The 72,089-nt window shown below is 39.8% G+C and overlaps 1 protein-coding gene and 1 long non-coding RNA gene across 9 annotated transcripts in view; one reads left to right on the forward strand and one right to left on the reverse strand.

The window, feature by feature from the left end:
• Positions 1 to 36,276: 36,276 nt before the first annotated feature.
• Positions 36,277 to 45,001, reverse strand: LOC145046737 (uncharacterized). Of its 8 annotated transcripts, none has more exons than XR_013682051.1 (4): positions 44,760 to 45,001; positions 42,454 to 44,558; positions 37,533 to 41,297; positions 36,277 to 36,553 (listed from the first exon to the last, which is right to left on the reverse strand). It is a non-coding gene; the product is annotated as an uncharacterized LOC145046737 (long non-coding RNA). The 8 variants fall into 8 exon arrangements; XR_013682050.1 differs by having other exon boundaries at positions 37,533 to 41,978; XR_013682055.1 differs by having other exon boundaries at positions 37,533 to 41,079; positions 41,200 to 44,558.
• Positions 45,002 to 71,770: 26,769 nt separating this feature from the next.
• Positions 71,771 to 72,089, forward strand: part of LOC144997183 (uncharacterized) — a 5,083-nt gene continuing 4,764 nt past the window's right edge. The window contains exon 1 of the mRNA XM_078957026.1: positions 71,771 to 72,021. Coding sequence (XP_078813152.1) covers positions 71,910 to 72,021 — 112 coding nt within the window. The 5' untranslated portion in view covers positions 71,771 to 71,909. The remainder of the gene's footprint in view (positions 72,022 to 72,089) is intronic.

Genomic DNA, 72,089 nt, shown 5'->3' on the forward strand with positions numbered 1-72,089 from the left:
TTAATTGAAGTAGACTTCTGTAAACTCACATCGATTAATGTAAAATTTTCTATGTTTAAATGTAGTGGATGGATCGGAGTTTATCAAAATTAATGTGAAAGAAAGTTTTGATTTTGATGTTACAATAAATGTCCTTTTTTTTAAATGAAAGGAATTTCTGTCGGCAAATTTTTATAATAACATCTCCGACCCTTTTTTTTCCAATTCTATTGGATATGAATTTTTTGTTTTCGTTGTTTTTGTTTGTTTGTTATTTTTTTTATTATTTTTTATTTTTTTAATCTTATTATTATTATTATTATTATTATTATTATTATTATTATAAATTTCGATAACCATATAAAAATCGGACAACGTTTTAAAATTCAGATAAAATTTTAAAGTTCGAGCGACTATATAAAACGAAACAAAATCAAAGTTTGTCATTATTTAGTACGGATATATTAATCGGTTCGGTATTACATTTGCATGATGCGTTATCTTGATTAAAATCATTTAGTTGAACAATTGTATACCCATGTTGTCGAATGTTCTGATTTGTATGTACGGAGAAGCCTGGACAAAACATCATGCATTTGATATGTTCATTGTAAATTAACCATTACATGATGGTTACGGTGAATTGCAATTTATCAATAAACGTTCATAGTATCAGATTGTTTCTAAAATAAAAACAACTTTTACTTTTATTCTATTTTTTATAGTCGTTCGAATTTTATAATGCATTTCGTATTTATAATGTTATCCGAATTTTATATGATTATCAAAATTTATAATAATAATAATAATAATAATAATAATAATAATAATAATAATAAAACAAAAAACAAAAAAATAATGACAAAACAAAAGTAAAAGGTCCATTAGATTCATGTTAGGATGGTACAATAGGTTAGTAAGAGTATTTATAGCACAACTTTTGTTTTTTTTCAATCGTTTCTTATTTATTCCCTTATTTTGGAAGATATGAATAATAGTACACCAAATATAGAGTAATATTATTTATTCCATCCAAAATGATGATGAAGGTTTTAATTCCTTTTTTAATGAATTTGTACATTTTAGTTTATTTTTATTTATTAGTTATAATTTAAATATAATATTTTATATTTATAATATTTTGTTATACATTAAATTATATTAATTAATTATAAATATAACGTTTATTTTTTGTGTATCAAATTCATATACAAATTTAAATACATATTGAAATTTTAAAACATGCTAATGTATTTTACAATTGTATTATAAATATAATCTTATTTACTTAATATTATTGTATTTAAAAAAAAATAGAATATATATATATATGTATATATATATATATATATATATATATATATATATATATATATATATATATATATATATATATATATATATATTGGGAAGGGTTATAAGGAAAACAAAAAAAAAAACCGTAAAAGGCATAAAAAATACTTAGACATTTCAAATCTTTTTATTGAATTTATATACCAAAAATCGTAGTTTTTTTAGAAATTCACTGGAAACAAATCGATTTTTTTTCAAAAAAAAAATCAGAATAAATACATAAAAAACTGCTAAATTTCATAACATAAAATCCAAAAAAATATATGTGATGTCTAAGTGTTTTTTATGCATTTTTATGATTTTTACGGTTTCTTGTTTTCCATAAAACCTAAACTTATATATATATATATATATATATATATATATATATATATATATATATATATATATATATATATATATATATATAACATCCGGAATTTCAGGTATTATATTTGTTCTTTTTTTTTTAGTTTTGAAAAGGAACTCGGCGAGTTGGTGCGTAGACTCGCCGAGTAGAGACGCGATTTCTCATCCGGATTAATGACCGGACTCGACGAGTCGAATTGGTGGACTCGGCGAGTCAGCGCTGTTTAATAAAACCCTAATTTCTCGGGTTTGGGGCCTATTTAAAGGGCCTTTTGGTCGTCCTTTGTGCTCCCCAATCCATAGAGAGAAACCCTAGAGTGCTTGAGCGTTTTGAGAGAGAAAGGAAGCCATTCTTGACCTTTGTGGTGTTGTTTAGCAAGAAGAAGGAGGTCCTAACCAAGAGGAAGCAAAGGAGGTTACTATACTGTGGATTTGAAGCTTAGATCATCGCACTTGAGGTATTAATTCAGCTCATCCTCTGTTTTATGAAGTATATTTGGATTTAGGTTTTCTGGCCTTTGTTGGGTTGATTTGATGCCCAAATAGTCCCTTTCTAGTGATGAGGCTTTGGATCTGGATCCATAGAGGTCCATAGAGCCTCACTCATCAAGCTTTATGAAGAGCAATGGAGGTTATGACCTTGAGTTGTGGTATTTGGGGCTAAATCATCATATATGGTCATATAGATAATGTATGTACATCAAGATAACGACTTTACGTGATAAATAAGCTTGGAAGGACTGGATCTATGAGTTAGTGGAACAAATCTAACCTCAGAAGGTCGTTTGGGATTGTGCATGGAGTGCACTCGCTGAGTCTATTGGCAGACTCGACGAGTTGGTGCGGGTTGTTCATAGATTTAGAACCAGGGGTTGAGTAACCGAGTTGGGTCAGTAACTCAGTGAGTCGGAAGGGAATCAGAGGAAGTGGGGTCCTCGTAGGGACTCGGCGAGTCCATGCCAGACTCAGCGAGTTGGGGTTGACCATTGACCATTGACCAGAGTTGATCAGTGTGGACTTGATAGAGTTAGTCAACCTTAGTTGGGAAAGTGTTAATTAGAGATGTATTGTGTTATAGGAGGACTATAGCTCGGGAGATCGAGCACTAGTGATTTCAGGGATTTACGAATTACCGAGATACGTGAGGTGAGTCTTCTCACTATACCTTACCTTGAGTAGGTAACCAGAGTTATGTGACAGAGTATTTGTATGCTATGTATGTTATGTGTTGTACTGCATTATTTATATGTGATTTATGTTGTGCATGTTTACAAAGTTAGAACCGGAAGGTTCCTAGAGTTAGAACCTGAGGGTTCACAGAGTTTGGGTGCACGGACCCACAGAGTTATAGCCTCAAGTGGCTAATATCTGTTATATGTGGTATTTTGGGGAACTCACTAAGCTTCGTGCTTACAGTGTTTTGTGTTATGTGTTTTAGGTTTCTCTCAGGATCACGGGACGGCACCGGCTTGATTGTACACACCAGCGAAAGAGTCATATTTTGAGGATCCTGGTTTATTATGCAAGTGAAAATGGAGTTATGTTTTGTAATTTGATTATGAATGAGATTTTAAGAAAAGTGTTTTTAAGAATTAAACCATTATATTTAAATGAAATTTTGTTTTGAAATTTACGGTGTTACAAGTTGGTATCAGAGCCTTGGTTTGAGGGATTCGGATGCACCTTCGGGTAAATCTGGACTCAAACTGAGGAAGTAAGAAAAGTTTTCAAAGAAATAATTTTCTAAAGCGAATAAGAGTTCAAAAAGAAAGCGAGAAAGAGCAGTGTGTACAATCAGCCAGAGCCCGAACGTTGATTTCCCAAAATACCATTGCTTCTGTGTTATGAGATCTTTATGATGCACTTTATGAGATATTACTGCATGCTAGAGACAGGCTAGGTATTTCATATCTTAGGACTAGAGTGACATGATTTGTGATGGCTTAGCCTAGGAATTGCTGTTATATGCGATGTGCTTTTGAGTATGTGATGAATGAGAATATTTAGATGGAATCCTTTTGGGGGATCTGAGTAAAGGAGTAATCTAGGGGAGATACCTAGATGAGTACCGTGGTACTTAGCGAAAGAATAGTTAGAACCCGTGAGGGGAAGAGTTGCAGAGTTCGGTGGTACTTTTGAGGATGACCAGAGCAAGCGGGGTTATCACCCAGAGTGAGTCCTGTGCATTCTTCGATGCTCGAATGCTGCTTGCTTCGTGCTTTGTGGAACCCTCGATGATGGGAGTCAGCTACCAAGCGAATATGACGATATTCAGGAGGTAGATGGTTGGCATCATTAAGAGCTTTTCAGCAGCTGATGGTAGAGAAGTGTGAGAATCTAGGAAGAGCCTAGGGAGTAACCTTAGCCAGATGAGTGGGCTGGCAGAGTAGAGAATTTCACTGGGGAGCGAGCACGTGCGACGGAATTATTGAACGAGAAGGTCGAGCAGCTACTTAGGAGCTCCAGGATAGTCCGTGTGGAAAGTATGGGTAGATGTGGCAGGTAGTATGGGCCCGTACTACTGAAAGCAGAGGACCCATACTTGATACAGGGAGTATTCTGAACGTTCTAATGAGCGGATTGAGGAGTGATGTTATGGTTCGAGTACCATACATCGGAGCGGATTGAGGAGTGATGTTATGGTTCGAGTACCATACATCGGAGCGGATTGAGGAGTGATGTTATGGTTCGAGTACCATACATCGGAGCGGATTGAGGAGTGATGTTATGGTTCGAGTACCATACATCGGAGCAGATGGAGGAGTGATGTTATGGTTCGAGTACCATACATCGGAGCAGATGGAGGAATGATGTTATGGTTCGAGTACCATGCATCATATCGGATTGAGGAGTGATGTTATGGTTCGAGTACCATACATCGGAGCGGATTGAGGAGTGATGTTATGGTTCGAGTACCATACATCGGAGCAGATTGAGGAGTGAGGTTACGGTTCGTGTATCATACATCGGAACATATTGAGAAGAAATGTCATGGGATGAGTACCATGGTTCGTAGTGAATGATGCTCTTGGTTCTTCGGTTATCCGGTCATGTTTGATGAGGTAGAGATTGGATGCTATGGGCCTTAGACTAGTGGACCATGATGTAACAGCCCGGAATTTCAGGTATTGCTTTAAAACTATTTTTGGGGCATTTTTAGGAGGGGACTCGGCGAGTTAGTGCCTGACTCGCCGAGTAGGACCACGGACTTGGTCGCAGATTCGCGACTGGACTCGACGAGTCCATTAGGGACTCGGCGAGTCGACGCTGTTCAGCAGAAACCCTAGCCGTTTGATTCTGGATCGTATATAACGTCTTTAGGGCCGTCATTTCTCGTCTTTTGGCCGATTGAGGATAACCTAAACGTCTGTTGGCATCTGGAGTAGGAGTGAAGGCTAGTGGAAACTTGAAGGAGTTGTTAGGCAAGAAGAGGCAAGGTTGTGGTCAAAGGAGGATCAAGAGGATTGAGCTCTGAAGGTTGGGGACACAGAGAACACGTTTTCCAGGTAATACTCGGATCATTTCTGTTGTTTTGGTGTTGTACACGAATCTAGGGTTTATGAGACCCATTTGAGGATTAGATAGATTATTATGTTGTTACCCAATCGTTTATACCCCAGTATGTCACACCCCCAAACCTGAACGGCGGAAACGTTCGGGGGCGGATGACTTCATGTGGTAACGTAACAAATGAATACATAGTAAAGAAAGCAATACAACCATCATATATATATAATTGAAAGTTTACATTTGTCAAAAGTTACATGTTCAAAACTCAATTACAATATGATGTCAAAATACGAGATTAAACTGGCGCCGCAGCATCTCTTCATCAAAAGCGAAATGCATACCTGAAATTACTGATTTCCTGGGACATACAAGTAATTTTGAAAGAGTAGATCAGCATTTAAGCTGGTGAATTTCATAAGTATTTAAATGACAATGTTTAAATGAAATGAAATGTTTTATCTTTGTTTGTATGTATTTAGAAAATCCTATATTTTCTACTAGCATAAAAGTAGCCTTCATTCAAGACCAATGTTTGTTTCCAAGATGTATGTAAAGGTAAAATAATAAATGAGTTTGAAAACCTTGTAAATCAATGCGTTTTTAATACCCCTTGTGAGTTTTATAACCATACTATTGACTCGAAATGCCTATACACAACGTTCTTCAGGCATTGGAATGTTATGATGTTTGTCACCCCAAACGGTGGACTGCAGCTAACAGTCAGGGCGCGGGTTGTCAAGCCCGTATAGATCTATACACAAACACCATGCTCCCCCTCCAAGGGATTCTGGTATATAATACAGGACTTGAAATGTGTACTCGAACGTACATGAAGTTAGTGTCTCACAAACCCGTGGTATAAAAACAGATCTACTTGTTAAATTGTTACGTTTGTTTTTGTATACGAAAGTAAACTTCTTGAAATATATGTTTCTAGTACATAAGAGTTTAGAAATCTGTTCGTAAAACTATACCTATTATAGTTTTAAAAAGTGTGCCTTGTTTGTTTTAGAAATACTTAGGAAAAGAATAATTTGTTTATGAAAGCATAAATTTTTGGTGTAGAGTCTAAGATAGAACAGAATAATTTAAGAATAGTTTAGTTTTATACATGTATTACAACAACTTTATATTTTAAAAGATCGAATGCTATTGTAACATATTTTATATATTTATATATATAAAAGTTGTTTTAAAAGTTTATAAATCGAGTGTGATTTGAATAATTAACATTATATAAAAGAGTTTCTTTATGTAACACACGATAATACTCGTGTGTTTTACTTGTAATCCCCCCTTGAAAGCATATAAAAGTATTTAGAATAATTAAAACGGTTGATTAAGGGGTATGAAACTCACTTGAAAGTTTTGGAGATAGCGAGATGGAAAACCGGGCAGAGTTTCGTCTCGGGAAACGGATTTTCCTCGGGATTCTCGGGAATCTCGGGAGTAAAATCGACCTTCGGGACTTGAGCCAAAAAGACCAGAGCTTCGGGTTTGAATGGACACGGAAAACGAGGCAAGGTTGTGAGAGAGAGAGTAGAGAAATGAGCCCTTTCTTTGGAAACCCTCGTAGCCTATTTATAGTGAGGCTGGTCTGCCTCAGTACGCGGGGCGTACGCTCGTACGCAGCGCGTACGCGTACGTCATGCATGACCGAAGCCTCGACTGCCTCGGGTTCGGATGGGACGGGTCCCTGGGTACGCGGGTCGGATGGGACAGCGGGTCGGGTTCTCCGGATCGTGCGACGTGGACGGTTTGAGGCCGAGCTCCTCAGGTACGCGGGGCGTACAGGAGTACGCAGCGCGTAACTCGGATGCTGACTCCCCTTCGGATAATATCCGAATTTTGAATAAAATAAATAATTAATTTATTTAATAAACTTCAAAAATTCATATCTTCTTCATACAAACTCCGTTTTCGATGGTCTTTATATCCTCGCGTAGGTGAGACTACGCTCTTCAAATTTCGTTTAGACTCCGTCGGCAAATTCCGAAATTATTTTTTTATTAAATATTAAAAATCTATCGTGTTTAAGGAATTTCTTTGAAAATTCGTAACTTCTTTATCTGATGTCGGTTTTTGCCAGACTTTTTACCGCTGGAATACCATTGTCGAGACCTTCGATTCTCGTTTAGGTCATTCCGGCCAAAAGTCGCTCGATTTCTGATTCGAGTTTTTAGCTGTCTGTTGCTAAGTCGAACTTGGAAAAATCATAACTTCGCTAAATGAAGTCGGATTTGGGCGTCCTTTTCACGTACGATCATGGTTCAAAGACATTTAATCATAGAAGGAAATTAAATAGGACTTATTTGTACATTTTATTATGAAAGTAAATTTTATTACTCAGAAGCGGTTACAATACTTGACCCACTTTGGTCGTTACAAAGAGTTGAAGTATCGGGTTGTCACATCATCCCCCCGTTAGAGAGAATTTCGTCCCGAAATTTAAAGTAGTAAAGATACTAGTGAACATGAAAGAGATGAGGGTACTTTTGTTTCATCTGATCTTCGCGTTCCCATGTGAATTCGGGTCCCCGCTTGGCGTTCTAGCGAACCTTCACGATGGGTATGCGACTTTGTTTTGTTTGTTTGACCTCTCGGTCCATGATTTCTACTGGTTCTTCCACAAAGTTGAGGCTCTCGTTGATCTCGATTTCGTCGAGTGGGATAACAAGAGTCTCGTCGGACAGACACTTTTTCAAGTTTGAGACGTGGAAGGTTGGATGGATGTTACTAAGTTCGCGCGGTAGGTTAAGCTTGTAAGCCACAGGGCCGATTCTGGCAAGAATCTCGAAAGGCCCTATGTATCTTGGATTTAGTTTCCCACGCTTTCCAAATCGTATTAAACCCTTCCACGGTGAGACCTTTAATAAGACGTGGTCTCCTACCTGGAATTCCAAAGGTTTCCTCCTTTGGTCAGCGTAGCTTTTCTGTCGGTCTCTTGAGGCTTTCAATCGTTCACGAATCTGAACGATCTTCTCTGTTGTTTCACGTATGATCTCCGGACCGGTGAGAGTGCTTTCAGGAACTCTTCTTCCAGCTAACTGGGTATCGCCAACTTTAGTCCAGCACAGAGGGGATCTGCACTTTCGACCATAGAGGGCTTCAAACGGAGCAGCCTTTATCCTTGTATGATAACTATTGTTGTATGAAAATTCGACAAGGGGTAAATGAATATCCCATGCCTTTCCAAAATCAATCACGCAGGCTCTTAGCATGTCTTCTAAAGTTTGTATCGTTCTCTCACTTTGTCCGTCTGTCTGTGGGTGGTAGGCTGTACTCATGTCCAGCCTAGTTCCCAGGGAACTTTGTAGTGACTGCCAGTACCTTGAAGTGAACCTACTATCTCGATCGGAGATAATGGATATCGGAACACCATGCAGTCGCACTACTTCCCTTAAGTAAGTTCTTGTAAGCTTCTCCATTTTGTCAGTCTCCTTGATGGGTAGGAAATGCGCGGATTTGGTCAGTCTGTCGACAATGACCCATATGGTATCGAGTCCACTTGTCGTCTTGGGTAATTTGGTTATGAAGTCCATAGTAATCCGCTCCCATTTCCATTCCGGTATCTCTGGCTGTTGTAGTAGTCCGGACGGTTTCTGATACTCGACCTTAACCTTAGCGCAAGTAAGACAGTTACTCACGAAGGTAGCAATTTCTGCTTTCATGTTAGGCCACCAGTACAGTTTCTTAAGATCCAGATACATTTTATCTGAACCCGGGTGAACGGAATATCTTGTGTTGTGAGCTTCAGTCATGACTATGTTTCTGAAACCACCATGTTTTAGGGTCCAGATTCGGTCCATGAGATAGTAGGCTCCGCCACCCTTGACTTCTAAATTCTTCTCCATTCCTCGCAGGGATTCATCCGCCACATTTTCGGGTTGCAAAGCTTCCATTTGTGCTCCCTTAATTTGTGTGGATAAGTGGGAATGGATAGTCATGGTCAGAGATTTGACCCTCCGACCAGTGTATTCCTTTCGACTGAGGGCGTCGGCTACTACGTTGGCCTTTCCAGGATGATATCGAATCTCACATTCGTAGTCATTCAGTAACTCGACCCATCGTCGTTGTCGCATGTTGAGTTCCTTCTGATCGAAAATGTGTTGAAGGCTCTTGTGATCGGTGAAGATGGTACTCTTTGTTCCGTATAAGTAGTGCCTCCAGATCTTCAGAGCAAATACCACAGCTCCTAATTCGAGATCGTGTGTCGTATAGTTCACTTCGTGTGTCTTAAGCTGTCGGGAGGCATAAGCGATAACCTTCCCCCTCTGCATAATAACACAACCTAGTCCTTGATTTGAAGCATCGCAATACACAACGAAGTCATCTATCCCTTCAGGGAGGGATAGTATTGGTGCGGTGCACAAGGCCTGCTTTAGTGTCTGGAATGCCTTCTCTTGTTTCGCTTCCCAGTCAAAGGCCACACCTTTCTGGGTTAATGAAGTAAGAGGTTTCGCAATGCTCGAAAAGTTCTTTATGAATCTGCGATAATAGCCAGCTAGACCTAGAAATTGACGAATTTCAGTAGGTGTCTTTGGTGCCGACCAGTTCTCAATAGCCTTAATTTTGGAGGGGTCAACGTGTATTCCCTTTTCGCTAACAACATGACCTAAAAATTCGACTCTTCGAATCCAAAATTCGCATTTAGAGAACTTCGCATAGAGTTTCTCCTTTCGCAGTGTTTCTAGGACTTTTCGTAGGTGTTGACTATGCTCTTCCTCACTTCGAGAGTAGATAAGTATATCATCAATAAAAACGATGACGAACTGATCCAAGTAAGGGCGGCATACCCTATTCATTAGGTCCATAAATACTGCTGGTGCATTGGTTAATCCGAACGGCATCACCACGAATTCATAGTGTCCATAACGAGTTCGGAAAGCTGTCTTTGGAATGTCCCCCTCTAGAACTCGTAATTGGTGATATCCCGATCGCAGGTCTATTTTTGAGAAGTAGTTCGCCCCTTGAAGTTGATCGAATAGGTCGTCGATACGGGGTAGAGGATAGCGGTTTTTGACAGTAAGTTTGTTCAGCTCTCTGTAGTCGATGCACATACGGAACGATCCGTCTTTCTTCTTTACAAACAAGACCGGTGCTCCCCAAGGTGAGAAACTTGGTATTATGAATCCTTTGCGAAGGAGTTCATTAAGTTGACTGGAAAGTTCCTGCATCTCTGCTGGTGCAAGACGATAAGGCGACTTCGCTACTGGGGTAGCTCCTGGAATTAAGTCGATTCTGAACTCGACTTGGCGTTGCGGTGGTAATCCTGGTAGTTCTTCTGGAAAGATATCGGGAAAGTCGCGTACTACCGAGATGCTCTTGATGTCCTTCAGTTCTTGACTTGTATCGACGATGTGCGCTAGGAATGCCCGACAATCCTTCCGTAAGCACTTTCGAGCTTGGATGCACGAAATGATGCGATGGTTTGTACTAGATTTGTCGTCGTAGATAACTAATGTTTCGTTGTTCGGGAGGTTAAGACGGACTGCTTTCTCAAAGCACATGATGTCAGCGCGAAGGAGACTCAACCAATCCATGCCGACTATGACGTCGAAACTTTTAATTTGTACCGGCATGAGATTGATTGGGAAAGAATGGCCGTCCAATGTTAACGTACAGCCCATGTATATGCAATTTGTGCTTTCGGTTTTTCCATTGGCCATCTCTACAGTGAATGCTTCTTTTAACTTGCTAGGTTCAGGTTTAAGTAAATGGATAAAGTTTTGACTCACGAAGCTTCTCTCCGCTCCACTATCGAATAATATGCATGCGTATGAATTATCGAGAAGAAACGTACCAGCAACTATAGTTGGGTCAGCTACAGCTTCGTCGTGGCCTATTGCCAAAACTCGTCCTACACCTCCGGTGCCTGCTGCCTTAGGACAGTTTCTCTTGTAGTGGCCCACCTCGCCACAACCGTAGCAAGCCTGCCCTACACCCGCACCGGAAATTTGAGTGATCGGCTTTGCGGGTTCTTTGCAGAAACGAGCCGTGTGTCCTTTCCTGTTGCAGTTGGCGCACTGCATCTCTCGGCAAGGTCCATGGTGGTGGAAATTGCACTTGGTGCATTTTGGGAGGTTGCCTACATAAGGCTTTGTTGGGTAGGTATTTGTAGGGACTGTAGCAGGTACAATAGCAGCATTTACTGACACAAGTTGTTTCTTTGCGGATTCTTGGGAAGATCCACCCTTTCCTTTGATCCACGCTCTCTTCCTGCCATTGTTGTTGTTGTTGTTGTAGTTGTTGTTTCCTTTCTGTGGTGCTGGTGCAGAAGTGGTTGAGTTCTGATGACCTCCGTAGTCGATCAGAGATTGTGCCAGTTCCTTAGCACTTTCAAAGGTGTCAGGTTTGGAAGCTAACACGCTTGACCGCATCTGGGGCGTCAGTCCCCAGATGTACCTTTCTATCTTCTTGCTCTCGGGAGCAATCATGTCTGGACAAAGGATTGCCAGTTCGCAGAATCTGTTGGTATAAGTAGCGATGTCGGTACCCACCATTCCGAGAGTCCATAGTTCGTATTCAAGCTTTTGAATTTCTCCCCGCGGGCAGTATTCCCTCATCATCATGGCCTTCAAGCTCTCCCAGCTTATGGAGTTTGCCACGATTAGGGTAAGTACTTTAACGTGGCCATTCCACCAAGTTAAAGCTTTATCAAGAAGGGTGAAGGTTGCAAATTTGACCTTGTTGTGCTCGGGACATGAGCAGATTTCAAAGACTGCCTCCGTCCTTTCAATCCACTGCCTCAGGGCCATCACACCACCAGTACCATAAAACATCCGGGGCTTGGCATTGGTGAAGTCCTTATAGGTGCATTCTCGAGGTGGTCCATGACTCTCGCCATGGTTGGACGTGTGTGCGCCAGATCCCTAGACATTAGCACTTGAGTTATTGATCTGTGACATGGCAGCTGCCACTGCTGCGGTGACTGCTGCTTGAAACATTACAACATCAAATTAGGGTGGTGGAGGTGGTGGTATAGGTATTTCCTCACTGTTGTTTCGCCTTGGATTCCTACGCGGAGGCATCCTTCAACTATAGATGGAAAGAAAACAAGGATAAGAATTTCATGAAATGGAAAATGTATGTGTCTCATGAATTAAATCGCTATAATTCAACAACAAATGATAGTATGAGTCTTAAAATAGAAGAATGAAAGTTATTTGTAAGACTGAGGGTATGAAACAAGTATTTGGGTTCCCAAGGACCATTCAAGGTTCGAACGAAATACTCAGCATAGTAGTAATAGTGCCACTTATATTAATATAAAAGTTGTTACAACGATCAAGAAAATTTGTCCCCTATAAGGATCTCCGTTTACCAAGTTCAAGAAATTTAAAAACTTTTAGTCGAGGTCCTAAGCTATAACAAAATTTGAGTTCTTGACAAGCACTAGTTGCGTCGAAAGTTGCGTTTGGAGCTTGACTCCGTATCTGATTGCTTCGACTCCATTAGACGCCTATCTAAAGCGGCTTGTTGTTCCCTTAGTTCGGCGAGGGCTGCAATAATTTGCGCTTGAAACGCTTCGGTTTGGAACTGAGCGTTGTCTTGCCTCTTGTCCAACCTACGGATGTCAGAAGTGTGAACCTGCACCTCTACGTTGATATCCTGGAGTTGACTAGCTTGTACTCCAGACTGATAGGACTGATTGGCTAACTTACCCACCATTACCGGGAGTGCTCGATCAGCCGAACTTCCGCCACAAACATCATAGAAGTCCCGGCACATGCCGTAGGGAGGGCGTAGGTTTTGCTGTTGGCTCCAATGGTGGAGGTGACTTCCCCAGACGGGAGTCGGTCCTTGAAAGTTCCTTACGAAGATGGGAGGTTGAATGGGTGGTGGATCGATAACTTCCAGCTCTGAGTCGGTACCGGAGTCATCACCCACGTCTATGGGTTCCTCGTCCTCTTCGGGATCATCTTCGATCCATCCTCCGTTGCCTTGGTTGGGAAAGTAGGGGTCGCCAGGGTGGTGAAATCCAGCCATTTGACTATACGAGAATTAGGGTTATAAGAATTGAATAAAGTCGGAACATGTAAAACGTGTAAGTTAAACTAGTTTAGATAGCAAATACTACTATAGTATTTAAATTCTTGTGTTTGATTTTTGTAACGGCTTGGTAAGGTTTTGACATTGTTGCCCACTACGATCATTCCTTGATTCGTGCGTGTCAACTTGCCTAAATACTTGTAAAATTGTATAACATGAAAATAGTTTGTGGTATGCATGTAATTGTACTTAAATGAACTATTAATTTAAGTTGAACGAAATGCTGCTTAAGTGTAAAAAAAAAAAGAAATTTGTTTTGTCAGAGAGTATTAGTCCCTTAAGCATTTATAGTTTGTATATCTTATGTGGTTCGATATACTTAGTTCACTATAAACATTGCTCTGATACCAATCTGTCACACCCCCAAACCTGAACGGCGGAAACGTTCGGGGGCGGATGACTTCATGTGGTAACGTAACAAATGAATACATAGTAAAGAAAGCAATACAACCATCATATATATATAATTGAAAGTTTACATTTGTCAAAAGTTACATGTTCAAAACTCAATTACAATATGATGTCAAAATACGAGATTAAACTGGCGCCGCAGCATCTCTTCATCAAAAGCGAAATGCATACCTGAAATTACTGATTTCCTGGGACATACAAGTAATTTTGAAAGAGTAGATCAGCATTTAAGCTGGTGAATTTCATAAGTATTTAAATGACAATGTTTAAATGAAATGAAATGTTTTATCTTTGTTTGTATGTATTTAGAAAATCCTATATTTTCTACTAGCATAAAAGTAGCTTTCATTCAAGACCAATGTTTGTTTCCAAGATGTATGTAAAGGTAAAATAATAAATGAGTTTGAAAACCTTGTAAATCAATGCGTTTTTAATACCCCTTGTGAGTTTTATAACCATACTATTGACTCGAAATGCCTATACACAACGTTCTTCAGGCGTTGGAATGTTATGACGTTTGTCACCCCAAACGGTGGACTGCAGCTAACAGTCAGGGCGCGGGTTGTCAAGCCCGTATAGATCTATACACAAACACCATGCTCCCCCTCCAAGGGATTCTGGTATATAATACAGGACTTGAAATGTGTACTCGAACGTACATGAAGTTAGTGTCTCACAAACCCGTGGTATAAAAACAGATCTACTTGTTAAATTGTTACGTTTGTTTTTGTATACGAAAGTAAACTTCTTGAAATATATGTTTCTAGTACATAAGAGTTTAGAAATCTGTTCGTAAAATTATACCTATTATAGTTTTAAAAAGTGTGCCTTGTTTGTTTTAGAAATACTTAGGAAAAGAATAATTTGTTTATGAAAGCATAAATTTTTGGTGTAGAGTCTAAGATAGAACAGAATAATTTAAGAATAGTTTAGTTTTATACATGTATTACAACAACTTTATATTTTAAAAGATCGAATGCTATTGTAACATATTTTATATATTTTTATATATAAAAGTTGTTTTAAAAGTTTATAAATCGAGTGTGATTTGAATAATTAACATTATATAAAAGAGTTTCTTTATGTAACACACGATAATACTCGTGTGTTTTACTTGTAATCCCCCCCTTGAAAGCATATAAAAGTATTTAGAATAATTAAAACGGTTGATTAAGGGGTATGAAACTCACTTGAAAGTTTTGGAGATAGCGAGATGGAAAACCGGGCAGAGTTTCGTCTCGGGAAACGGATTTTCCTCGGGATTCTCGGGAATCTCGGGAGTAAAATCGACCTTCGGGACTTGAGCCAAAAAGACCAGAGCTTCGGGTTTGAACGGACACGGAAAACGAGGCAAGGTTGTGAGAGAGAGGAGAGAAATGAGCCCTTTCTTTGGAAACCCCCGTAGCCTATTTATAGTGAGGCTGGTCTGCCTCAGTACGCGGGGCGTACGCTCGTACGCAGCGCGTACGCGTACGTCATGCATGACCGAAGCCTCGACTGCCTCGGCTTCGGATGGGACGGGTCCCTGGGTACGCGGGTCGGATGGGACAGCGGGTCGGGTTCTCCGGATCGTGCGACGTGGACGGTTTGAGGCCGAGCTCCTCAGGTACGCGGGGCGTACAGGAGTACGCAGCGCGTAACTCGGATGCTGACTCCCCTTCGGATAATATCCGAATTTTGAATAAAATAAATAATTAATTTATTTAATAAACTTCAAAAATTCATATCTTCTTCATACAAACTCCGTTTTCGATGGTCTTTATATCCTCGCGTAGGTGAGACTACGCTCTTCAAATTTCGTTTAGACTCCGTCGGCAAATTCCGAAATTATTTTTTAATTAAATATTAAAAATCTATCGTGTTTAAGGAATTTCTTTGAAAATTCGTAACTTCTTTATCTGATGTCGGTTTTTGCTAGACTTTTTACCGCTGGAATACCATTGTCGAGACCTTCGATTCTCGTTTAGGTCATTCCGGCCAAAAGTCGCTCGATTTCTGATTCGAGTTTTTAGCTGTCTGTTGCTAAGTCGAACTTGGAAAAATCATAACTTCGCTAAATGAAGTCGGATTTGGGCGTCCTTTTCACGTACGATCATGGTTCAAAGACATTTAATCATAGAAGGAAATTAAATAGGACTTATTTGTACATTTTATTATGAAAGTAAATTTTATTACTCAGAAGCGGTTACAATACTTGACCCACTTTGGTCGTTACAAAGAGTTGAAGTATCGGGTTGTCACACAGTAATAGGATGGTTAGAGGTCCAGAAAGTCCCATGGGTGCATGTCTCGGGACCATGCGTATTTCAGGAGGCAGATGATCGACTGCATGGCATGGACTCGCCGAGTCCAATGATCAGACTCGGCGAGTAGCTTGAAGATTTACTGGGACTCGCCGAGTTGTTCTTCAGACTCGACGAGTAGTTGAGGATTCATTGGAACTCGTCGAGTTGTCTTCGGACTCGGCGAGTGGAGTCGGGGTGGCCCCGCGATTCTTCCACGAGGACCTCGTCGAGTCAAGAGGGATACTCGATGAGTAGAAAGGGGAACAACATGGAAAGTTGGGGAGGACGTCTAGACTCGTCGAGTCGCCTTTGTACTCAACGAGTCCGGTCAAGTTGACTGTTGACCAGAGTTGACCTGCATGTAATTTCGTAGGGTCAGTTGTCTTGTTTGATAAGATTATTAATAAGGGTACATGGTATTATAGGGAGACTGCAGATTGGCGGCCCGAGTGCGAGTGGTTTCAAGAGTTTATAGTTTACATACTACGAGGTGAGTCTTCTCTCTATACTGTACCCGGAAGGGTTTGACTGCGTGACCGGAAGGTCAGATATGATATGTGTTTTATATATGCTATAATTGAAAGGAATAGTTGCTATGCATGCTATGTATGTTTCTATGGGCCGGAAGGCAATGTATTATGTGACAGGAAGGTCAGGTATGATATATGATATTTGTGATATATGTGTTAGAGTAAATGTATTATGTGTTATATATGTTTATGGGCCGGAAGGCAATCATGTTATGGGCCGGAAGGCAATTATCTTATGGGCCGGAAGGCAATTATCTTATGGGCCGGAAGGCAATTATCTTATGGGCCGGAAGGCGATTATCATATGGGCCGGAAGGCATTGTACTGTGGACCGGAAGGTCCGGGCCTGGAAAGGCGTATATGTGTAAGTGGTATACTGGGGAACTCACTAAGCATTTATGCTTACAAGTTGTTATGTATGTGTTTCAGGTACTAGCGAGGACCGTGGGAAGGCGCCGGCATGATGCATACACACTGCTGCTATTTGAGATCTTGGGGATTTTACATATGTATTTGTTTTGAAACATGAAATAAACATTATTGGTTGAATGAACTCGCTTTATTTAAAATGAAAAAAAAAAAATTATTTGAAAATTTGCGTTGTTACAATTGGTATCAGAGCCTTGGTTTGAGGGATTCGGGTGTACCTTCGGGTGTAACTGAACTCAAACCGAGGATTTGAGGAAAAATCTTTTAAAAATAATCTCGGGTGTAAGCCAGAGAGGAGGCCGAGTCTCGGCAGGTGGACCGGCGACCGGCTCAGTCTCAGCCGGCAGCCAAGCGGTTCAAGTCCGCTGATTCGAGGACGGGAGGTTCGAAGGGCCGCACTTGCGGAAAGTGCGGAAAGAGTCATGAGGGGGCGTGTCGAGCGGGTGGTTGCTACAAGTGTGGCAAGGAAGGACACATTGCCAGGGATTGTCCTAAGGGGTTTATGGTTTGCTTTCATTGCAACCAGACAGGCCATCGGAAGGCCGAGTGCCCGCAGCTTCATCAGGGATCTACACCTACTACCAGGACTACCGAGACACGACCGGCGAAGGTCGAGGCTCCGAAGGCTCGCGGGAGAGCTTTTCAGCTGACTGCGGAGGAGGTCCGCGCTGCGCCCGATGTTGTAGCAGGTATGCTATCATTCACGTATTTACTTAAAAGTCGAAATGTTATGCTTATGTTGATGTATGTGTAGGTACTTTTCTTGTGAACTCTATGCCTGCTCTAGTGTTATTTGATTCGGGTGCGAGTAGATCCTTTGTATCGTTAGCTTTTAGTCAGCATATCGGCATTAGTCGTGAGCCGTTAAGTCGGCCTCTGAGCGTTTCTATTGCGGCCGAGAGGGTGGTTTGTGCCACGGAGGTTCTTCGGGGATGCGTGCTAGAGATTTTCAGGGTTTCGTTTCCGATTGACCTAATTCCTATTGCGATGGGGGATGTATGTGTCATCGTGGGCATGGACTGGTTGAGTCGATTTAGCGCCGTCATCGACTGCGAGCGTCAGCTGGTGACTATACGAGACCCCATTGGGGGAGTTCTTACGGTATACGGCGAGGGTACCCGTTCGGGATCAGCTTTTTGTTCGGCCGCTAGGGCGAGGCAATGCCTACAGCAGGGATGTAGAGGTTTTGTGGCGTATGTGATGGATACGCGGGAGACTACCGAGAGACCGAGGACAGTGGAGGAGGTTCCAGTGGTGCGCGAGTTTCCAGATGTTTTTCCCAAGGATTTGCCGGGAGTACCCCCTGCGAGGCAAGTAGAGTTTGGTATCGATCTGGTTCCGGGGGCTGCACCTATTGCGAAGGTGCCTTCTCGTCTTGCACCTCCAGAGATGCAAGAGTTGTCCTCGCAACTCCAGGAGTTGCTGGGGAAGGGATTTATTCGGCCGAGTAGCTCGCCGTGGGGAGCACCGATTCTATTCGTCAAGAAGAAGGACGGTTCACACCGGATGTGTATTGATTACCGGGAGTTGAACAAGGTGACGATCAAGAACCGCTATCCGTTACCGAGGATCGATGATCTATTCGATCAGTTGCAAGGGGCATCTTGGTTTTCCAAGATCGATCTGAGATCAGGGTACCATCAGGTAAGAGTGCGGGATGAGGACGTCCAGAAGACAGCATTCAGGACGCGGTATGGGCACTACGAGTTCGTGGTGATGCCTTTCGGGCTCACCAATGCCCCGGCAGTGTTCATGGACCTCATGAACAGGGTATGCAGGCCGATGCTGGATCGGTCTATGATCGTATTTATCGACGACATCCTAGTGTATTCACGAACTAGAGAGCAGCATGAGGGACATTTGAGGGAGGTCCTTGAGGTACTGAGGTCGAAGAAGCTATATGCAAAATTCTCCAAATGTGATTTCTGGTTGCGGGGGGTCCAATTTCTTGGACATGTTGTTAATCAGGCAGGGATATTGGTCGATCCGGCCAAGGTGGAAGCAGTGATGAGTTGGGAGGCACCGAAGTCACCTTCCGAGATCAGGAGTTTCCTTGGGTTGGCGGGGTACTATCGGAGGTTTATTAGGGACTTCTCCAAGATCGCGGTACCGCTCACCAGGTTGACCCGGAAGGGTGTTACGTTCTCATGGGGACCCGAGCAGCAGACTTCCTTCGAGACACTTCGTCAGAGACTGTGCGAAGCCCCGGTATTAGCTCTTCCGGAGGGGATGGAGGATTTTGTCGTATATTGCGACGCATCGATTTCGGGACTGGGTGCAGTGTTGATGCAGAGAGGCCATGTGATAGCTTATGCATCGAGGCAACTAAAGCCTCACGAGGCGAGATATCCCACACATGATTTAGAGTTGGGGGGCAGTGGTGTTCGCTCTCAAGATATGGCGTCACTACCTATACGGGGTTCGTTGTACTATATACACGGACCATAAGAGTTTGAAGTATTTGATGGATCAACCCAACCTAAATATGCGTCAGAGGAGATGGTTGGACGTGGTTAAGGATTATGACTGTGAGATCCTATACCACCCAGGCAAGGCTAATGTGGTAGCCGATGCATTGAGTCGTAGAGCGGAGAGCACTCCATTGCGAGACGTATGTTTGAGACTGACAGTGATGACCCCGATATTGGATGCTATTCGTGGGGCGCAGGCCGAGGCTGTGAGATCCGAGATGCGGAAGAAAGAGAGAGTTATTGGGTTAATTTCAGAGTTCGTTAAGGATGGACGAGGACTTTTGGCGTTTCAGGGTCGGATTTGGGTACCATTCGTGGGCGGTACGCGTACTATTTTGATGGAGGAGGCTCATAGATCGAAATTCTCGATCCATCCCGGTGCTACGAAGATGTATTTGGACTTGAGGAAGGAATATTGGTGGCCTTGTATGAAGAGGGACGTCGCATGGTTCGTTGAGAGGTGTTTGACTTGCCGTAGGGTTAAAGCCGAGCACCAGAGACCGCATGGTAAGTTGCAGCCCTTGGAGATTCCTGAGTGGAAGTGGGAGCAGATTACTATGGATTTCATCACCAAATTGCCAAGAACTGTAGGGGAGTCGATACAATTTGGGTGATTGTGGATAGATTGACGAAGAGTGCACACTTCCTTGCCATTAGCGAGAGTTCATCGGCGGAGAAGTTGGCGGAATTATACATGAGAGAGGTAGTATCTCGGCATGGAGTGCCGATCTCGATTGTTTCAGACCGTGATGCACGTTTCACTTCCAGGTTCTGGAAGAAATTTCATGAGGAGCTGGGTACTAAACTGCATTTTAGTACCGCATACCATCCCCAGACTGACGGGCAGAGCGAGCGGACGATTCAGACATTGGAGGACATGCTTCAAGCGTGTGTGTTAGACTTCGGGGGTAGCTGGGATGCGTATTTACCCTTGGCAGAGTTTTCCTACAACAACAGCCATCATTCGAGCATTGGTATGCCACCTTTTGAGTTATTGTATGGTAGGAGGTGTCGGACCCCCATTTGCTGGGGAGAGGTGGGTCAAAGAGTGATGGGCAACACAGAGATCGTACTCCAGATGACAGAGCAGATTCAGCAGGTTAGGCAGAGATTGTTGACCACCCAAAGCCGACAGAAGAGTTATGCGGACAGACGCCGGTTCGAGCTGGAATTTCAGGTTGGCGACTTCGTTCTTCTGAAGGTTTCTCCTTGGAAGGGAGTGATCCGGTTCAGAAAGAGGGGCAAGTTGGGGCCCCGGTTCATAGGTCCATTTCGTCTAATTGCAAGGGTAGGTCGGGTAGCTTATCGGTTGGAGTTGCCAGCAGAGTTGGGACAGATTCACAATACCTTTCACGTATCACAGTTGAGGAAGTGTATAGCCGATGAATCGGCGGTGGTACCGTTAGAGGATATTCAGGTGGATGCGAGCCTGAATTACGCCGAGAGACCAGTAGCTATCAGGGATCGGAAGATCAAGGTTCTGCGGAACAAGGAGGTACCTCTGGTGTTGGTTCAGTGGCAACACCGGAAGGGATCGGAGATGACTTGGGAGCCGGAGCGTGAAATGCGGGAGCAACATCCGGAGTTATTCGCAGAGTGAGACTTCGAGGGCGAAGTCTAGTTCTAGTGGGGGAGAGTTGTAACAGCCCGGAATTTCAGGTATTGCTTTAAAACTATTTTTGGGGCATTTTTAGGAGGGGACTCGGCGAGTTGGTGCCTGACTCGCTGAGTAGGACCACGGACTTGGTCGCAGATTCGCGACTGGACTCGACGAGTCCATTAGGGACTCGGCGAGTCGACGCTGTTCAGCAGAAACCCTAGCCGTTTGATTCTGGATCGTATATAACGTCTTTAGGGCCGTCATTTCTCGTCTTTTGGCCGATTGAGGATAACCTAAACGTCTGTGGGCATCTGGAGCAGGAGTGAAGGCTAGTGGAAACTTGAAGGAGTTGTTAGGCAAGAAGAGGCAAGGTTGTGGTCAAAGGAGGATCAAGAGGATTGAGCTCTGAAGGTTGGGGACACAGAGAACACGTTTTCCAGGTAATACTCGGATCATTTCTGTTGTTTTGGTGTTGTACACGAATCTAGGGTTTATGAGACCCATTTGAGGATTAGATAGATTATTATGTTGTTACCCAATCGTTTATACCCCAGTAATAGGATGCTTAGAGGTCCAGAAAGTCCCATGGGTGCATGTCTCGGGACCATGCGTATTTCAGGAGGCAGATGATCGACTGCATGGCATGGACTCGCCGAGTCCAATGATCAGACTCGGCGAGTAGCTTGAAGATTTACTGGGACTCGCCGAGTTGTTCTTCAGACTCGGCGAGTAGTTGAGGATTCATTGGAACTCGTCGAGTTGTCTTCAGACTCAGCGAGTGGAGTCGGGGTGGCCCTGCGATTCTTCCACGAGAACCTCGTCGAGTCAAGAGGGATACTCGACGAGTAGAAAGGGGAACAACATGGAAAGTTGGGGAGGACGTCTAGACTCGTCGGGTCGCCTTTGTACTCGACGAGTCCGGTCAAGTTGACCGTTGACCAGAGTTGACCTGCATGTAATTTCGTAGGGTCAGTTGTCTTGTTTGATAAGATTATTAATAAGGGTACATGGTATTATAGGGAGACTGCAGATCGGCGGACCGAGTGCGAGTGGTTTCAAGAGTTTATAGTTTACATACTATGAGGTGAGTCTTCTCTCTATACTGTACCTGGAAGGGTTTGACTGCGTGACCGGAAGGTCAGATATGATATGTGTTTTATATATGCTATAATTGAAAGGAATAGTTGCTATGCATGCTATGTATGTTTCTATGGGCCGGAAGGCAATGTATTATGTGACAGGAAGGTCAGGTATGATATATGATATTTGTGATATATGTGTTAGAGTAAATGTATTATGTGTTATATATGTTTATGGGCCGGAAGGCAATCATGTTATGGGCCGGAAGGCAATTATCTTATGGGCCGGAAGGGAATTATCTTATGGGCCGGAAGGCGATTATCATATGGGCCGGAAGGCATTGTACTGTGGACCGGAAGGTCCGGGCCTGGAAAGGCGTATATGTGTAAGTGGTATACTGGGGAACTCACTAAGCATTTATGCTTACAAGTTGTTATGTATGTGTTTCAGGTACTAGCGAGGACCGTGGGAAGGCGCCGGCATGATGCATACACACTGCTGCTATTTGAGATCTTCGGGATTTTACATATGTATTTTCTTTGAAACATGAAATAAACATTATTGGTTGAATGAACTCGCTTTATTTAAAATGGAAAAAAAATTATTTGAAAATTTGCGTTGTTACACATGATTGAATTCAAATAGACGTCCCTTGAGAGGGAGGTCGAGAGCCTTTTAGAGTATTTTGGTAAGGAGCCAGAGGGAGGGGAAAATTTCGGTCTGAGTTGAGCAATCAGTCGATAGAGGAGATGTCACCTTCTATGACATGGGTGGTGCTATTTATGTTCGTGTACGAAACATGAGAGGCAAGATGTTTAAGTTTTGGGTTTGGGGGTAAACCATACAGGTTGTCATTGAGGATGATTTTCCATAAGAGTATCAGGTATCATGTGTGCCGCGAGGCAGTAATTTACTATGAGCAGATAGTCAGTTGGGACTGAGATAGTTGAGGACCACGTTACACCTATTTGAGTATTGTATGGCGTATTGTAGAGGTATCAGTGGGGAGTCCAGTCGAATTTATCAGTGCAGTGGTTTTTCTATCTATATTGGGTATTGAATATGGGAGTGGGTCCGTGTTCTTGGGAAGATCCATGTGATGGTACGTCGGTTGATGAGTCGGGGTGGGTGAGTATGATGATTTTGTGGTCCAGTCTATGGGTCAGTGATATTATTGGGCAGTTGAGTTGTTTGGTTTTGGATTGGTACGAGACTTGGAACGACTAGAGGCAGTCGTGATGAGAAGTTCTTGAGGATTTCATCTAAGGTTCAGAGTATGTGAGATCGATTGATTTCCTTAAAAGGGATTATCGGGCGTTGTGTAGCACTTTCCAGGGGCAGGTGCGTTATTGCTAGTGAAAATAGTTTGTGAGATTGTTGATGTGTCAGATAGTGATGGTTCGAACCCTAAGTGAGGGAGAACCGGGTGGTTTATCAAGAGAACTAGAGATTTGTGCAAGAGCGGTTAGGGGATTTGATACAGAAACCTGCGGCTTGAATTCATGAGATCAGGGTCATTGGTGATCAAGGAAAGGTGCAGGACGAGATAATGCATGTGGTATATGTCTGAAAAAGAAAAAAATATGGGTGTCTCCATGGCAGGTGGTCAATGGTCAGGAATCTGGTAGTGGTCAGAGTCGTTTCAAGCGGAAGACTCGTAATGATGGTATGGGCAGTTAAGAACTTATGGGTTGAAATATGGGTAGAAGACGGTTGAGTAGCCAACTCCTGGGCTGGGATGTGTATTCTTGCTTGGAGTTTTAGCAGTAGTGGAAACGGTTTCAGAGGATCATCAGTGTGTTCTAAAGAGTTAGCGCCTTCCTTGTATTCCAATTGAGTGCTTGGATGCACTGAAGTTGCGCATTGAGTGAAATAGGAAATTATTATGGGATTTAGAGGAAATGTATTGATGTATATGTATGGTGTTGGGAGTGCGGGAATCAGTGGTAGGGGATGGACATTGTGATGCTCTGTTATGGTGTTCCGTGGTTTCCGCGTATAGCGTCCCGATTACGGAGTTATTTAGAGTCTTGGGTTTAAGGCGACTAGTGATGTATCATGTATCTACGGTTCCAGAGAGAGCCCTTCGTGTATTGTCATCAAGAAGGATTATTCAAGGAAGTGGATCTCCGCTGAGGTAGATTCTGTGTTATGACGGTTGCCGCCAGAGTTTGTAATGTATATCGGGGCAAGTGCGGGTGTAACTATCTATGATAGTCTTCGGTGCAGGAGTTAGTGAACATAGTGTGGCATTGTAATGAGAATGAGAGTATAGGGTGAAGCTACGGGGAGCTGTGGTATTTGCCAGTCAGAGGGTGTTGTGATGCTACGAGGAGTCGTAGTACTCACAAGTCAGAGAGAGAGAGAGAGAGAGGGTCGTGATGCTACGGGGAGCTATAGTATTCGCCATTCAGAGGGTGTTGTGATGCTATGGGGAGCCGTAGTACTCACAAGTCAGAGGCAGGGAGTCGTGGTACTACGAGGAGCCGTATTATCACTAGTTAGAGGCTGTCGTAATGTTGCGGGAAGCCATAGTACCCACTAGACGGAAAAAGAGTATGATGATGGAGTGTTCTCCGATAAGTGCATGATGCAGAAGAGTTTTAGGCTTGAGTAGCCCTAGTGTTGAGTTTATGGAGGCTAGTGGTTAAACCGGGGCGAGACTGGGGTCTCCGTCTCTGTCAGGAGGGTCAGTGAGGCGCGCGGGAGAATATACGCAGCAGACGCCAGAGGTTGGAGCTAAGTCGACCTTCGATTGGATTGTATTTTTTTTATAAGGGAAAGAGAATTTCGTGACTTGCGTGTCACTGGGCCATGATAGTGGTCACGGGGAGGAAGTTAGTGAGGCATCTTGGATCATGTTATGTGTGACCTTTGGGGGTTCAGCTGTGGGGCCAAAAGCTGACCTGGTGATCAGTATCGAATATGAATATGAGAAATTAGCTAGAGTTTGCCATATGTGATGTTTGAGGACACTTCGGAACGAGCGAACGATTCAGACGCTCGAGGATATGCTTCAGGCATGTGTATTAGATTTCGGGGGGAATTGTGGCCCGTAATTACCCTTGGCAGAGTTTTCCTACATCCACAGTCATCATTAGTGCATCAGTATTTCACCCTTTGTGCTGATGTAGGGAAGGAGGTATCGGACCCCATTTGCTGGGGAGAGGTAGGGCAACGTGTGATGGGAAGTACAGAGATCGTGCTTTAGATGTCAGAGCAGATTCATCAGGTCAGAAAGAGGTTGTTGACTGCTCGAGTTCCAGGTCGGTGATTATGTTCTCCGGAAGGCATCTCCTTGGAAAGGAGTGATTCGATTCAGGAAGAGGGGCAAGCTAGGACCCCGGTATATTGGGCCATTCAGAGTGATCGCGAGGTTGGGCAAGGTAGCATATTGCTTGGAGCTACCTGCAGAATGGGAGCGGATTCATAATACCTTCCATGTGTCTCAGTGGAGGAAGTATATAGCCGATGAGTCAGCGGTAGTGCCGTTAGAGGACATTCAGGCGGATTCGAGCTAGAAATACGCGGAGAGACCAGTTGCGATTTTGGATCGAAAGATCAAGCATCTGAGGAACAAGGAGGTGCCTCTGGTGCAGGTCCAGTGGTAGCATCGGAAAGGATCGGAGCTTACTTGGGAACCGGAGCGTGTGTGACATCCCCATTTTCACGGCCAGAAAAGACCGATTTTGTTTATGCTTTATAAAAATCAGAGTACTTCATTTTATAAAAAGGTTGCGGAATTTGTTCCCAGAAAAACACGATAAATACGTTATTAAAACATTTTCGAAGAAACGTATTTTTATTCATTTAAAACGTTTGGGATGTCATCGTTAATACAGAAACATAAGCATAAACAGAACTTACATGTATTTACACTAGTGATCTACATCTCTTTAAATCTCTCAGTGTAAAGTGACTTCGTATCAACACCTGTGATATAAATAAACTGAGTGGGTCAGGTTGGGAAACCTGGTGAGTACATAGGGTTTTCAACCCACAATAATATAATTATTATGTTCAATCAAAGAATCAACCCAATTACCCATCCCCGTTATCTTTTTTTTTACTCTTTAAGGATTTATCCTAAGAGTCATCTATTCTTCATTCGTTTATTCCAAAGTCCCTTACTTCCAGGGTTCTAGGACTGGCACTAAATCCATAGCTGCCAATGTTCGTTCATAAAGCACTAATTCCATAGCTGCTATAGTCTATTCATCGGGTACTAAATCCATAGCTACCAGTCTTTATCTAATAGGTACTAAGTCCATAGCTACCAATGTTCAACAGGTACTAAATCCATAGCTACCAACGTCTAACAGGTACTAAGTCCATAGCTACCGGTGTTTGTCCCATAGGCACTAAGTCTATAGCTGCGAATGTATACTCACATCATCTTCTATCTATCATCATTTATCTACCCATCATCATACCCAACATATTCGTATATATAAAATACGTATACAGTTTAAATCCTTTAAAACATGTATAAAACGTTCATCCAGCATAGACAGCAAGTATTCAGATAATATGCACACATAGCACGTAGTTTATATAAAATACTTCATATCTATGTGTAAGATGAAAGAGACTATGCACTCACAACACGTAAATTATATAATAAATACTTCATATCTATGTGTAAGATGAAAGGGACCATGCACTCACCTGAGAAGGTGGTGACTCGGTACTCGGACAGCGCTTCGTTTACTTTAAAATAATTTCTTTCGACGAAACCTAGTATTATCACCAATAGATTTTAGTCTATTATTCGCCGAGACTAATTAATAGTCTAGCTATTAGTACTATTATATAAGCGTTAAAAAATAATTATATAACCCATAATAATAGCCCAAGTATTTATTATATGTTCTTAATAACGTTAATATAATTAAATAAAAACTATATTAAAAATAGCGTAGGCGTAGCTCACTTACAACGGGTTTTATAGAAAACCAGGCTTTGCTTGGAGCAGCGTTTCCGAGCCGAAAAGCTCTTCTTCTCGGAGCCGTTGAGCACTCCGGGGCTTCCGCCTCGTGCTAGGGAGGTTCCCTAGGCTTTTCGGGGGATTTTGGGGCTAGAGAGAGGTTCTAGAGAGAGAGTAAAGAGAAGAAAGAATGGGAAAGGTGTGAAGAAAATGAGGGTGGGAGAGGTGGTATTTATAGGGTGAAAATGGCTGAACTTGGTGCCACATGTCACCATCTAGTGGCAAGACTTGGGGAGAAAGCAATGGCCAAGATTGTGCCACATCACCCATTTTCGCATAGCACACTTCCGACTTCTAAAATCCGTAACTTTCACATACGACCTCTGTTTTTGACGTTCTTTATATCCACGCGTAGGTAAAAATAATATCTACAACTTTCATTTTGACTCCGTCGGCTAATTCTCGACCGATCTTAAATTTAACAGTACGAGGCGTTTAGACTGTTAAATGACCGCGAAGAATTCGTAACTCCTTCATACCGACTCCGTTTTCGTCTGTATTTTTACCGTTGAGTTCCTATTAATGAGATCTTGAACTCTCATTTAGGTCACGTAAGCCAAAAACCGCTCGAACTAAAATTCGAGTTTCGGGTCGTGCACTGCTAAGCCGAATCTTAGAAAAATCATAACTTCCTCATACGAAGTCAGATTTGGGTGTTCTTTTTATCGACGCTCTTAGTTTAACATATTCTACGACTTTGGTTTAGATTGCTAAGGATAAATCTCGCTCTATCGTAAATTCACTATTTACGCTTCCCGGTGCCGTGCCGGTTTTGCCGTAAAACTTCGACGGGCCATAACTTCTTCGTTATAACTCGGATTTCGGCGTTCTTTATATGTACGGAAACCTTGTGACATATTCTACAATTTGGTTAAGATTATTTATTCTAAATAATCTTTTGTCGAAAAGTCATTTTCAACCCATATTGCCTCTAAATTGACTAGCCCGGATCTGCGGGCGTTACAGCGTGTGATGCGTGTGCAGTATCCAGAGCTATTTCAGGGATGAGACTTCGAGGGCGAAGTCGAATTCAAGTGGGGGAGAGCTGTAACATACGGAATTTCAGGTATTATATTTATTCTTTTTATTTTGAGTTTTGAAGAGGAACTCAGCGAGTTGGTGCGTAGACTCGCCGAGTAGAGACGCGATTTCTCATCCGGATTAATGACCGGACTCGACGAGTCGAATTGGTGGACTCGGCGAGTCAGCGTTGTTTAATGAAACCCTAATTTCTCGGGTTTAGGGCCTATTTAAAGGGCCTTTTGGTCGTCATTTGTGCTCCCCAATCCATAGAGAGAAACCCTAGAGTGCTTGAGCGTTTTGAGAGAGAAAGGAAGCCATTCTTGACCTTTGTGGTGTTGTTTAGCAAGAAGAAGGAGGTCCTAACCAAGAGGAAGCAAAGGAGGTTACTATACTGTGGATTTGAAGCTTAGATCATCGCACTTGAGGTATTAATTCAGCTCATCTTCTGTTTTATGAAGTATATTTGGATTTAGGTTTTCTGGCCTTTGTTGGGTTGATTTGATGCCCAAATAGTCCCTTTCTAGTGATGAGGCTTTGGATCTGGATCCATAGAGGTCCATAGAGCCTCACTCATCAAGCTTTATGAAGAGCAATGGAGGTTATGACCTTGAGTTGTGGTATTTGGGGCTAAATCATCATATATGGTCATATAGATAATGTATGTACATCAAGATAACGACTTTACGTGATAAATAAGCTTGGAAGGACTGGATCTATGAGTTAGTGGAACAAATCTAACCTCAGAAGGTCGTTTGGGATTGTGCATGGAGTGCACTCGCTGAGTCTATTGGCAGACTCGACGAATTACCGAGATACGCGAGGTGAGTCTTCTCACTATACCTTACCTTGAGTAGGTAACCAGAGTTATGTGACAGAGTATTTGTATGCTATGTATGTTATGTGTTATACTGCATTATTTCTATGTGATTTATGTTGTGCATGTTTACAGAGTTAGAACCGGAAGGTTCCCAGAGTTAGAACCTGAGGGTTCACAGAGTTTAGGTGCACGGACCCACAGAGTTATAGCCTCAAGTGGCTAATATCTGTTATATGTGGTATTTTGGGGAACTCACTAAGCTTCGTGCTTACAGTGTTTTGTGTTATGTGTTTCAGGTTTCTCTCAGGATCACGGGACGGCACCGGCTTGATTGTACACACCAGCGAAAGAGTCATATTTTGAGGATCCTGTTTTATTATGCAAGTGAAAATGGAGTTATGTTTTGTAATTTGATTATGAATGAGATTTTAAGAAAATTTTTTTTAAGAATTAAACCATTATATTTAAATGAAAATTTGTTTTGAAATTTACGGTGTTACAATATATATATATATATATATATATATATATATATATATATATATATATATATATATATATGACATCCTCTAATTTTCAAAACGAAAAGAACTTTTTTTACGCTTTAAAAAAATTATTTTATTTGCGGAAAATCTTAGTATATAAAAATCTCTTTGAAAATAAAGATTGTCTTACATAAAATCCTAAGGATGTCATAGCCAATACATATACATAAGTTACAATGTAAAGACCTAATGATCTTGAACACTATTACAGGTTGTCTCTTAATCACTCAACATCGTAAGCAAGTTCAAGCGACTTAAGTCTTGATACATGTGATGTATACAAACTGAGCGAGTCAGGTTGGCAAACTTGGTGAGAAAAAAATATTTTCAACCCACAATATTATTATTATATTGTTGTAAATATATTACACCAAACACATTAATCCTGATTAACCATTCTCGTTATTTTCACCCTTCAATCGTAAGATGATAATCTTAAGGGAGCTATCCTAAAGGATCTATGTATCAACGAGAAGACAATGCTACCTAATGATCTTGAACACTATTGCGGACTGCCTCTTAATCACTCAACATCATAATCAATTTCAAGTAGATTAAGTCTTGATACATGTGATACATACAAACTGATTGATTCAGGTTGGGAAACCTGGTGAGCACATAAGGTTTTCAACCCAAAATATTATTATTATTATATTGTTGTACATATATATTACACTAAACAGATTAATCCTACTTACCCATTCTCGTTATTCTCCCTCTTCGATCCTAAAATGATAATCTTAAGGGACCTATCCTAAAGGATCTATGTACCAACGAGCAGACAATGTTACCTCGAAGATTCCTTAGTAATATATGTCAATAAGGTAACCATGAGGGGGATAGAGTACTCAAATGAATACACAATCCATACTCTTGAATCACATGAATTATTAACACCTACAGATTGTGAATCTGATAATGTTCTACTAGACTGTCTAGAAGAGTCTATGGTCATTATCGATACTTTGTTGGATGATTGATCTCAGTAGTAGAATAGTATTATGTTGGGAATGGTCTCTCATCCTACTCTTATCTCTCTTTTTTCTGGTCTCACTAGTACTGTAGCGCTATGTTGGGCATGGTTTCTCACCATTATCTTGTGACATCCTCATTTTTCACGGCCAGAAAAGACCGATTTGTTTATGTTTATTTAAAAATCAGAGTATCCTTTTTGAAGAATAGTATTGCGGAATTTGTTCCCATAAAACATGATAAAGATGTTATCAAAACATTTTCGAAGAAATGTATTTTTATTTATATTAAAACATTGGGATGTCATCGTCAATACAGAAACATAAACATAACGAAATATTACAAGCATTACAGTAATTAAACTAGTGCCTAATACTCATTGAATCTCTCAACAGAATGCATCTTTCATATAGCCACCTGTGATTCAATAAACTGAGTGGGGCAGGTTGGGAAACCTGGTGAATACATAGGATTTTCAACCCACAATAATATAATTATTATGTTTAATCATCAAAAAAATTAACCTAATTTCCTATCCCTATTATCTTCTTTATTCTTAAGGATCTAACCTAAGAATCAAATATTCTTCATTTATTTATTCCTAGAGATTTTCCTAAGGAATAGGCACGAAGTCCATCGCTGCCATGGTTTATCCAACAAGCACTAAGTCCATAGTTGTCGATGTTATCTATTAGGCACAACTGTCAATGTTCATTTGTGAGGCACTAAGTCCATAGTTGCCAATGTTCATTTGTAAGGCACTAAGTCCATAGCTGCCAGAGTTTTTAGAGTACATCTGGTGAACACATCGTTCACAAACACCTACAGGTTTCGAGCATGATAGCGTTCCACTGGATTGTCTAGAATAGTCTATGGTCGTCATCTATACTCTGTTAGATGAGTGGATCAGCTTTAAAGTCAATGCTTCTCATCATCTTTCACCTCTCATCATCTATATCATCTTTCATCTCTCATCATTCATCTACCCATCTTTACCTAATATATTTATAGGTATAAAAATACATATACAGTTTAAATCACGTAAAACATGTATAAATCATTCATCTAACATAGATATCAGGAACACGTATAATAAACACATATAGCATGTATTAATATTAAATACTTCATATCTATATGTAAGATGAAAGTAACTATGCACTCACTTATTAAAGTGACGACTCGTAATTTGGGCAACACTTCACTTCTAACAATTGTCTTTTCCTTTGATGAAACCTAGTATCATTATCACTAAGTCTTAGTCTATTATTTATTGAGACTAATTATTAGTCTAGATTCATCATTAATTCAAAGTCTACTCCGAGATCTATCAAGTAAGGAAGAATCAGGTTAGATCATATCGGAGGTAGGTTCTGTTTGGTATACGAAATATACTATTTGGAAATCCCCCTTTAAACACATCATTAATTCAAAGTCTACTCATGAACACTCCTGTACTCCGACAAATAATAGTGTCAAAAAGGACTTTGTACATGATAGTACTTATGGCAGATTATAGTACCCTGGTATGAGTAGGACTCGTACCCCAAAACATAATAATACCCCAACACAAGCAGCACCTGAGATACAGAGCTTTGAAAAGACTTGGTACCTAGAAAGTACTTTTGTACGTAGGACATACTCCATCGATCATCAATCTCCTCGAACAGAGTTTCTACTCTTTATTCCGATCACACACATACCCTTAATAAGATGCTACCTAATATCCAAACTTAATTGAACTAAGCATCCCTTTTAAGTCTTATTTCATCACTAGGCAAGCCTACAATGCTTATATTCAACTTTCAATATCAACTCTGTTTCGGCAACACTATCATAATTTAGTGTAATATTTTATACAGAGTATTAAGTATTATCATACATTTATCTTCTCATTTATAATACTTCTATTAGTATTATCATGTAAATACATCTTAACACATATAGTACCATGTCTGGTTCACATAGCGGATATCATCAAATATACATATAACACATATTTACAGATAATAAGCATATAACTCTCATATAAACTTTCAACATATATTTGATACTTTTATTAATACTTGTATTAAAATCATGTTCATGAAACGGACTATGTACTCACATGTTAAAGTGACGATTCAAAATTCGGACAACACTTCGCTTCTAGCAATTGTCTTTTCCGTTGACGTAACCTAGTATTATTATTACTAAGTTTTAGTCTTATATTTAATGCGACTAATTATTAGCCTAGATTCATCATTAATTCAAACTCTACTTCATGATCTATCAAGTATGGAACAATCAGGTAGGATCATATCGGAGGTACGGTCTGTTTGGTATACGAAGTATACTGTTTGGAAATCCCACTTTAAACACCTGACTAAATTTAGCCAAGACATCATCCCTGTAAGTAGATCAATCAGTATAACGGCTTGGTTCACTGATAAATATTGTTTATATGTTCCTAATAATATAATGAATTTAAACATAAGTTACCCTTAAAGCGTAATAGGTGTAGCTCAACTTACAATGTTTCTAGTTAAACTTAGAACTTCATGGTCTGAACTTCATTTCTGAATCTTTTTTCTAAAAATATTATCGTAACACTTCAGTGCTCACCTTACTATACTAAAACTATAGAAAGAGAAGTCGAATCACGAGGAACCGAAATGCTCGGGAGATAAGAAGAGAAAGACTCTTGAATCAAGAGAATGGTGCAAGAAATATGAAAGCCTAGAGGCTCTTATTTATAATAATTGAATTTTCAAAAACCACCCTCTATAGTTGCCTAAATGACCTTATAGTTATTTATACGATTAAACACTCATTTATAATACTATTTTAAACAGATTTAACGACTTTTGTACTAAAGTAATTTTGAAAGTACCCAACACTAGTCTTATAATGACCGCATTGTCAATACCTTTCTAATGATATGTATGTATGTATGTATGTATGTATGTATATATATATATATATATATAATTTATACTTTATTTTAATACGTAAATATGCTTTTATAAATTGTAACTCACTCATATGAACTCTGTTTTTGACGTTCTTTATATCCACACGTAGCTATCGACGATATCTTTAGACTTCGTCGGCTAATTTTGAGTTTATTTTTTGTCCATATTTTTATAAATATAAATGATTTTGCTAAAATCATAACTCTTCCGTACGTACTCCATTTTTTACATTCTTTTACTCAAAAAATTTTAAGAGTACCATGATTTTCTTTTTGGCAACTTTAGCTAAAAGTCAATCATTCTCTTCGTAGCTTTTTACGTCATACACTCATTATGGGCGGCTGACTTTTATATCTTATAAAACTCATATATAATTCATATGGAGTCGGATTTATACGAAATTTAAATTTTCGGGATAGGGAAGACATGTACTTTATATATATATATATATATATATATATATATATATATATATATATTGTAACATCCTGATTCTCAGGTAAGAGATTTAATAATTTTAAAGACAAATTTCCCTTGAACTCGTCGAGTTGATGGCCTCAACTCGATGTGTTGAAAATCCTTGGGTCGCGCATATTTTTGGACCAACTCGACGAGTTGGTGGTTGATTAAGAAGCCCTAATTTTTAGGGTGTTGCACCTTATTTAAAGGACTTAAACCCTTTTGGTGGCCTCCTTATCATCCTCCTCTGTCTAGAAAACCCTAGATCGTGCATTCTCTTTCATATGTGTGTGTGTGTGTGAGCTTGAAGAGTGAATTATTGGTGTTCTTTTGAAGAAGCTTGAAGTTTGAAGTGGTTTGTGTGGAAAGGAGGCTATAGATCCAAAACCTACTCTCTTGTGGCAGCCATTTTGACGTATAAAGTCGACATTTTGTTCATCTATTGCGTAGATCTATTCCTTGGAAGTTTATTGTCATTTTTGGCTCATTTATGGATTTATTCTTGGTTTGAGTATTCTATGAAGTGATCACTTCAGATCTGGACGTTTTGTGGCCTCTTGGGGCTTAACGTTTCAAGCTTTATATAGATTTAGGCCTCCCTCATGCTTTAGGTCCCTTATTAGGCCTTCTTTGAGTGTTTTAGCCTCTTTATGTTATGCATGGACGTAAAGTTAGCAACTTTACGTGGTTTTTTAGCCCTTAGGTACCAAATCTACATTTTAAAGCATTTGACTTAATGAAAAAGGATTGAATGTGTTAAGATGGGAAAACTCAATGAGTTATCTAGCCAAGTCGACAAGTTGGCAGGGGTTTTCCCGATTATCGAATTAGTGAAGAAACTCGGCGAGTTGGTAGGCGCACTTGACGAGTTGGATCAACATAGACTGTTGACCTTGACTGTCTGTTGACTTTGACCATGGTTGACCAAGTTTGACTTTTGAGGGCATTTTAAGTATTTTGAGGTTTTTATGGGTTGGTCATGATGGTTGTAGGCTTTGAGTAGGGAGCTGAGATTTGGAGTTAAATCTTATCAGTTCAGCTACTTATGAGGTGAGTCTTCATCACTATACTTTTTGGTCGAAGGCACTAAGGTCGGCCCATTGGTTTGATAACCTGATATTACTGATATGTTGAGTATGTTATAGTTATGCATGCTAGCCTTTTTATGCTAGTCTGGTAGATCTGTAGGACTACCTGTGAATTGCATGTTTATCTATTTATGATATTATCTATTATATATCGACATATTTTGTGGGTTGGGTTGAGGTTATACTGCTTTGTGTTGTAGCCAACAAACCTTGGAGTATGCCAGATTTGAGTTGAGGGCCAGGCAGGGCATGCCAGACTCATATTGAGGACTCATGAGCATTCTAGATATGAGTTGAGGGTCGGGTCGGGCATGTCAGACTCGTGCTGAGAGCTTAGTGGTATTCAATCTGTTAACTGACCAGGCCAGTGAGCAAGCCATACATAAGTTGTGTGCCTGTAAGGCAAGCCAGACTTATGTTGTGGGCTCAGGGGTAATCCAGTCTTTAAAGTTGTTGACTCATTGCATGTTGTTATTATATTGTGTTATTTGTTATGAATTGGTATTTTGGGGGAAACTCGCTAAGCTTTGGGCTTACAATTGTTGGATTATGTTTCAGGTACTTCTGAGGATCGCGAGAAGGTGAAGGCGTAATCATGCACCTCCCCATGTTTTTATTTTACGATTTTAGGAAATCTCTTCTTTTTTATGATGTTGTTTACAGATCGTTTTTTTGGATTTCCAATAGTTGTTCTAAAGCCAAGATTAGCTAGAGTTCTTGGCTTCATAATCCTATTTATGCTACAATTACTTTGTAATGGTTCTTTTCTAGCTTCTTGCTAGTTTAATAAAAATCTGATGTTCAAAAAAAAAACATGCTCAAGATGGGGGACTAATCTATCCTTTTTAGCATGAACCTAAGACTCATGCAAGGGTGAACCAACGACATGTTGAAATCAACACCAGAAACAGTTGATTTATTTGCCCCATTAATTCTAGTGGATCTACGAAGACAAATTACTCATGGTAAAAACAATTAAATCCAAGAGAATATAATGATTAATGAAAGAATACCAAAAGGACAACCTTCCCAAAAACTTTGTATTTAATCATTGAATAGTTTAAATTATTAAATATTTTAGTAATTTATCGAAATGATCATGTTTTTAGAGTTATAGAAAAATATTTATTTCATAAAGCTGATTCATAAAATTATTTAAATTTACCAAATTTTGCTTTGCTAACCAAATGCAACTTATTTTTACTATTATTTTTTTGATAATCTTGTGTTATATAGAAACTTTTGCAAAAATAAGTTGTTTTTGAGAGTTTTATTTTTTATTTATTTATTTTTTTGAGCGGAGAAAAAAGAAATTAGCATTAAAAAACAGACTTAAATGAGACGTTCAAATCCAATTACAAAAGAAGTTTGACATAGAAGACATACACCAGGCAAACCAATCAATTTTTTCGAAAATTTCGATTTAGTCTTAATCCAAGTAAAAGTATTAATGTTAATATCATCCACCACATTCAACACATATCATCCACCACATTCAACACAGTTCGTCTTTCGGTTCTGAACACTAACGCGTTTTTTGCCTTCCAAATCATCCACAATGTGATAATAAAGTCATAAGACGAGCTTCATCGGTCTTTTTCCAACTTTGAGGGAGTTGAGCTTCTCCAACAGATTTGAGTAGGAAGAAGGCAGATCCATCCTGTTAACAAATGATTTTCCAATAAGACACAATGATACATTCCACCAATATACAATACAAAATATGGAAAGAGGTATGATTGTAGGCTAAATATACAAGGGCCACACAATAAATAAATAACAATGGTAAAATACATTACACAAAGATATATACAACTAACACATCCAAATATGAGACCATCCAATAAGCCACCTCTAAACAGCTCTCACAAAATCATGTCATAATTTTATAGTGAACTAGTTCTATTTGAAGAGCTCGATTCATTTATAAGTTAACAGCTCGGCAAAAAAACTTATTTGATTAAGTGTCTAGAAAAAACATGTTGACATAGCTTATTAACAACGTCTAATCTAGGACTCGTAAGACTATCACTGCATATAACAATCAATGATCAAACGTCTTAATTTTTACATTAATCAATTAATTCAATCCTACATTCAATAGAAATTTATAACCGGCTTTTCATAATTTTTGTACTATTAGAAAGTTTGCATATAAGGTCTGCATTTTCGTGTTCCAAACACCATAACTTTTCGACATTACATCTTTTTTGCATTAGATTGTTTATAAATTAGATAGATTTCAAGCGAGTTAAAAATCATCTTTTTACATATAAAGGGGTTTAAAAACGAACAACTTAAATTGAAAAAATAAATTCGAGTTATAATTTATTTTTTCAATTTAAGTTGTTCGTTTTCAAACCCTTTATATGTAAAAAGATGATTTTTAACTCGCTTGAAATCTATCTAATTTATGAACAATCTAATGCAAAAAAGATGTAATGTCGAAAAGTTATGGTGTCTGGAACATGAAAATGCAAACCTTATATGCAAACTTTCTAATAGTACAAAAATTATGAAAAGTCAGTTATAAATTTCTATTGACTGTACTTCTACGATAGAAAGTGATAACATCTAAATATTCAATTATTTTTATTTTGGAAAAAAAAAAATCAAAGTCTTTTCTTTCTCTTTCTTACCCAGCTAGCAAGCACGCCCAGCCCAATACATGAACGAGTTAGGCTACGATCCGCCCAGCCCAATACATGAACAAGTTGGGCTACGATCCACACGACAACAAAATGATAGGGGCATAAATTTAATCCAATAAATAATACTTTATATATATATATATATATATATATATATATATATATATATATATATATATATATATAAATAAAATTTGGCTCAAGTTCGGTCCAAGAAATGGTTCAATGCATGTGAGGAGGCAACAAATCGTCGTCTTGAGAGTATGGACACGAAGCATCTTGAGAGACCAACCGACTTCTAGAAAACCACATTGTCAAGATCGAGAAACAGAGCCTTTAATCGACAGATGGTGAGTAAGTTTTCATCATTCTCATTATAACTTATATACTTCTCTCTTAAACCTACTTGCTAATGCACCAGGCGAATTTCTTTACTTTTCATTCTAATATGAGATTTCTCTACTTCAATTACTCATAAGCATCCTAATATTGTGATTTCTGAAACATAGTCATCGAAAATCTGAAGAATTTTGATGTTTTCGATTTCTAATATGGTTTTGGATGAGTTCGATTTCTAAGCCTCCTAATTTCCATCTTCTTTTCTTTGTTCACTACTTCTCATTCTAATTTCTCTGAGTTTCTTTTCTTTGTTCACTTCTTCTCATTCTAATTTCTATGAGTTTTGATTTGAATTCGTTTTTATCTTATTTCTGAATCACATTCACTAAAAATCATAAATAAGTTTGAAATTTTGATTTCTAAATTGATGTTGAGTGAGTTCAATTTCCGTATTCTCATATCTCTTGTTCTGTCTTCTGTCTTCTGTCTTCTGTCTTCTGTTTTCTTTTCTCTTATCATTTGTTTGTCATTCCAATTTACATGTTCTGACTAACAAGTTTCTTCTATTTCTGACTACTGAGTTGTTTTTTTTATCTTATATCTAATGTTTCTTGTACTTCTAACTAATGAATTTCATATATACCCTTCTTAAACCTCAAAATATCATATTTGCTCAGCTTAATTTCTTAATATCATATTTACCCTTCATAAACCTTCAAAATATCATATTTACCCAAATCCTTTTTTATAATGTTTTTAATATTTTATAATCATTTTTTATAACTTAAAATTACTATAATAATTAAAAAAGTTAACGATATTATCCTTACGTCTATGATAATGGAATGTGAACTTCTAAATTGTTGAATGTCGTCCTCTTGACAAACAAAAATATTCATCTTCAACCCTCTCTATAGAATGTATATTTTGATTGTTTAGTTTTTGTTTGTTGATTATGTTGTAGATGAAGAATATTTTAGATATTACCATTGATATTTTGATGTTTAAAAAGTACATATACGATATTTTGATATTTAAGAAGGGCATATATGATATTATGATGTTTAAAAAGGACATATATGATATTTTGAAATTTTATGAATGGTAATATGATATTTAGAAATTTTATGAAGGATAAATATGATATTTAGAAATTAAGTTGGGTAAATATGATATTTTGATGTTTAAGAATGGTATATATGAAATTCTTCCTTTTTTTTAATCTTATTTTTGAATGACAGGTCACCGAAATTCAAAAGAATTTTGTGGGTTTCGATTTCTAAATTGGGTTTGGGTTAGTTCGATTTTTGAATTCTCATATCTCCCATTCTATTTTTCTTTGTGTTCAATGTTTTTTTTACAGGAATTATATTATTCAATTTTTTTTTTCCGTTGCTTTAGGTTTGATTTAGAGGTGGCAATCGTGTCGTGTCGTGTCGGGTTCGTGTCGTGTCGAAACACTAAACGGGTTGAAAGTTCTTGACCCTAACCCGACCCATTTAATTAACGTGTCGTGTCGTGTCAACCCGTTTATTTTTGTGTCGAATTCGTGTCGGGTTTCGGGTTAGGGCTATACCTTGAAATATTCCATGTCATGTGAGGTTAAAAGATTGAACATGTTGAAAGAGTAGGAGTTGGGTATGCGGAGAGAAAACTAATAGTTTGGAGGCATAATAGATGAAGTCATAGCAAGTTCAGATGATAAAATTAAAAGAGTGGGAGTTGGGGAGGCGGATGAAAATGTCGCGAGGATGTGAGAGTGGTGAAAGAGAGTGAGTAGTTTGGGAGAGAATGGAAAAACTGAAATTAAGTCTTGATCTAGAAGGCGAAGTCATTTCAATATTACAAAATGACTCAATTTGAAGGTTTTCTTTTATTTATGGTTTTGGTTTTGTATCTTTCTAGTTTATTTAAATAATTCAAAAAATTTGCATATAAATAAACGGGTCATATTCGAGTCATATTCGAGTTGAAATTCTCAACCCTAACCTTACCCGTTTTATTTTCGTATCGTGTCGTGTCAACCCGTTTATTTAAACGGGATGAAATATCTTACCCAAACCCGTTTATTTCGTGTCGGGTTCGTGTCGGGTTTCGTGTCGTGTCAATTTTTGCCACCTCTAGTTTGATTTGACTTTCTAGAGGCTCTTACGTATGGATGGTCATTACTTTTTGTTAGATATACTATGTGTAATACCCATATATTACATGGGTTTATTTTAAAGAAAAAAAATATGAAATTTTAAATATTTAAGAAGTTTGAATTTATAAGAAAAAATAGAAAAATAGAGAATTATTAAAATAAAATTGTTTGTTTTTCTTTTAAATTACACAAATAATTTAGATAAATAAACAAAAGAAACTAATGAGACTTTAATTTAGAAATTTTGAAATTATAAAGAAACTAATTAATGAAATTGATATGCCTTTATTATTATATTTATTGCAATTATTACATTTAAATATTATGTGAAAATTAATAAATAAAAAAAAAATTAAAAAAAAAAAAAACCACAAAATGTCATATGGAAAAAAATTAATTGAAAATTACCACAAAATGACATGTGGTCAAATCAATGAGAGTGTGACATGTGACAAAAAGTTCTTTATTTATTAGAAAGGATGTGTATTTAAATGTGTTCATTGATACCCTTACATATGGACGTTCATTCCTTTTTGTAAGATAAATTTGTATCTAAGTGTATGCTAAAAGCGGTTCTATCCAATTTTGGCCATTTTGGATGCTTTGGAAAGTTTGTGGATATTGGTTACAGGGTGAATTAGCTGAAGTTAGGTTACTTGGATGTCGGAAATTGAGATTTTGTACTTAAAATTGAAATTAACAAATTTTGATTGCTATTTAGAGAAGTGGAGGTTAAAGTTTGCTTAGTGATTGAGATTAGCGAGGTGCTCTGGATTTTCAAGTTAAATGTTAAAGTCTTTGGTGGTGTTCATCTAAGTTATTGTTGGACTAGTTTCACTCATGAAAGTTCAATGCTATTGATGGTTACTCATGAAAGTATATTGCAATTGCTCATGAAAATCTTTGAAGTATTCTCCATCTAAAGCTCAAGTTCTTGATGGTTCTAGTTTCTTACTTGCTCAACATGACAAAGTCATTTAATGTATTTTGATCAAGGTTCTAAAAAGTTCGTCATGACTCCGACATGGCACATCACGACTTTAAGGCTCGCACCTGCCGCCAAGCTTTGCCAAAACGCCCATCATAACTCATATATGTGTATAAAAATGAATAATAATTGAAAATACATATAAAAATATTAATTATATAGAAAATTACCGCTTTGAGTCACACCTTATAAACGTCGTAACTCGCGAAAGCTCGGAAAAAACTTGAAGTTTAATATTGCCGCCAAATCACACCTTACGTTTTTTAAAAACTTGATTTTGATGCTGTGATACAGTGTAGTTAGCATTTTTTTATTCTATTAATTATTAATTTCTAGATTGTCTTTGTTTTTGTAATATTAAAAATTCCTTTGCTAAAACAAAGACTTGTCTAGATTTGTAAGGAATAAATAAAGATAAAAATTATGGGAAGTAATATTTATGAGGTACATATCTTTGCAGTATAAATTTAAATTGGTAAAACATACATTTCAAATGGATTAATCAATTTATCAAGTGGAAATATCAATTATTGACAGCATTATTTAATCATCTCATCCAATTAAAAACTAATGGGCCAACCTTGCTAGCAAGCCATCAAAGAGACGTATAGCGGGGAGGGTAGTGAGACCACTCTCCAGCCTATTCTAATTCATGACTATAATTACAAAAGTTTTGAAATAGACAAGCTTAAGAAACTTAAACAAACAAATTTAAAAAACTCCTTATACGATTCTAGTTCTTTCTTCCTATCTGGTGTCCAAGATCGAAGAGATTTATAAATATAAATAACATCACTATTAAACCCAAACACAAGACGCAAATAATTTTCAAGAAATGCATTTTTTATACAAATTTGTTGGCCATCCAAGCAATCAGAAATTTATTTGCAACAGCCCTAATCATCAACTGGTTTCGCCCTACCCTCTAGGCTCATCAGGGAAGCGGCAATAGCTCCCGACCAAGCTGATGTTTTTAAAAGGCAATTATATATAGTATTGAACAAAACTTTCCACAAATTTTTTTTACAAAAATAAAATAATCATTTTAGAGAAAACATATAATGGAAGATATTAATAGACTATTTCTTTCCACGCTCAATTTTGTTGTCTACTAATTTTTTTAGAGCACTCGGTATGGGCACGTCAAGGGAGCTGTTATGGCTGACGTGGCCGGCAAAACAGCATTATGACTTGATGAACACCACCCCCTTTTCTCGTTAAGGGGGTGTTATGGTGGGTTGTGGTAACAATGATTTGCTATCAAATAATTTTTTTATTTTCTCTCTACCTTCTTTATTTTCTCTCTACCTCTTAATATCTTAATATGAAATAACATATGGAACAACATTCCCCATTTGGTGTTATAGTGATGTTATAGATGAAGTGACATCATCCAGTTATCCACACACCGAATGCTCATAGAAAAGTTGGATACTAACCATAAAAAGTACTTTCATATAATCCATCGTCATGTCCTCAACACTTTTGATCATTTTGTAATGAACAAAAACCTAAATAAAACAAATGACGATGAAAACCACCATCAAATTTTACAAATTTAAGATTTTTTTGCAAAAATTTTGTTTACTCTTTTTTGTATTATACCTTTTTTTACGTTTTTGGTGCAATTAAACATCAATTTTTTTTCTAAAAAAAAACTACAATTTTTTTAAAGTCCACCTGTAATTTTCGGCCACTCACAATAGATTTAGCAAGTCCACCTGTAATTTTCGGTTTTAGTCTAAAATCTTTTAACTTTTCATCAAAAAACCCACATAATTTAATTTTTTCAAACAAAAAACAACTAAAAATTAAAATAAAAATTCAGAATGAAATAAAACTAATATTTTTACCTAAAAAATTGTCTGAAATACAAAAGCTCACACCGTAGAGCTGTTAAAAAACTGAGCAAAGAGAATACATTTGTTTTTTGGTAAAAAATTTAGTTAAAAAAACCCCAAAATATAGGTCTTAAACCATTTAAGATATATATATATATATATATATATATATATATATATATTTCAAATGAAAACAATATTAACACAATATAATCCGTTAAAGCGTTTGAAAATAAATGTCACCCAAACACCAAATTTTGTTCATCAATTTTACGGTGCACCAAATTTGCTTAAATTTCAAAGAAATACTTGACGTTGACCATTTGACAAATTTATTGGTGATCAACTTCTCTTACACTTTTTTTAAGTACAACATTAGGGTCGTTTTTCTGCACATGATAATCATCATCATATACCACAATTGAATTGGAAAATTAACAGAAACTTCAGAATGGAGTTAAATATTTGACAAAAGCTCAACAACAATCTACAAGCTAGAACTATACAAATTCATAAACAGAGATGTGTACCTATACGATTTTACCATATGAAGTCATCACCCTCATTCCCAACCCTTCAAGTGCACAAGCTGCATACCACTAATTCATAAAAGAAACAATCGCTAATACATAATCAGATCAAAACATCAACTAATTATTTATTTATCTTCTTCATTCAATTCTTCCTCACTTTCCATCATGACAGACATATACGTAAAAAGATGCACTAACCAACATAAACTCACCACTACTCGATATATATTACAAGGAGAAAACACACAAATAAGTATATCTTCCAACTATATGCTAGTTACAATTTGTTAAATGAATCAATCCAGTCAACTATGAACTCACTTGATTGTTAACTAAATTCAAAACTTGAAGTAAAAAAGGGTAACGGCAGCATAACAATTTGTTCAATGATTAAAGTTAAATTTCGAGGATTTGATAGTGAAATTGTCGTGTGACAAGTGAATATTAATAACGGCAGAATTACGGACGCTTAGGATCCCTTGGAGCTTTCAGCTAATAGTTACGTAAAATTGCATAAAGTATCGCGGAAAAAATAATTTGAAGGGAGAAACGGATTGTTTGTACCTTAATACAGTATCGGTATTGATCTCCAGCGTTTGATGTTGTATTGATATTGTTATGAGTGCTCTCAGTCTGCTTAATTTTGGGACATAATATGCACCAGGCTTTACGTTTTTAGAACTTTGGTAAGAGCAATAGAGAGATAGAGATAGCAAAGAGGATGAGAAGAGAACGCAGGCGCACAAGGAAGGAAGGAGAGCCGGGCAACCCCGTACCATCTCCTTCCACCAAAACAAAAACAATAATTTCATTAACACTTTTGACCTGCCATGCAAGCGCACCTGACATGGCAAAGGCCGGACTCACAACATAACGAAATCAACACGCAATACCACCAGTAGATCTTACAAATCAATCTATCGCCTCTGAGATCTTCAACAAGACACATCTCGCCAAATCTCGAATACATCTACATGATTTGTGTATCATCGCATGGAAGTCGAACAACAACTATTGAATCCGATCGATTACAGCTTTAATATATGTCTAATTTTCCGACGATCGGAGATCTGATATATGAGATTGAAGAAGCTGAAGAACATAACAGATGATCGTCCTTGATTGAAATTCATCATCGGTAAAGCACGTGTCTTTCTCTTCAAATCAAACCTGCCCAATAAACAACACGAAATCTCATTACATCAACCGGAAATTGCTTACATAAAATAATCTATCCATCTAAGAAATCCAAACGTATAAACAGCAACAAATCGACTAAATCGTTTTATTAAATAGACGCCTTTTTCCAGGTTTAATCCAAGTATGACAAAGTAATCGATTAAAACAACAGGTGTGGGATAGATAACGAACCTCATCCTTCTGAAACGGCGGATCGGAATCTTAATCTTCGGTAACCGCAACAACCGGTGGCGATCGACTCATCGGAACATATCAAATCCATAACCAAAACGTAGATCGAAGAACGATCTACAGGATTACAACGATATAATCGTTTGAAACGGCTAACAGAAATCAAGATCTAAGAAAACACGTTAAAACTCCGTCCTTTGTAAAGGAGAGATAGATGTACACGGCAACGAATAGAAGATGATAGAGGATATTTATTGAGCCTTTTGGTTGATCCAACGGCTGTGGTGAAATTAACGATGGTGATTTGAACGGTCAGATTTTAGCGTGAGTTGGTAGTTAGATGAAGGCTGGACAGATAATTATCAGCTTGCAAACGTGGTTTGTTGTTGTTATCTCATATCTGGGCCAAGTATTTTGACTATTACGCCCGTCGATATTATTTGTTTGATATTTTTAATTAAAAGGATAATAACATTTATAGCCTGTAAATACAACAGTATCATTTCCATTACATTTTTACTTGCCCTAAGAATTCTTCCCGTTTGAAGGCTCTTAATAAATAAAAAATATAGGCCCTTTGTTATAACTATAGGTCCGACCCTGAGGAGTGCTAGGTGTGCAGCTGCACAGGACCCCAAAAAAATTAGAGTTCGAGTTTTGTCTTAATTATATAATAATATCTTACAATAAATAAGTTAACAAAAACAATGCACATACGCTGTTTGGTTTGGCTGGTTAAAATGTCTGATCTCTTTTCCAAAAATCTGTGTTTGATTCCCATATTAACCATTTTTATTTTTAAATCCTATGTTATCTCCTTTCAATTTAAATCCAAGATACACGTTAAGCCTCTGTTTTATTCTTACATTTTTTACAATCTACCCCTCATTTTAACTTTTTTTGTTAAACCAATTTCTAAAAGTTACAAAATTAATCCTAAATTAGTATTTGTGTCTTTTTAATCGATTTATTTACTTTTTAGATTTAGATGACACAACTCACCTTTTAAAATTATTTTTCTTTTATATCAGTTGTATTTAGGGGTCCATTTTTATCTTTGACATTGGGCATTCAAAACCAACAGATCGGTCCTGATAACTATACTAAACCCTCCTCATTTCCAAAATCCAACTTGAAACAATGAATTAAACAAAATTAGGTCCTATTTACCCTAATGAATAGTCTAATCGGGAAAAAAAATCTATTAAGACTATTCTACAATCTAGATCAAAGTTTGAAAAACAGATTTCTTCCTTTTTTGTGCAAAAAATAAAAAACTGATTTTTATTTTGTATTTCAAACAGAACTTCATCAAAATAACAACATTTTTTTATTATCATAAATAATAGATTATCAATTTATCACAAATTCATCACCATAGATATATCAACAATGGAGAATGGATTAATGGAGTCATCAGTTATGATGAAATAGAGAATCAGAGGAAGAACCAAAGAAGACTAATAGAACATACCTTCTCAGAATTTAGTCTTTCAAGTATTAGGATTCAAGAAATAAATCACCAAATTAGTTGAGTTAATCTTGACACTTGATATCCTTTTCAAAAAGAAGAATACATCTACTTATCAAAAATTGTCAGGAAGAATATTAGAAGAAGAATAGAGAATCAAAGACGTAATGGTTTCTGTGATTCTAATTCGAATCAAGAAGAAATCACTAATCAATTAATTAGATTTAGAGGACAAAGAAAAAAGAAAAAGTGAATAACAGTTGCCGAGTCGCAGTTTCTATCGGATGATTTCTACTGATGTGCATGACGAAGAGTCCGAATAAACAATCCTTTATTTTTACTTTTAGGTTAAGGGGGCCCTTAGAATTATGGGCCCTAAGCAAGGGCTTATTTTTTATTACATTAAGGTCAACTTTGGAATTATTTACCATTTCATATCACCACTTTATATTTAAAAAAAAAAAAGGATTGTGTAGTTCCATAGTTAATTTACTTGAAGTCATCAGCACAATGTTTTTATTCTTATGGAGGATGCTGTTCTTATGGAGGATGGTGTTCGCCGTGCCGTGATGTGATGTGATGTGATATATATATATATATATATATATATATATATATATATATATATATATATATATATATATATATAGCCCGTGGGACTCACGATTACAAAATTAATTAAAATTTCATTGTAAAAATTCAAAATTATTAATCAATTATTTTAAATAAATTATTAATTAAGAGATATTTTTATTAGTTATGTAAATTATATTCGTTGATTCAAATAAATATGTGAAATTAATTTTTAAATTATATCGTATAAATTTTATTTGTGAATTAATGTAAACAATAATATAAAATTTAAAATGGAAAATAAATAGATTGACAATTAACATCACATTAATTAGGAGGTCTAATAAATTTGAAATTAGAAATTAATTGATTGACAAGTGGCATCATATTAATTAGGATGTCTAATAGGTGACACATAGCAAAACAACTACTCTTTTATTAGTATAGGGATATATATATATATATATATATATATATATATATATATATATATATATATATATATATTTGAAAGTATATTAAAACCAATTAGTAAGACGCTAGAAAAGCTATATAATACAAATAGATAAAGGAGAGATAAATCAATCGAACCAAAATAATGAATTTAATTTAGTTCTATTCTTAATCCAATTAAAAAAAAAAAAGTTGGATGTCATCGTCGGTTAACATAGGACTACATTTAGGAATGGTAAAAATCAAAATATTTGGAATGGATTTTCGCCAAATAGATTTTTAATGCAAAGCCTTCATTGTTCTATTTTTTGTTTCTATGGTGGATGTTTGATTTAGATTTCTATTTCTATGGTGATGGTTGTTTATATGGTAGGTTAGTAGGTGTTTGATTTATAATTTTGTACAAGAGGTTTCTAGGGTTGGTGTTTGATTTATGCTGGTGACGTTGTGTCCAATGTAATAATGCGTTGATATCATAGTGACATTGCATATGATCATTTTGTTAGGATGTATGAATGCAATTAAAGAGTGGTAGTTTCCACTAACATACAATGCACTGGATACATAATTCATCCAATGACCCATCCATCAAGTTAGGTTTTAACTTTTAAGAAAGAAATAACACACGCGAGTATGTGATTGGTGGGAAAAAAGAAGGAATAAAGAATCTTGAACTTTGTTTTAATATATTAAAATAACCCAATTTACCACGTAATACCACTTGGAAACCTAATAATAGTAATCTAAAATTTGAACCAATTTATATATATACTAAATTTATGTTGCTTTGGTAATAGGAATTTTTTTTTAGGTTTAGGTTGTGATAAATTTGATATTTTTCGTTTTGAAGTAAAAACTTTTACATGTTTAAATTTTAATTAAGTTTTAATATTTTTTGGTTTTTGTCACAAATCTGTAGTGATTTTAATATTTTTCGTCCTTGCAGTCTAAACTTTTATATTTTAACGTTTTTGCCATAATTTTTTAGTGACTTCGACACCTCTCTACCTTGAAATCAAAACTTTTGCATTTTGAAATAAAAAAAAAAATAAAAAAAAACTCCTTTAGATGTTTGCCACCATATTTTTCTAACTTTGACAACTTTCACACTATAGCCACAATATTTTTTGTTTTTCTCAGTTAATGTTGTTTCTTTTGATTGTACACTTTTGACATCTAATTTTAGGGGTTGTCAGTTTTCTCCTTTATTTGTGGCGATTTACATTTTCAACACGTCTTTTAAAGTTTGCCGATTTTCAACTTCTATGACATAGTCCAAAAACGGCAGAACCGCGTGTCCTTTACTATAGCATATAAGTAAAAAAGATGTATAAAGTAGTAGTTTTTGATAAGTCGTTTTTTTTTAACAAAACATATTTATTAATAGGAATTTGATCAAAGTATGTTATCTTTCTATGCAAATTTGTTAATGATAAAGTTTTAGAAAATACTAAGACAATTTATTTGGCAAAATAAAGAATATATAACGGTCTAGGGGGCTAATATTTCAAATTATGCAATTCAAGCAAAATAATAATAATAATAATAAATAAATAAATAAATCATAAAAGCCGGCAGGGCTAGAATCGGGCTTCACCCAAGACCCAACAAGACCAGGCCCAAGGAGCTCTGTCGAATTTCATTTTCAATATATGTCCTACATACTTATGTACATATTTTAGACAAAATTTTAATTTCAAAAATTTCACTTTAGGGATATCTATTTGAAAGAGCTACACTATCAGTCCTTAGGGTTATAAATCAATGCATTATTGGTCCTTCCGACGATAATTTTAACTTTTGATCAATTAGTTATTTTAAAATGACCAATATACCCTTGGACCGAAAAATACATTATACCACAAGGACCAAATCTGATATATATATATATATATATATATATATATATATATATATATATATATATATATATATATATATATATATATATATATATATATAATATCTTCAACATTTTTAAATGTATTAACTATTTTTCTTAAAATAACTAAAATGATTAGTCAACAATTAATGTTGCACTCACATAATAGATAGTTAGAATGCAATAACCTAACCCTATATATATATATATATATATATATATATATATATATATATATATATATATTTCAGATTTGATCCAAGTGTATATCGGTCATTTAAAAAAAACTAACTGATCAAAAGTTAGATTTAACGTAAGAAGGACCAATGACGCAATGTTTTGAAACAATAAGGACCGATGATGTAGCGCTTTCGATAGATATCCTCAAAGTGATATGTTTTGAAAACGATGGGGACCAATTTTGAAATGTTGTCTACATTTTAAGTAAATCGATCTAAGAATGTGTTTAGTTTAACTTTTGGAGGGCAAAAGTTCTTCTTGTAAAAGGATTTATTGTAAAATGACTTTTTACAAGAGTTGTTTTTTAAAATGTGTTTGGATTAACTTTTGAAGGGAAAGTCAAAAATTAAAGTCTTTGATTTAACTTTTACATATAAAAATAACTAAAATTGATATGTTTATATATTTACATTGATTTACCAATTTACATATATTATTTTATATTAATTTTTTTTTAAAACACATCATAATTTTGTAAACATTTTATTAGAAAATATAAAATATAAAATATAAATTTCTTTTAAAATATTTCTAATTTTTTGGATTAGACCATGACATTTAAATTACTACGTTCATACAAATTGTAAATAATTTATAAGAAGACTTTTAAAATATTTCTAATTTTTTGGATTAGACCATAACAATATTAAAATTACGTTCATACAAATTCTAAATAATTCATAAAAAATATCATATATAATATTACATTTATCTTCGCAATGTGATTATATATTGTTCAATAATATCCCGTATCGCTGGCTCATTGCAATATATAAATCATCATCGCTTGTGTAGCACCTGGTTCCTGGTACGTAAGATATGTCTGAGTATTTTGTATTTTTGGTCGTGGACTCAAAGAGTTGGAGGCCCGACTCGCCGAGTAGAGACGAGACTTGGGGCGTGGTTAAGTTGGCGACTCGACGAGTCCATATTATGGACTCGGCGAGTCCGCGTTGTTTGATGAAACCCAAATTTCCAAAGGTTTGCATCCTATTTAAACGACCATTTGCGCCCCAACTCCGCCCCATTCACCCTCAGAAGTTCTCCATATGTTCTAGCTCTTGTTCTTGTGAGTTTGAGGCTTTTTAGTGTGTTTTCTTGAAGAATTTGAGAAGGAAGTGGAGTAGATCAAGAGGAAGGGAAGGAAGCCAAGCATCTTCGTGTTCTCTCAGTAGTCTCTTGGAGGTATAACTCGTTTTCCCTCTGTTTCTATGCTTATTACTCCATTAAAGACCTCCTTGAACCATGTCCCAAGCTTGGTTGTGCATTGTTGGTTGATTCAAGTTGCTAGCCTTTAGATCTAGACCCTATTCAGTCCCTGGAGCTTGGATCTACTGCCTTTATGGAGTCATATTGCACACAAGCCCTAGATCTACCCCTTTTGTTGCACTTTAAGCCTTAGAACCTTTATTGGTGGTGATCTACACGTAAAGTTGGAAACTTTACGTGTAAACCAGGCCCTACGAGCCCAAATTTGTGGATAGCATAAGCTGGATTCAAGCAAAATCGACCATTTAGAGACTGCATGGTAGCGACTTGGCGATTCGTTCATCTGACTCGGCGAGTCTGCTCGCGAGTCTCCGAGGTTGTCCCCTTTTAGTTGTGTCGAGTAGAGTAGTGAGTCATGGGGTGTGACTCAGTGAGTTGGAAGCCGAACTCATCCATGAAGGAACTCGGCGAGTTCAAGGCAATCTCCTTAGATCAAGATCAGACTCGACGAGTTGTTCATACAACTCGGCGAGTCGCAGCATAAGTGTTCATCGGATGAAGATGAACTCGCAGAGTTGTTCATACAACTCGGCGAGTAGGATGAAGGACTTGAACATCAGTTTGGAAGGAGAACTCGTCGAATCAACGCCTAACTCAACGAGTAGAAACAGAATCCAGGTCAGTCGATTAAACAGGGACTCGGCGAGTCGGGTCAACTGAAAGTTGATTCTGACTTTGACTCAGGGCATGATCAGGGGTAAAATGGTCATTTTACCCAAAGGACAGTTAACAGTGTTTGATTGAGTATGTTGTGGGAATTACAGCCGGAGGATTTCCGGAGCAGCAGCACCAACAGCAGTAGACAGTCAGTTCCCGATCAGATCAGCAGCTATTCCGAGGTGACTTACCTTCCAGTAGCGGTGGGTCTACGACCACAATGTCGACCCACCAATAGGAGTCGTATGATTAGATGATTGTCTTTGTGATATCATCTAGGTTGCTACTACCTGATATGTTATATGCTAGCATGATATGTTACATAAATAGAGATCGGTTGTCAGGACTGAAGGGTAGTGCAGACACCCCAGAAATGTCTGAGAGTACGTGATGATATGTTTGTATGCTGGCTTGTTATGTATGATATATGTGTAAGTAGCAGTAGGGGTGAAATAGTCCCCTAGGATCAGTTGTTAGGACCGATGGGTAGTCAGCACCCCAGAATAGCTTGACACGGGTAGTCAGCACCCCATAATAGCTTGACACGGGTAGTCAGCACCCCAAAATGGCTTGACACAGGTAGGACGGCACCCCGGAATGGCCGCACGGGTAGTCGGCACCCCAGAATGGCCGTACCAAGTAGTCAGGCACCCCAGAATAGCCTGGCAGTATGTATGCTATGGTACGATGGGGGAACTCACTAAGCTTTGTGCTTACAGTTTACAGTTTTGGTTTCAGGTACCTCTTCATGGAAGGGGAAGGAGCTGGCACGGTAGCGGCACATCATGCACACACACTGGTTTCCGCATTTATTAGATTTCTATGGGATTTATACTCTGATATTCCGATTGGTTGTATGATTTGGCTTTTAGACATGGTTTACGTTGTGATGTGGTTTGATCAAACAATGTTTTTAATTATTAACGTTTTCTAAAGTAATGTTTAAAAAAAAAAAAATTGGACGTGAAAATTGGGTCGTTACAAGTTGGTATCAGAGCCCTGGTTTGAGGGATTCGGACACACCTTCGGGGGTGTCTGAACTCAAATCGAGGGATTAAAAGGTTTTCTAAAAGAAAATGTTTTCAAAAATTGAGAAAAGAGTTTTAAGGAAGAACAAAGTGTGTGATGTGCGCGACCGGCCGAGCTCAAGTAAGTATTCCCCAAAGTATCCATACAAGTTTATGTTATATTTATCAGCTTTTGTAGAACAGCATGCTAAACTAGGACTAAGGATCTAGGAGTGATGCCTTATGTGCCTGCTTTATGTGTTTCAGTTGTATGAGAATTGCATGCTAGTATTAAGTAGACAGCGAGTAGGATAGCCTGATTAGGTTATGCCTGGTAATATGAACTTAGCATTGTATGCTAGTACAGCTCCTGTAAGCAGATAGCGTTGATTGAGATTGTTACCCTTGTCTGAATGTTGCTTGCTTCGTGCTTTGTGGGACTCTGAATAATGAGGAGTTAGCCATTAGGTGAATACGTTGTTGGATAAGGTGTCTAAGTCCATAACTATTTCTGGTATGTACTTGACCCGACCCGGCATGGTCCATTTGGGTTGCGTGGCACCATGCAATTGGATAGACTAAATGAGAGAAATAACACTTGGAGATTATTAATATATTATAAGTTCTAATATATTAATAATATTATTTGATTAGTTTAATCAAGAATTAATTTAGAATTAATTATGTGATCAAAAGATAACTAATTAAATATATGGGTTGATTATGTAAATCATCCATATCTTGTATAGTGGGCTAAGAGGCTCCATGGATTATCAAGTTGGGTTCCACCCATAGGATGCTCCATGGGAGTTACAAACCCATGGGTCATGGAAATGAAGAGTCATGACACATTAGGGTTTAACCCTAGATGTGTCAACACTATATAAGAAACATATTCTCCACCAAAATCGGCTAGACTAAGAAACAAGAGGGCTTGGCCGATTTTGAGAAGTGTGTGTTCTCTCATAAGTTCTTCCAAGAGCATTTGGTGTTGTGTGAAGCATTTGAGGCATCACACTTGGGGTGCTAGGCTCACAAGGTTTCAAGGAACACAAACAACAACAAGGTAAGTTATTCTATCTATACTTTAAGTTAAAATTGTTCCCCATGTATGCTAGATAGGAATATAACCTTGGAATTCAACTTTGCATGATAATTAGACAAACATAGATCCAAGGTTATTAGGGTTGCATGTACACTTAGGAAGTGTTAGAATGCTCAAAACCCATCATACGTCACGTCACATGTGATCAGGGTTGAGAGTGTCGGATTTGATCCTACTGCGTAGCTTTTGTTTGAGTCCAACCGTTGTAGGGACGAGTCGGGTACTCGAAGGATTATCTGAGCCTCATCACATGTGATGGTATTCGGGTAGTGGCTAATTGGCATTACAAGGAGGCTTGCAACAGCTGAGGACTGGATAGAGTAGAGTCAGAGATTTCCCTAGGGCAAGCCTAGGATGAGTATAGCAGTGATCAGCCATAGCGAAAGGGATCTGGTGGAGTCGAGGCAGTCCTTGAAGAAGGTACGGATAGATGTGGAAGGTAGTATGGGCCCGTACTACTGGAAGCAGAGGATCCGTACCCGAACCAAGGGAGGCCAAGATGAGACCAGAGAACTTGTGGTAGATGTGATCCTTCAAGAAGTAGTAGTATCACTAACAGTTATTATTTCTATATTGCAGAATGGTGGTACTACGATCGAGGCCAGCAGTGGGCAGTTCAGGGGAGGGATCGGGTTCGGGATCAGGTTCCGAGCCGGTAAACGAGGGGCTACGTGAGTTCATCACGTCAGATATTACCAGAGGCATCCTTGAGTCGACCCCCATTATCTTCGGGTCGATCAAGGAAGGGATCATCGAGTTGATGGAGGATCGCCTCAGGGCGTTCAGGAGCGACATGGCATCTGGCCAGTCGGGATCTCGCACACTGTCCTTTAAGGACTTCAGGGGTAGTGGTGCGCCGGATTTCCATGGGGTGAAGGACCCCATTGTTGCCAGGCGATGGATTGCAGACATCGAGTCTGCATAGTTGACTAGCTTCTACCCCGAGGGGTCGAAGGAGAGGTATGCAACAAGGTGTTTACGAGACCGAGCTCGAGATTGGTGGGACTCAGTGGGTGACTCGTTGGGAGCCTCAGCTATCGAGGCTATGACTTGGTCGGACTTTGTGACCAGGTTTAGGGCATAGTTCGCGCCGCTGTCGAGCTTCAGCAGCTGGCCAGGGAGTTTTTGGACATGAGACAGACGACGGAGACCGTGGTAGAGATCACCGCCAAGTTCCGGGAGAGGGCACTGTTGGTGCCCCAATATGCGGGCGATGAGGACATGAGGAGGACCCTCTATCATCACATGCTCCGAGCTGATATCCGGGAGCACGTTAGTTTTTCAGCTTGCCCCACCTTGGACTCCATGATTGCAAGGGCGAGGGAGAGGGAGATAGATTTGAAGCATATCTGGAAACGAAAGTCAGAGGAGGGACAGACAGGAGGGGATTCGAGGAAGAACCCCAAGGGATCAAATGGTAGGCCGAAAGGCCAGTCAGGACCGAGCCGCTGCAAGAAATGTGGTAGGCCGCACGAGGGGGCGTGCAGGTTGGGATCATCAGGCTGCTACAAGTGCGGCAAGTCTGGGAACTATAGTTGGGACTGCACTGCTCCGACAGCAGTTATTCAGACATCGAAGTTGCTGTGTTTCCACTGGAACTAGAGAGGCCACAAGAAGATCAATTATCCCCAGTTGACAGCTACAGCGCCGGTGAAGGCGCCAGCTCCAGCGACCCTGCGGATCACAGATGGCCGACAGGGCAAGGCAGAAGCTCCAGTGGTGAGGAGCCGGGCATTTCAAATGACCACCAAGGAGGCACGTGCAGCACCCGATGTGGTGACGGGTATGATTCTTTCCCTCTCATTTATTTATATGATGTTATGATATTGATATGTGCTCGATATATGTATATATGTGTTAGGATCGTTCCATGTGAACGGTATCCCAGTTCAGGTGTTGTTCGACTCGAGTGCATCCCGATCATTTGTGTCCCTTGCGCTTAGCAAGAAGTTTCCTGAGTCTTCGGGCATGTTGGATTGCCCTTTGGAGGTAGAGATTGCTGATGATCGATCGGTGCGAGCATCGATGGTGTTTCGAGATTGCGTATTGCGATTGTTTGAGGAGCGCTACTTGGTAGATTTGGTTCCCATTCCGTTGTGTGGGAACAAGGTGATTATAGGCCTGGATTGGTTGAGCCCTAATGGGGCGGTGATAGATTGCGCACAATAGCTAGTGCGAGTCCGGACCCCAGGTGGAGGAGAGTTAGTGATTCATGGCGAGAGGCCACAGTGTGGACCCTCAGTCTGTTCAGCAGCGAGGGCTAGACGATACCTTCAATAAGGATGCGCAGGATATGTCGCGTACGTGATGGATACCCGGGAGGCGGGTAAGGCGACAGTGAGCGAGGTTCCGGTGGTGCGAGATTTCGCAAATGTCTTCCCAGAGGAGCTTCTGTGGATACCTCCAGAGCGACGGGTGGAGTTCAGGATTGACCTCGTTCCTATTGCGGCTCCGATAGCCAAGGCACCGTATCGGCTGGCTCCTCCTGAGATGCAGGAGTTATCTACGTAGCTGCAGGAGCTGCTAGACAAGAGATTCATTAGACCGAGCAATTCACCCTGGGAAGCCCCGAGTCTGTTTATGAAGAAGAAGGAAGGGTCGCACCGGATGTGTATAGATTACCAGGAGCTGAACAAGGTAACGGTGAAGACCTATTACCCACTCCCGAGGATTGATGATCTCTTTGACCAGCTTCAGGGAGCATCTTGGTTCTCCAAGATTCATTTGCATTCGGGTTATCATCAGATGAGGGTCAGGGAGGAGGATACGCAGAAGACCGCGTTTCGGACGCGCTATGGCCACTATAAGTTCGTGGTGATGCCGTTTGGGCTCACCAATGCTCTTGCCGCGTTCATGGACCTCATGAACCGCGTATGCAGACCGATGTTGGATTGGTCTGTGATAGTCTTTATCGATGACATCTTGGTTTATTCCAAGACGCAGGAGGAGCATCTCAGAGAGGTTTTGGAGACCCTGAGGAGGGAGAGCTTGTATGCCAAGTTCTCCAAGTGTGAGCTTTGGTTGCGCGAGGTGCAATTTCTCGGGCACCTTGTCAACCAGAACGGGATTCTGGTCGATCCGGCCAAGGTCGAGGCCGTGATGCGGTGGGAGGTTCTGAAGTCTCCATCTGAGATTCGGAGTTTCCTGGGATTAGCAGGCTACTATCGGAGGTTCATTCAGGATTTCTCCAAGATAGTCGTGTCCCTGACGCGGCTGACGAAGAAAGTCGTAGTCTTTTGGTGGGGACCCGAGCAGTAGGCTGTGTTTAAGACACTGAGACAGAGATTGTGCGAGGGCCGATCTTAGCCCTGCCAGAGGGCGTAGAGGATTTTGTGGTTTATTGTGATGCGTCCATTTCAGGGTTGGGCACGGTACTGATGCAGAGGGGGCATGTCATTGCCACGCTTCGAGGTAGCTCAAGCCTCACGAGGCGAACTACCCGATGCACGATCTGGAATTAGGGGTGGTGGTTTTTGCCCTCAAGATTTGGCGGCATTACCTCTACGGGGTTCGATGTACCATCTACACGGACCACAAGAGTTTGAGGTACCTCATGGATCAGCCGAATCTGAACATGAGGCAACATCGGTGGTTGGACATGGTGAAGGATTATGATTAAGAGATCCTCTACCACCTTGGGAAGGCCAATGTGGTGGCCGATACGCTTAGCCACAAGGCGGCACCAATCAGGGACGTTTGCATGAGAATGACCGTAGTGACTCCCATGTTGGAGCGAATTCGGGAGGCTCAACAGTAGGCTATCAAGGAGGAACATCGGAAGAGCGAGCGTGTGGTGGGTCAAGTTTCCTCCTTCGATTATGATAGCCGAGGACTATTGACACTACACCGCAGGGTGTGGGTGCCGTATCACGGAGGCGTGCGTCAGATCTTGTTGGAGGAGGCGCACAAGTCCCAATTCTCTATTCATCCCGGGGCGACGAAGATGTATAGGGATCTTCGTCTAGATTATTGGTGGCCCTGCATGAAGTGGGATGTGGCATGGTACATCGAGTCGTGCTTGACCTGCAGGAAGGTCAAGGCCGAACATCAGAGACCGCATGGGAAGATGCAGCCGTTGGACATCCCGTTGTGGAAATCGGAAGATATCACGATGGATTTTATCACAAAGCTTCCCAAGACCGCGCGTGGAGTAGATTTGATTTGGTTCATCGTGGATCGATTGACCAAGAGTGCTCACTTTATCCCGATTCAGGAGAGTATATCGGCCGAGAAATTGGCCAACATCTATATCAGGGAGGTCGTGGCGCGGCACGGGTGCCAGTATCGGTTATCTCGGACAGGGATGTGCGTTTTACTTCCAGGTTTTGGAAGAGATTTCATGACAAGTTGGGAACTCGTTTACATTTTAGCACCGCCTTCCACCCGCAGACGGATGGTCAGAGCGAGCGGACCATCCAAACTTTGGAGGATATGTTGCGGGCATGTGTGTTAGATTTCGGTGGTAGTTGGGATACATATCTTCCCTTGGCTGAGTTCTCATACAATAACAGCTACCACGCGAGTATTGACCGTCCCCCATTCAAGATGTTGTACGGACGGAGGTGCAGGACCCCAATATGCTGGGGTGAAGTTGGCAGAGGGTCACGGGGAGCACCGAGGTGGTGCTCAAGATGACCGAGAGGATCCAGCAGGTTCGGAGCAGGATTCAGACTGCTTAGAGTCGGCAGAAAAGTTACACCAACAAGCGTCGATCCGACTTGGAGTTCCAAGTCGGGGGTATGGTTCTCCTGAAGGTGTCGCCTTGGAAAGGCGTCATTCGATTTAGGAAGTGGGGCAAGTTGGGCCCGAGATTTATCGAACTTTTTTGGACCAAAACCGTAGAATTTTGCCAACTATAGAGATTATTTTTGCAATTTTGTCGTCACGGACTAATATTTTTTAAAGAAAAAATTACAAAAAATTGTAAAACCCAAATTTCCAATAAAAATTTTCATTTTTAATTAACAAAATCATTCTCAAGAGACATAGTATCTCAACCACATTTATTTATCAAAAATCCATAGTGTCAAATAAATTATCCGAAAACATCAGAGTGTCCCAACAAAAACGCCGGAGAGTGCATGTCGTGCCATCACGTCGAGCCTTTGCCCTTAAGTTCTGAAGTACATAAAACAACCAACAAACTGTAAGCTAATGCTTAGTGAGTTCCCCAGAGCATACCCCACACAATCCACATAATCATATAATCCATATTAGCTATATCAGCTACATAAACCACATAAGTCATGCATACAAACATGTAAGGATGTCGTGGAAACCCTCCAAGGTCTTACTCTGGGATAATGTGGGCTCCCCCATGGTCTTTACCCGGAATGCCTTGGGCTCCCCCCATGGTCGAATATCCTGTTGCCATGGGCTCCGGGGTCTTCCATGTAAATGACATAGAGTCAACAAGCATACCACATATCACAGAACATAACTATCATACTATATAACACATATATAAGCATATAGGGATGCCGTGGACTCCTTCCAGGGTCTTACTCCAGGATGTCGTTGGCTCCCCCCAGGGTTGTATACTTATGTGACATGGGCTCCACCACATGGTCTTAACTATTTTCCATGGGATCCCTCCATGTTCTTTACCTGGAATGCCATGGACTCGTACCATGGTCTAATATCTCCAACTACCATGGGCTCCCCTTGGGGTCTTCACATATCTAGTTAATAAAATACTAGCACACTCACATATCCATGCATACTAACGTATCAGTAGTGAATCCACAATAAACACTACAACTAACTGAATGGGATGACCTTAGTGTCTTAGACCTATTGTTATGGTTAGGAGACTCGCCTCTCAAGAAATGTTGAACCTATAATATAAGTCCCAACTCACAGCTCCAACTCAACTGCCTACAACCACCATATGTCTAACTTTGTCAAGATCCCGAAATACCAAAAATACCCTTACATTCAAAATTGGTCAACCATGGTCAAATTCAAGGTCAATAGTCAAGGTCAACAGTTCTTGTTGACCCCAACTCGTCGAGTGTATCTAGTAACTCGTCGACTTCCTTCAGAGTCCAGAAACCGGGAAAAACTCTAGCCAACTAGCCGAGTTGTCTAATTAACTCGCCGAGTTTACTCAGCATCCCGAAGACGAGGAAATCCGATCCAACTTGTTGAGTTGACTAAGCAACTCGTCGAGTTTCTTCATCCCTTTTCTCATTCAGACGCTTTTAAGAGAAACTAAGGCTCCAAAATGTAGATCTAACCTCTTAGGGTGTAGTTACCACGTAAAGTTATCAACTTTACATGCATGCAAGGCCTCAAGAGGCTAAAACACCCAAAACTAAGCTTAGGAAGAGGTTTAGGGCATGGAGAAGGGCCAAGACTAGATAAAGTCGACAGCTTTATGTCTATGGGTCTTAGAGGAGTCCAGATCTGAGATCATGTCCTCATGACAAGCTCAAACCCGAGAGTGACTCCATTTTACCCTAGAAATGATCATATGCTTGCATAAGGGAAGATTTAAGAAATGGAAAGCCAAGGTAAATACATTTTACCTCCAAATGGTTGCTAACACATAGTAGATGTTGGATCTATAGCCTCTCCCTTTGCTCCAAATTCCTTAACAACCGCACCAAAATCACTCTTTAAGGCTCTCACACACACACTCAAGAAGGTGTAAAGCTCGAACTAGGGTTTCTCTGTGTTGTAAAGATGATGAGGGAGACTACAAATGAGCCATAAGTTCTTTATATATGGTGCAAAGCCCGAACAATTAGGGTTTTCCTTTCCAGCGTCTACTCGTCGAGGTAGGGCCTTCCAACTCGTTGAGTATACCCTTCATCCCGCGCCCAAAATGATCCCTACTCGACAAGTCTTTTGATCTTTTCAAGTAGCAGAGTGTAACGACCCAAAATTTAAGACCAAAAATTTCTTTTAATAAATCATTACTTAAAGTAAAGTCATCATTCCAAAACATAATATGAGTATAAGTTTTCAAAACACATATTCATTATCAGAGTAAACATTCCCAGGCTGTCTAATCTATGGTGTGTGCCATTCGATCACCCCGAGCTCTTCCCTTCGCTACCGGAAGTACCTGAAACCAAAACTGAAAACCGTAAGCACGAAGCTTAGTGAGTTCCCCACCCTACCACATACCATGCATATCCACATATTGCATATACTGTGCCACGCCCGCTATCTTAGGCCTCGCCCCTACCTTGGGCCTCGGCCGCTACAACGGCTCCGCCGCTCCAGGCCCCGCCTGGCTTCGAGCCCCGCTCGGATACATATCTGTTTTACTTAGGCCTCGCCTATCACAGGGCCTCGCCCACCAAAAATAATAACACATAAACATTTCACAACATATAACTAAACACATGCAACTGGTTCTGTCCTAAGGCCTCGCCCATGTCCTGTTATTGATGAGTCATGGAACCCCGTCCACGCTCCTAATGGTAGTGAGGTACGGGCCTAGCCCACTCTCACTCCTGTTCTAGTTTGGGCCTCGCCCATATTCTGCTACTAATGAGATATGGAACCCCATCCACACTCTGCTATTGGTGAGATACGGGACCTCGCCCACACTCACCTCCCTACCAGGCACATACACATATCACACAAACAACAAGTATAATCTAGCATACAAACGAATCCTTGGGCACCCGCCCGCTATTACTGGACCTCGTCCTGAATATCATACTAGCATAGTGTGCCTAGGGCTAACCCCCGGGTCTTCTACTCATAACTACATGGGCCGGCATTGTGGCCTTAGACCCATTCACACAAAGGGAAACTCACCTGCACTGGCTGAACTTGCTGATGATCTCACTAGCTGCTGCCCGACAACTCACGGAACTCCTGCTCCCATTGCTCCCCGAACTACCAATATCAATGCAACACTGAGCCTAACTGACCCCCGAAAGACAACCAAGTCAACCCTGGTCCAAGGTCAAAGTCTTGGTCAAAGTCAACCTTCTAGGTCAACCCTACTCGCCGAGTCACCCTACTGACTCACCGAGTTCAAAATGATCAGATTCCTTCCATTCGCGACTCGACTCGCCGAGTCCACCGATTTCTGAGTCCTGACCTGTCCAACTCACTGAGTCTCCACTCGACTCACTGATTCGAGTCTCAATTCGAAGGGTTTGGGGTTTCGCGACCTGACTCGTCGAGTCCAAGAACAGACTCGCCGAGTACAAGGTAATCTTCATACGACTCGACGAGTTGTTCATCCTACTCGTCGAGTTTCTCCACAACTTCATGCTACTCGCCGAGTCCCTTCAATTCTCCTTACATGCAGAGGACTTTTGAGTCATGCATGGACTCCAAACTGTAGATCTACCCTTCCCAAGCCTATTCCTCACGTAAAGTTGCAAACTTTACGTGTAGAGAAGGAGATCTAGGCAAAATATGCCATAAAGTAGGGTTTAAGGCCAAGGGGCTTCAAAATCAATTCAAGGGCTGATACTTTACGGGGTTTTAGATCAAAATAATCATGGATCTGAGGTAACAACCTCAGATCTGAACCCCTAGCTCGAAAGGTCACTCTAATGCCATGAATGCCTAAATACACACATAGATCTAGGTGCAAAGAAGGGAAAATAGCAGCTTGTTACCTCCAAGATGAACACCACTGAAGTAGATCTCTGATCTACACCTCCTCCTTTGAAGCAACCTACTTGATCTTCAATTTCCTTTCCCAAAGTTCCTTCCTCCAAGATTTATCTCTCAAATGATGGAAGCTCTCACGAAATCAAGGGTGTACTGGTTCTCTAGGGTGATATGGGGGCTGAGGGAGGGACATAACACCCTTTAAATAGGGTACAACTCCCAGGATTAGGGTTTTCCTCATTCAGACCAGACTCACCGAGTCACCTTGGCCGACTCGCCGAGTTGGTTGCTTACTCCTCGACCCGGATCCCGCTCGGACTCGCCGAGTACCTCCTTGGACTCGTCGAGTCTACCCTTAAAATTAGGGCTTTTGTTTCCTTTCTTGGCCTTCAAAAATTTGGGTGTTACAACTCTCCCCCACTTAAACTAAACTTCGTCCTCGAAGTTTTCTATACTCTACTGCCTGCGATTTGCCTCCAATACCCCACCATCCATTCTAACACCAGCTGCCTAACTTTGCTGGCCTTCCGCTTAGTCATTTAGAGTAACGTCAATCCTTACCGATAATAATCTCGGGTGCATCCTGACCCTGAACATCCTGGAAACACAACTTACTCAACCGACAATCTTTCTGGTATTCTCCGAGTACTGCAACATAGGGGTTCACCCCTTCTTTCCTTGCGCGATTTCCTTGCCTACCCAAGGCAACGCTCCATAACCATTTATCTCCTCTGCCACTGTGAATACCCTATCTTCACCCAATCTATTACTCCCGCTACTCTATACGGGTCATCATTGCCAGTATCCACATGGCATTCTTTCTACTATCATTCGGTGTCGAGCACCCCACTATCGACTAACTGAATTCCACCATACTCTGCATTCCCGCACTGCTACTGACTAGAAATCCTGCTATTCCTTATCTGGCTTCCGGATGAACTGAGACCATCCTGGTCCCTACCAACCTATCAATATCTAGATTACCGACTCTCACCGATTGCTGACCCAGCACAACCACTAGTCACTCCCAGCGACATTCGAAGATACTTCCGCCACCTATACTGCTCAATCTATTCTACCATGCTGGCAATACAATTTCCTGGGATCCCCAATCCCCTTATCTAGACACTAAGATCCTTACCAGGTCCCACCTGTGCTGCTAAAACTCACGGGCCTCACCCACGGGTCTCACCCTAATCATACTACTGAGGAAACCTGCTCTCAGGTCTCACCTATACTGCTATTCTCATACGGGCCTCTCCCAAGGTCTCACCTCTCACGGGCTATACAGGCAACTCATTACCATCCTCATCCATTACCCATTCCTGATCCCTATCTGAATGCTAGGAGATAAGGGCCTCGCCCCGACTCCGCCAACGAAGCTACTACAAAATGCTACGGCTGCCCTGTAGTCCGACAACACTTCCACCACTGATTGCTAGTGAATGCTACGGCCGCCCCGTAGTCTTACATCACTTTCCACCACTGACTACTGCTGAAGAAAACCGAGGCTCTCCCGCCACTCTTCCATGCTCTACATGCTGCTTCTGCCACTGACTGCTAACGCGAAAACATCTCCTGCTATTTGACCTCAAGATCTCCATTCCGACTCACACGAGTCCTACAGGCGACCCTTCAACCTGAATCCGAACCACATACTCACCATTACCCTTTACACGCATGGACTGATGGGAAGTTTCTCAAACTCCCAACCCTGAACTATTCAATCCGTCAAACGCTGAACTACCTCCTTTCCTTCTCATAAATCATATACTCGATCTGGATTTGCGTGCTCTTACCCTTATACACTCGGAGGATTCTCCCCCGCTTCGATCCTGCTTACGCCTCGATGCTCAATGAAGAGAAATCCTAATCCTTGCTACCATAATCAATCCGCTGAGGAATCCCAAGCTTACCATAGCTAAGGATCTAACCTGTCCATTCTAAAACTTATTCGGCTCCGAACTAGCGAGACATATCGAGTCCCTACAAGGCATGCTACAGATACTGCACCCTAAGTAACCTTCTTTGATACAACCCACCCCTTAACTACTAACCAATATCCAAGTTATGCAGATGGCATATAACTCGATCACAATCAACCCGCTCAAAAATAAAATGCTCATACAGATAATGATGCAGAACCATAACAATATAACATCATGCACAAATAGAAGAACCGAAAACGGAAATCGCATACCTGAAACGTTCGGCGCTGCTCGTGTCTCCAAAGTAGCCATCTGAAAAACCCTGCTTCCTACCGCAGGCGCCTCCGCACGGCCCTGACAGCCGTATGTGATCCTTAAAGTTGCAGGGGAAGGTGCCATCACCCGTCCTGCTGAAAGCAAACTGGGGCACTGAGCCTTCTTGTGGCCCCGCTGATTGCAGTGAAAACATATCAAGTCTGATCCCTGGGTGATGGTAACAGTACAATCTCTGCTAAAATGACCAGTCCGACCGCACCTGAAGCAGCCAAACTCACCACCACTACCACTCCTGCACGCGCCCCCGTGCGTCCTACCACACTTTCCGCATCGACTGCGGTCCTGATGATCCCTCGATCTTGAATTCGATCCCTTGGGCCTTTTGCCCGAACTCGCGGCTACCTAAAACTCATCCGGCTTCCTCTTCCGGATCTGCTCCAAATCAATTTCCCTATCCCTGGCCCGAGAAATCATATCTTCTAGCGTCTTACAACCGGACCTGCTCACGAACTCCCTGATGTCATCCCTGAGCATCTCATGATATCGTGCCTTCTTCATCACCTCATCTGCGACATACTACGGAACAAGAAGGGCTCTCTCCCTAAACTTGGCGGTGATCTCCGCCACAGTCTCAGTAGTCTGCGTCAAATCCTGAAACTCCCGGGCCAACTGTTGATCCTCAATAATCGGCGAAAACTCCGCTTTGAACCTAGTTGAGAAATCACTCCAAGTCATCGCGTCCAACGCGACATCATCACCCAAAGCATGACCAATCTCCTCCCACCAATCCCTCTCTTTGTCCTTCAGAAGACAGGAAGCGAGTCTGACCTTGTCCTCCTCAGGACACCGGCTCGTACGGAATGCGTTGGCAACATCAGCCAACCATCTGTTGCTAGCGATGGGGTCCCTAGCCCCATGATAATCTGGTGCCCCGCAAGCCCTGAACTCCCGAAATGTCAAGGTACACGCTCCCAACAAAGCGATCAACTCAGTATGGAAGGCTCCCAGCCTCTCATCCAAAATCTCCAATATACCCTCCTTGACCATGCCAAAGATCACAGGAGTCTGAGCTAGAATACTGTGCGTAAACTCGGCTGATATCAACTCTCTCATCCGCTCCTCGAGCTGCTCGGCCCCTAAACCCGAGCCCAATCCCTTTCCGGCGCCTGATCCGCCTGATGGTCCCTCTTGCAATGTCACCATACTGAAACATATAACATAACCATTATCAGAATACTGCTCGCTGCTGCGAGACCAAACATACTCACTACCAAGTTCCCGGTCTTGTCTCGGCCTTTCCTGAATCGAGTACGGATCCTCTGCTTTCAGTAGTACGGGCCCATACTACCTTCCACATCTATCCGTACTGTAACATCCCGAAATAGCAAGAGTCGAGTTGAAGGGCTAAAAGTGTAATTTGGGATTGAGTGACTCGGCGAGTCTATGGATGGACTCGGCGAGTAGAGTCGCGACTTGGTCGCATGTTAAATAGCCGACTTAGCGAGTCAATGAGATGGACTCGGCGAGTAGGCGCTGAGTGGAGAAAACCCTAATTCTCGGGGTTGAGCCCTATATAAAGAGCATTATGTTTCCTCCCGCCTCTTTATCACCCCCTTGAGTCCCAGAAACCCTAAAATCGTGGAGAAGCACCATTGTTGAGTGGATTGGAGCTTGGAGAAGTAATTGTTGAAGAAAGTTTGGAAAATTGAAGGTGTGGAGCAAGGGGCTTTGCTTGGATTCGAGTTCCTTGCAGATTGGGGCGTTCCTTTTAGGTAATATCTCGTTCTTAGGCTGTTTTTCTCTTGTCTCTTCATTTTGGGGTTTGAGGGGAAGCTTATCTTGGGTGATATTGGAATCTAGAGGTTAGATCTGAGGTTGCTACCTCAGATCTGGAATAGAGGAGAGTTGGAATGCAGGAAAGTCCCTGTGTTGAGTGTTGGATGAAGCTATCTTGTCCCAAACCTTAGCCCTAATGTGCATAATGCATAGATCTCTTTGGATTCACGTAAAGATTGCCACTTTACATGATGAATGAGTTGTAGGAGGCTAGATCTATGTTTTGGATCAATTGCATGGTCTGGAACGCTTCTGTTTGGATGCAGACCGGTGGTACTCGGCGAGTCACATGGGTGGACTCGACGAGTTGCTTGAAGATAAGATGGAACTCGACGATTCGGATGAACAACTCGGCGAGTAGATTGAAGATAGCCTTAGACTCGGTGAGTCTTGTCGAAGAGTCCAAATGTTCTCTGGTTGAGTCGAGAACCGGCGAGTCAAGGGATGACTCGGTGAGTTATGTGCGAGTGGACTCAAAGTTGTTGGACTCGGCGAGTCTCGGGGTGACTCGGCGAGTTAGGTTTCCAGGGGTATTTTGGTAATTGTTGATTATGATTTTGACCTAGTATTTGACCAAGGGTTGACCAGTGGTTTCCAGGGGTATTTTGGTAATTGTTGATTATGATTTTGAGTTCAGTACATTGGTGGTTGTCCAGTGGTGGAGATCGTATTAGTGATCGGAGCAGCTTGGGTTATCTGTTCAGTCGGCAGTTTCGAGGTGAGTTATCCTCACTATATCTATAGGGTTCAAGGCACCAAGGCCGACCCTTTTATCGGATGGAAATCTGGGTAATTGTCTGTTGTATGATATTGCGGGATATGGGCCGGAAGGCATTATATGTTGTAGGCCGGAAGGCATTACATGTTGCGGGCCGAAAGGCAATGCGATGTGGACCGGAAGGTCATGGCCTGGAAAGGCGTATGTGCATAATTATTATGTTGGCTGAGTCGTAGGGTGATGTTATGCTAGTGATCGGCTAGGCTGGTATCTTGGTTAGGGTAATGATATGTTATGTGATATGTTGATCGATTTGCTAACTGTGAACTGTTATATGATTACATGTTATGTGCATGGTTGTCTGGTCTGGAGTGTAACCCGGTATGCATGGTTGTTCTCTGTTCTGTCATGATATGTATGCTTTTATGTTGCGGGCCGGAAGGCGATATGTTATGGGCCGGAAGGCAATGTGTTATGGGCCGGAAGGCTTTATGCTATGGGCCGGAAGGCGATATGTTTTGGACCGGAAGGTTGTGGCCTGGAAGGGCGTATATGTGGTTGGTATTTTGGGGATATCTCACGAAGCTCTCGGGCTTACAGTTGTGGTTTTTATGTTTTCAGGTTCTCAGGAGTCTGTGGCAAGGCAAAGGCGTGATCGTACCGTTCCTCGCGTTGGTGTTTTATGAAATGGACCTGGGAAATACTCTGTTAAATAATGTATTGAAAACCTTTTTGTAATAACGTTATTAAAATGGGTTGATTTGGAAAAGTTTTAATTGTTTCGAAATTTTGGTCGTTACACGTACTTTCCTCAAGAACTGCTTTGACTCCACCAGGTCCCTTTTCTACTACTACTACTCCCAGTACTACCTCATCCTAGGCTTACCCTAGGGAAACCTTTGACTCAACTCAAACCAGTCCTCAGCTGCTGAAGGCCTCCTCGCAATGCCAATTAGCCATTACCTGGATACCATCACATGCGACGAGGCTCAGATAATCCTTCAAGTAAAAGACTCGTTCCTACAACGGTTGGACTCAAACAAGAGCTGCGCAATAGGACCAAATCCCACACTCCGAGATTATTCAACCCTGATCACATGTGACGTGACGTATCCACCTAATGGCTAACTCCCATCACTTAGAATCCCACAATGCACAAAGCAAGCAACATTTAGACAAGGGAAAATCTAACCATAACATACTTAAGCAATCATATCCACATAGCAAGAATCTGAACTAGCATGCAACACAACTCATAAACTTAGGCATAACCTAATCAGGCTATCCTACTACTGACTATTAAACACTATCATGCAGGTCAAAAGCACATATAACAAGCACATAAGGCATCCTCCCTAGATCCTTAGTTCTAATCTAGCATGCTGTTCTATTAACTGATAATTAAAACATAGACTTGTAAGGGTATTTTGGAGTACTTACTTGAGCTCGGTTGATTACATGCACCACACCTCTTTTCTCTTTTCAAAGTTCTTTTCTTTCTGAATTCTTTTTACTTTTCTAAAACCATTTTCTTTCTCGAAACTCTCTTTTTACAAAACTGTCTTTTTGTTTTGAAAACTCTCATACCAAATCCTCGGTTTGAGTTCAGACACACCCGAGAGCATGTCCAAATCCCTCAAACCAAGGCTCTGATACCAACTTGTAACGACCCAAAATTTAAGACCAAAAATTTCTTTTAATAAATCATTACTTAAAGTAAAGTCATCATTCCAAAACATAATATGAGTATAAGTTTTCAAAACACATATTCATTATCAGAGTAAACATTCCCAGGCTGTCTAATCTATGGTGTGTGCCATGCGATCACCCCGAGCTCTTCCCTCCGCTACCGGAAGTACCTGAAACCAAAATTGAAAACCGTAAGCACGAAGCTTAGTGAGTTCCCCACCCTACCACATACCATGAATATCCACATATTGCACATACTAGGCCACGCCCGCTATCTTGGGCCTCGCCCCTACCTCGGGCCTCGGCCGCTACAACGGCCCCACCGCTCCAGGCCCCGCCTGGCTTCGAGCCCCGCTCGGATACAGATCTGTTTTACTTAGGCCTCGCCTGTCACAGGGCCTCGCCCACCAAAAATAATAACACATAAACATTTCACAACACATAACTAAACACATGCAACTGGTTCTGTCCTAAGGCCTCGCCTATCCTGGGCCTCGCCTATGTCCTGCTATTGATGAGTCATGGAACCCCGTCTACGCTCCTAATGGTAGTGAGGTACGGGCCTAGCCCACTCTCGCTCCTGTTCTAGTTTGGGCCTCGCCCATATTCTGCTACTAATGAGATATGGAATCCCATCCACACTCTACTATTGTGAGATACGGGACCTCTCCCTACCAGGCACATACATGTATCACACAGACAACAAGTATAATCTAGCATACAAACGAATCCTTGGGCACCCGCCCGCTATTACTGGACCTCGTCCTGAATATCATACTAGCATATTGTGCCTAGGGCTAACCCCCGGGTCTTCTACTCATAACTACATGGGCCGGCATTGTGGCCTTAGACCCATTCACAAAAAAGGGAAACTCACCTGCACTAGCTGAACTTGCTGATGATCTCACTAGCTGCTTCCCGACAACTCACGGAACTCCTGCTCCCCTTGCTCCCCGAACTACCAATATCAATGCAACACTGAGCCTAACTGACCCCCGAAAGACAACCAAGTCAACCCTGATCCAAGGTCAAAGTCCTGGTCAAAGTCAACCTTCCAGGTCAACCCTACTCGCCGAGTCACCTTGGCCGACTCGCCGAGTCGGTCGCTTACTCCTCGATTCGGATCCCGCTCTGACTCGCCGAGTCCCTCCTTGGACTCGCCGAGTCTACCCTTAAAATTAGGGCTTTTCTTTCCTTTCTTGGCCTTCAAAACTTTGGGTGTTACACAGAGACTGAGTTTGTGACGATGGGTAAACCATACGAACCATTTATATAATTTTTTTTCTATATTTTATGTTTATGAGTATGTGGCTTTTCCACCCCTTTACTTTTTAAAATATCACGTTGAACTTTAAAAAAAGTTACTTTCACCCCCTTATTTTCTAAATTTTCGTGTTTAACCCCGTATTATATATAATTTGATTTTTATTAATAACTTTCGTTCGTTTACCTAAAATAACTTTTTTTATGTGTTTATTTTTATATAATTGTCCATATAATTTAAGAAGATCGCCGTTTGGACTTTAATTTGCAACTTTTTTCGTTTGTTTTTTTAAGTATATGTATTTTTATAAAATTATCGATTTAAATTCGAGTTTGTCTACGTTTCGACATAGTTTTTTTACATTTACGTGTTTAATTTTATGTACGTTTCATACGTATGACTTGGGTCACATATTATACGTTTTTTATTATTTAAATTTTTTGTTCGTTAACTTAAAAAGAATCTTATATATTCCTTTTTATGCACGTGTCGATATAAATTTGTATTTTTCTTATTCTTTATTTTTTATGTTTCTACTTAATTTTTCTTTTTTACATTTTGGTGCTTATTTTATATATGTTCCTACGTATGGATTTGTTCACATATAATAGATAAAAACGTAATTATAAGCATTGAATTTTGTAAGTTGAATTTTGATGGTCGTATTGATAAAAGTTACGTTTCGACGTAAAAAACACGAACGACAAAAACACATACATAAAAATAAACACGAAACATAAAAAAATTGTGTCGAAGTGTAGACAGATTCGAATCTATACTGATACGTAAAAAAACGTGAAAAAAAAGTTACGTCGAAACGTAAGCAAACTCAAATATAATACATTTTTTAAGCTAACGAACTAAAGTTATTGTATGTGACCCGAATGATACGTAGGATTGTACGTAAAATTAAGCACAAAAATATAAAAAAAAAAAAATACGTAGAAACATAGGCAAACTCGAATATAATACGTTTTTTAAAATTACAAACAAAAATGATTACATGTGACCCGTCTCATATGTAGAAAACACACATAAAGTTAAACAAAAAAATTACATCAAAACATAGACAAACTCGAATTTAAACAGAAAAATTTATCAAAAAAACCATGTAATTAAAAAAAATAACAAAAGAAAATTGTAAATTAAAATCGAAACGTTGATCAACTTGAATAATACTGACTAATACATTAAAATAAACATGTAAAAATAATTTTTTTAGGTTAACCAACGAAAGTTATTAAATAAAATTATATATATCACGGGGTTAAACACGAAAATTTAGAAAATACAGGATGAAAATAACGTTTTTCAAAGTTCAAAGTGAAGAGATAAAAATGATATTTTATATAGTAAATGGTGGAAAAATCACAAACCCATAAACATTAAATATAAAAAAAAAAATACATAAATTGTCTCTATGTTTACGTATAATCATAATTCGGTCACTACTATTTGAAACTACCAAAATACCCTTAAACTAACAAATGAACAGTAACAGTGTCGGTAAAAATAGTTATTCATGCAAGTTTTGGAAACCACAAGATTGTTTTCGTTCAAAAAATTAACAAGAACTTATTTTGTGATTTTTAGCAAACTAGATGGACCGTTTTTATAATTTTGTGTTTTTTAATTTATATACAAAATCGTATGGTGATGGATTCAAAAATTCTATTACCGGTGTCAAATTTAGATTTTCCAAATTCAGTATAATATCAAAGAGTACGTCATACCTAATTTCCTTCATATGTCTACAAAAACTTAACATTACTTTCACCAAGGTCTCAATCGCAATATCATCACAACCAGAAAAAGTAATAATATCTATTTTCCCATGATAAGTAATAAGACTATACATAAAAAAAAGGCGCAGAGAATCCATTGAAATATATGACATTGCTTGCTTTTAAATCAAAGTCATTGTGATTTCAAGTATTGTTGTTACACTACAAAAGGGAAAGAAAACGTTCACGTCAACCTTCCTATACATTCTCACCTTCTACACTGTTGTTTTCTTTAGGCATCACTTCCCTACCCTCACCTGATCTCGACAGATCCTTCTCAACTAAACCTCCATTTCCACACCAAATCTATCATATCATCTTCTTCTCACCCCACCTTCATTCCCCATTATTCTTTCTTCCCGTTGGATCAAAACTTCAACAGATTTTCGAGGTTTTGAAGTATCAAAAAATGGCATCCAAGTCCGACTTTGCACAGAAGTTGCTGCATGATCTTCGACTCAGGAAAGAACGAATGGGTGTGTCGTCTCAGAGCTCGGCTCGACCCAACGCTACAACAAGAGGTACCATAATACATTTTTGTTATCCCGATGATAAACTTTGCACTTTTTGAATTTTGGTTTTCGATGAA

This window comes from Lactuca saligna, chromosome 5 (genome assembly GCF_052625555.1).
Source record: "Lactuca saligna cultivar CGN05327 chromosome 5, ASM5262555v1, whole genome shotgun sequence".
NCBI lineage: Eukaryota > Viridiplantae > Streptophyta > Magnoliopsida > Asterales > Asteraceae > Lactuca > Lactuca saligna.